This window comes from Triticum aestivum, chromosome 7D, assembly GCF_018294505.1.
Source record: "Triticum aestivum cultivar Chinese Spring chromosome 7D, IWGSC CS RefSeq v2.1, whole genome shotgun sequence".
Taxonomy (NCBI): domain Eukaryota; kingdom Viridiplantae; phylum Streptophyta; class Magnoliopsida; order Poales; family Poaceae; genus Triticum; species Triticum aestivum.
This window is the reverse complement of record NC_057814.1, coordinates 26,074,406-26,146,494: the sequence shown is the minus strand read 5'-3', so window position 1 is coordinate 26,146,494 and position 72,089 is coordinate 26,074,406. Positions and strand designations below refer to the sequence as shown.

The 72,089-nt window shown below is 44.8% G+C and overlaps 5 protein-coding genes across 5 annotated transcripts; 2 read left to right on the top strand and 3 right to left on the bottom strand.

Moving 5' to 3' along the window:
- The first annotated feature begins 17,269 nt into the window (after window positions 1-17,269).
- LOC123166254 (oligopeptide transporter 7) lies at window positions 17,270-21,817 on the top strand. The gene is made up of 6 exons (XM_044584024.1): window positions 17,270-17,666; window positions 17,768-18,341; window positions 19,768-20,337; window positions 20,421-20,676; window positions 20,761-20,943; window positions 21,037-21,817. Exons 1-6 carry the CDS (start codon window positions 17,579-17,581, stop codon window positions 21,652-21,654), a joined length of 2,289 nt encoding a protein of 762 aa, XP_044439959.1. The 5' UTR covers window positions 17,270-17,578; the 3' UTR covers window positions 21,655-21,817.
- Window positions 21,818-23,409: 1,592 nt separating this feature from the next.
- LOC123166255 (pentatricopeptide repeat-containing protein At5g16420, mitochondrial) lies at window positions 23,410-25,645 on the bottom strand. Its single transcript, XM_044584025.1, has one exon. It carries the CDS (start codon window positions 25,634-25,636, stop codon window positions 23,975-23,977), a length of 1,662 nt encoding a protein of 553 aa, XP_044439960.1. The 5' UTR covers window positions 25,637-25,645; the 3' UTR covers window positions 23,410-23,974.
- A 4,740-nt stretch (window positions 25,646-30,385) lies between these two features.
- Window positions 30,386-32,689, bottom strand: LOC123169061 (aspartyl protease family protein At5g10770). The gene is made up of 3 exons (XM_044586907.1): window positions 32,430-32,689; window positions 31,933-32,219; window positions 30,386-31,675 (listed from the first exon to the last, which is right to left on the bottom strand). The coding sequence occupies exons 1-3, from the start codon at window positions 32,611-32,613 to the stop codon at window positions 30,644-30,646; spliced, it is 1,503 nt and encodes a 500-aa protein (XP_044442842.1). The 5' UTR covers window positions 32,614-32,689; the 3' UTR covers window positions 30,386-30,643.
- A 5,161-nt stretch (window positions 32,690-37,850) lies between these two features.
- LOC123169062 (uncharacterized) lies at window positions 37,851-38,893 on the bottom strand. The gene has a single exon (XM_044586908.1). It carries the CDS (start codon window positions 38,677-38,679, stop codon window positions 38,041-38,043), a length of 639 nt encoding a protein of 212 aa, XP_044442843.1. The 5' UTR covers window positions 38,680-38,893; the 3' UTR covers window positions 37,851-38,040.
- Window positions 38,894-46,677: 7,784 nt separating this feature from the next.
- Window positions 46,678-49,159, top strand: LOC123169060 (uncharacterized). The gene has a single exon (XM_044586906.1). It carries the CDS (start codon window positions 46,720-46,722, stop codon window positions 49,096-49,098), a length of 2,379 nt encoding a protein of 792 aa, XP_044442841.1. The 5' UTR covers window positions 46,678-46,719; the 3' UTR covers window positions 49,099-49,159.
- Window positions 49,160-72,089: the final 22,930 nt, after the last annotated feature.

Below are 72,089 nucleotides of genomic sequence, written 5' to 3'. Positions count from 1 at the left end.
TCTCCGACTCATTCGAGGATCCCCTCCACCGGCGACACAATGTACCCGTGGTCGACTCAATGCTGCGCAAAATTGACTGATGCCCGAATTCACTTTCAGACAACTTACAAATAACAAAACCTGAAAAGAAAAGAAAAAACACAGGCAGATGTACATCTCGATTGAGGCCACGCCGCACGATGGGTTCAGCGATGAACCTGGCCGGGAACGTGGTCGGTGGTACGATGACTCCATCCTGTCAGTACACAAACTAACTCAACCACCTGATTAATTCCCGTTGGCAATGAGATTCATCATCCGCGCATGCATGCATGGAATAAAAATACCAGCCACGAGACGAGACACAATTTACGCATGGGCTTTTCTCGTGAAACCTACATGGACAATGTATCCCGCCACCCACAGTTGGTGTCGTTGTCGTCTCATCTTTTAGAGACACCTCGTCAGTCATCCCGGGCCATCACTGTCTCCGACTCATTCGAGGATCCCCTCCACCGGCGACACAATGTACCCGTGGTCGACTCAATGCTGCGCAAAATTGACTGATGCCCGAATTCACTTTCAGACAACTTAGAAATAACAAAACCTGAAAAGAAAAGAAAAAAACACAGGCAGATGTACATCTCGATTGAGGCCACGCCGCACGATGGGTTCAGCGATGAACCTGGCCGGGAACGTGGTCGGTGGTACGACGACTCCATCCTGTCAGTACACAAACTAACTCAACCACCTGATTAATTCCCGTTGGCAATGAGATTCATCATCCGCGCATGCATGCATGGAATAAAAATACCAGCCACGAGACGAGACACAATTTACGCATGGGCTTTTCTCGTGAAACCTACATGGACAAATGTATCCCGCCACCCACAGTTGGTGTCGTTGTCGTCTCATCTTTTAGAGACACCTCGTCAGTCATCCCGGGCCATCACTGTCTCCGACTCATTCGAGGATCCCCTCCACCGGCGACACAATGTACCGTGGTCGACTCAATGCTGCGCAAAATTGACTGATGCCCGAATTCACTTTCAGACAACTTACAAATAACAAAACCTGAAAAGAAAAGAAAAAAACACAGGCAGATGTACATCTCGATTGAGGCCACGCCGCACGATGGGTTCAGCGATGAACCTGGCCGGGAACGTGGTCGGTGGTACGATGACTCCATCCCGTCAGTACACAAACTAACTCAACCACCTGATTAATTCCCGTTGGCAATGAGATTCATCATCCGCGCATGCATGCATGGAATAAAAATACCAGCCACGAGACGAGACACAATTTACGCATGGGCTTTTCTCGTGAAACCTACATGGACAAATGTATCCCGCCACCCACAGTTGGTGTCGTTGTCGTCTCATCTTTTAGAGACACCTCGTCAGTCATCCCGGGCCATCACTGTCTCCGACTCATTCGAGGATCCCCTCCACCGGCGACACAATGTACCCGTGGTCGACTCAATGCTGCGCAAAATTGACTGATGCCCGAATTCACTTTCAGACAACTTACAAATAACAAAACCTGAAAAGAAAAGAAAAAAACACAGGCAGATGTACATCTCGATTGAGGCCACGCCGCACGATGGGTTCAGCGATGAACCTGGCCGGGAACGTGGTCGGTGGTACGATGACTCCATCCTGTCAGTACACAAACTAACTCAACCACCTGATTAATTCCCGTTGGCAATGAGATTCATCATCCGCGCATGCATGCATGGAATAAAAATACCAGCCACGAGACGAGACACAATTTACGCATGGGCTTTTCTCGTGAAACCTACATGGACAAATGTATCCCGCCACCCACAGTTGGTGTCGTTGTCGTCTCATCTTTTAGAGACACCTCGTCAGTCATCCCGGGCCATCACTGTCTCCGACTCATTCGAGGATCCCCTCCACCGGCGACACAATGTACCCGTGGTCGACTCAATGCTGCGCAAAATTGACTGATGCCCGAATTCACTTTCAGACAACTTAGAAATAACAAAACCCGAAAAGAAAAGAAAAAAAACACAGGCAGATGTACATCTCGATTGAGGCCACGCCGCACGATGGGTTCAGCGATGAACCTGGCCGGGAACGTGGTCGGTGGTACGATGACTCCATCCTGTCAGTACACAAACTAACTCAACCACCTGATTAATTCCCGTTGGCAATGAGATTCATCATCCGCGCATGCATGCATGGAATAAAAATACCAGCCACGAGACGAGACACAATTTACGCATGGGCTTTTCTCGTGAAACCTACATGGACAAATGTATCCCGCCACCCACAGTTGGTGTCGTTGTCGTCTCATCTTTTAGAGACACCTCGTCAGTCATCCCGGGCCATCACTGTCTCCGACTCATTCGAGGATCCCCTCCACCGGCGACACAATGTACCCGTGGTCGACTCAATGCTGCGCAAAATTGACTGATGCCCGAATTCACTTTCAGACAACTTACAAATAACAAAACCCGAAAAGAAAAGAAAAAACACAGGCAGATGTACATCTCGATTGAGGCCACGCCGCACGATGGGTTCAGCGATGAACCTGGCCGGGAACGTGGTCGGTGGTACGATGACTCCATCCTGTCAGTACACAAACTAACTCAACCACCTGATTAATTCCCGTTGGCAATGAGATTCATCATCCGCGCATGCATGCATGGAATAAAAATACCAGCCACGAGACGAGACACAATTTACGCATGGGCTTTTCTCGTGAAACCTACATGGACAAATGTATCCCGCCACCCACAGTTGGTGTCGTTGTCGTCTCATCTTTTAGAGACACCTCGTCAGTCATCCCGGGCCATCACTGTCTCCGACTCATTCGAGGATCCCCTCCACCGGCGACACAATGTACCCGTGGTCGACTCAATGCTGCGCAAAATTGACTGATGCCCGAATTCACTTTCAGACAACTTAGAAATAACAAAACCTGAAAAGAAAAGAAAAAAACACAGGCAGATGTACATCTCGATTGAGGCCACGCCGCACGATGGGTTCAGCGATGAACCTGGCCGGGAACGTGGTCGGTGGTACGACGACTCCATCCTGTCAGTACACAAACTAACTCAACCACCTGATTAATTCCCGTTGGCAATGAGATTCATCATCCGCGCATGCATGCATGGAATAAAAATACCAGCCACGAGACGAGACACAATTTACGCATGGGCTTTTCTCGTGAAACCTACATGGACAAATGTATCCCGCCACCCACAGTTGGTGTCGTTGTCGTCTCATCTTTTAGAGACACCTCGTCAGTCATCCCGGGCCATCACCTGTCTCCGACTCATTCGAGGATCCCCTCCACCGGCGACACAATGTACCCGTGGTCGACTCAATGCTGCGCAAAATTGACTGATGCCCGAATTCACTTTCAGACAACTTAGAAATAACAAAACCTGAAAAGAAAAGAAAAAAACACAGGCAGATGTACATCTCGATTGAGGCCACGCCGCACGATGGGTTCAGCGATGAACCTGGCCGGGAACGTGGTCGGTGGTACGACGACTCCATCCTGTCAGTACACAAACTAACTCAACCACCTGATTAATTCCCGTTGGCAATGGAGATTCATCATCCGCGCATGCATGCATGGAATAAAAATACCAGCCACGAGACGAGACACAATTTACGCATGGGCTTTTCTCGTGAAACCTACATGGACAAATGTATCCCGCCACCCACAGTTGGTGTCGTTGTCGTCTCATCTTTTAGAGACACCTCGTCAGTCATCCCGGGCCATCACTGTCTCCGACTCATTCGAGGATCCCCTCCACCGGCGACACAATGTACCCGTGGTCGATTCAATGCTGCGCAAAATTGACTGATGCCCGAATTCACTTTCAGACAACTTACAAATAACAAAACCTGAAAAGAAAAGAAAAAAACACAGGCAGATGTACATCTCGATTGAGGCCACGCCGCACGATGGGTTCAGCGATGAACCTGGCCGGGAACGTGGTCGGTGGTACGACGACTCCATCCTGTCAGTACACAAACTAACTCAACCACCTGATTAATTCCCGTTGGCAATGAGATTCATCATCCGCGCATGCATGCATGGAATAAAAATACCAGCCACGAGACGAGACACAATTTACGCATGGGCTTTCTCGTGAAACCTACATGGACAAATGTATCCCGCCACCCACAGTTGGTGTCGTTGTCGTCTCATCTTTTAGAGACACCTCGTCAGTCATCCCGGGCCATCACTGTCTCCGACTCATTCGAGGATCCCCTCCACCGGCGACACAATGTACCCGTGGTCGACTCAATGCTGCGCAAAATTGACTGATGCCCCGAATTCACTTTCAGACAACTTACAAATAACAAAACCTGAAAAGAAAAGAAAAAAACACAGGCAGATGTACATCTCGATTGAGGCCACGCCGCACGATGGGTTCAGCGATGAACCTGGCCGGGAACGTGGTCGGTGGTACGATGACTCCATCCTGTCAGTACACAAACTAACTCAACCACCTGATTAATTCCCGTTGGCAATGAGATTCATCATCCGCGCATGCATGCATGGAATAAAAATACCAGCCACGAGACGAGACACAATTTACGCATGGGCTTTTCTCGTGAAACCTACATGGACAAATGTATCCCGCCACCCACAGTTGGTGTCGTTGTCGTCTCATCTTTTAGAGACACCTCGTCAGTCATCCCGGGCCATCACTGTCTCCGACTCATTCGAGGATCCCCTCCACCGGCGACACAATGTACCCGTGGTCGACTCAATGCTGCGCAAAATTGACTGATGCCCGAATTCACTTTCAGACAACTTACAAATAACAAAACCTGAAAAGAAAAGAAAAAAAACACAGGCAGATGTACATCTCGATTGAGGCCACGCCGCACGATGGGTTCAGCGATGAACCTGGCCGGGAACGTGGTCGGTGGGTACGATGACTCCATCCTGTCAGTACACAAACTAACTCAACCACCTGATTAATTCCCGTTGGCAATGAGATTCATCATCCGCGCATGCATGCATGGAATAAAAATACCAGCCACGAGACGAGACACAATTTACGCATGGGCTTTTCTCGTGAAACCTACATGGACAAATGTATCCCGCCACCCACAGTTGGTGTCGTTGTCGTCTCATCTTTTAGAGACACCTCGTCAGTCATCCCGGGCCATCACTGTCTCCGACTCATTCGAGGATCCCCTCCACCGGCGACACAATGTACCCGTGGTCGACTCAATGCTGCGCAAAATTGACTGATGCCCGAATTCACTTTCAGACAACTTACAAATAACAAAACCCGAAAAGAAAAGAAAAAAACACAGGCAGATGTACATCTCGATTGAGGCCACGCCGCACGATGGGTTCAGCGATGAACCTGGCCGGGAACGTGGTCGGTGGTACGATGGACTCCATCCTGTCAGTACACAAACTAACTCAACCACCTGATTAATTCCCGTTGGCAATGAGATTCATCATCCGCGCATGCATGCATGGAATAAAAATACCAGCCACGAGACGAGACACAATTTACGCATGGGCTTTTCTCGTGAAACCTACATGGACAAATGTATCCCGCCACCCACAGTTGGTGTCGTTGTCGTCTCATCTTTTAGAGACACCTCGTCAGTCATCCCGGGCCATCACTGTCTCCGACTCATTCGAGGATCCCCTCCACCGGCGACACAATGTACCCGTGGTCGACTCAATGCTGCGCAAAATTGACTGATGCCCGAATTCACTTTCAGACAACTTAGAAATAACAAAACCCGAAAAGAAAAGAAAAAAACACAGGCAGATGTACATCTCGATTGAGGCCACGCCGCACGATGGGTTCAGCGATGAACCTGGCCGGGAACGTGGTCGGTGGTACGATGACTCCATCCTGTCAGTACACAAACTAACTCAACCACCTGATTAATTCCCGTTGGCAATGAGATTCATCATCCGCGCATGCATGCATGGAATAAAAATACCAGCCACGAGACGAGACACAATTTACGCATGGGCTTTTCTCGTGAAACCTACATGGACAAATGTATCCCGCCACCCACAGTTGGTGTCGTTGTCGTCTCATCTTTTAGAGACACCTCGTCAGTCATCCCGGGCCATCACTGTCTCCGACTCATTCGAGGATCCCCTCCACCGGCGACACAATGTACCCGTGGTCGACTCAATGCTGCGCAAAATTGACTGATGCCCGAATTCACTTTCAGACAACTTAGAAATAACAAAACCTGAAAAGAAAAGAAAAAAACACAGGCAGATGTACATCTCGATTGAGGCCACGCCGCACGATGGGTTCAGCGATGAACCTGGCCGGGAACGTGGTCGGTGGTACGATGACTCCATCCTGTCAGTACACAAACTAACTCAACCACCTGATTAATTCCCGTTGGCAATGAGATTCATCATCCGCGCATGCATGCATGGAATAAAAATACCAGCCACGAGACGAGACACAATTTACGCATGGGCTTTTCTCGTGAAACCTACATGGACAAATGTATCCCGCCACCCACAGTTGGTGTCGTTGTCGTCTCATCTTTTAGAGACACCTCGTCAGTCATCCCGGGCCATCACTGTCTCCGACTCATTCGAGGATCCCCTCCACCGGCGACACAATGTACCCGTGGTCGACTCAATGCTGCGCAAAATTGACTGATGCCCGAATTCACTTTCAGACAACTTAGAAATAACAAAACCCGAAAAGAAAAGAAAAAAACACAGGCAGATGTACATCTCGATTGAGGCCACGCCGCACGATGGGTTCAGCGATGAACCTGGCCGGGAACGTGGTCGGTGGTACGATGACTCCATCCCGTCAGTACACAAACTAACTCAACCACCTGATTAATTCCCGTTGGCAATGAGATTCATCATCCGCGCATGCATGCATGGAATAAAAATACCAGCCACGAGACGAGACACAATTTACGCATGGGCTTTTCTCGTGAAACCTACATGGACAAATGTATCCCGCCACCCACAGTTGGTGTCGTTGTCGTCTCATCTTTTAGAGACACCTCGTCAGTCATCCCGGGCCATCACTGTCTCCGACTCATTCGAGGATCCCCTCCACCGGCGACACAATGTACCCGTGGTCGACTCAATGCTGCGCAAAATTGACTGATGCCCGAATTCACTTTCAGACAACTTAGAAATAACAAAACCCGAAAAGAAAAGAAAAAAACACAGGCAGATGTACATCTCGATTGAGGCCACGCCGCACGATGGGTTCAGCGATGAACCTGGCCGGGAACGTGGTCGGTGGTACGATGACTCCATCCTGTCAGTACACAAACTAACTCAACCACCTGATTAATTCCCGTTGGCAATGAGATTCATCATCCGCGCATGCATGCATGGAATAAAAATACCAGCCACGAGACGAGACACAATTTACGCATGGGCTTTTCTCGTGAAACCTACATGGACAAATGTATCCCGCCACCCACAGTTGGTGTCGTTGTCGTCTCATCTTTTAGAGACACCTCGTCAGTCATCCCGGGCCATCACTGTCTCCGACTCATTCGAGGATCCCCTCCACCGGCGACACAATGTACCCGTGGTCGACTCAATGCTGCGCAAAATTGACTGATGCCCGAATTCACTTTCAGACAACTTACAAATAACAAAACCTGAAAAGAAAAGAAAAAAACACAGGCAGATGTACATCTCGATTGAGGCCACGCCGCACGATGGGTTCAGCGATGAACCTGGCCGGGAACGTGGTCGGTGGTACGATGACTCCATCCTGTCAGTACACAAACTAACTCAACCACCTGATTAATTCCCGTTGGCAATGAGATTCATCATCCGCGCATGCATGCATGGAATAAAAATACCAGCCACGAGACGAGACACAATTTACGCATGGGCTTTTCTCGTGAAACCTACATGGACAAATGTATCCCGCCACCCACAGTTGGTGTCGTTGTCGTCTCATCTTTTAGAGACACCTCGTCAGTCATCCCGGGCCATCACTGTCTCCGACTCATTCGAGGATCCCCTCCACCGGCGACACAATGTACCCGTGGTCGACTCAATGCTGCGCAAAATTGACTGATGCCCGAATTCACTTTCAGACAACTTAGAAATAACAAAACCTGAAAAGAAAAGAAAAAAACACAGGCAGATGTACATCTCGATTGAGGCCACGCCGCACGATGGGTTCAGCGATGAACCTGGCCGGGAACGTGGTCGGTGGTACGATGACTCCATCCCGTCAGTACACAAACTAACTCAACCACCTGATTAATTCCCGTTGGCAATGAGATTCATCATCCGCGCATGCATGCATGGAATAAAAATACCAGCCACGAGACGAGACACAATTTACGCATGGGCTTTTCTCGTGAAACCTACATGGACAAATGTATCCCGCCACCCACAGTTGGTGTCGTTGTCGTCTCATCTTTTAGAGACACCTCGTCAGTCATCCCGGGCCATCACTGTCTCCGACTCATTCGAGGATCCCCTCCACCGGCGACACAATGTACCCGTGGTCGACTCAATGCTGCGCAAAATTGACTGATGCCCGAATTCACTTTCAGACAACTTAGAAATAACAAAACCTGAAAAGAAAAGAAAAAAACACAGGCAGATGTACATCTCGATTGAGGCCACGCCGCACGATGGGTTCAGCGATGAACCTGGCCGGGAACGTGGTCGGTGGTACGATGACTCCATCCTGTCAGTACACAAACTAACTCAACCACCTGATTAATTCCCGTTGGCAATGAGATTCATCATCCGCGCATGCATGCATGGAATAAAAATACCAGCCACGAGACGAGACACAATTTACGCATGGGCTTTTCTCGTGAAACCTACATGGACAAATGTATCCCGCCACCCACAGTTGGTGTCGTTGTCGTCTCATCTTTTAGAGACACCTCGTCAGTCATCCCGGGCCATCACTGTCTCCGACTCATTCGAGGATCCCCTCCACCGGCGACACAATGTACCCGTGGTCGACTCAATGCTGCGCAAAATTGACTGATGCCCGAATTCACTTTCAGACAACTTAGAAATAACAAAACCTGAAAAGAAAAGAAAAAAACACAGGCAGATGTACATCTCGATTGAGGCCACGCCGCACGATGGGTTCAGCGATGAACCTGGCCGGGAACGTGGTCGGTGGTACGATGACTCCATCCTGTCAGTACACAAACTAACTCAACCACCTGATTAATTCCCGTTGGCAATGAGATTCATCATCCGCGCATGCATGCATGGAATAAAAATACCAGCCACGAGACGAGACACAATTTACGCATGGGCTTTTCTCGTGAAACCTACATGGACAAATGTATCCCGCCACCCACAGTTGGTGTCGTTGTCGTCTCATCTTTTAGAGACACCTCGTCAGTCATCCCGGGCCATCACTGTCTCCGACTCATTCGAGGATCCCCTCCACCGGCGACACAATGTACCCGTGGTCGACTCAATGCTGCGCAAAATTGACTGATGCCCGAATTCACTTTCAGACAACTTAGAAATAACAAAACCCGAAAAGAAAAGAAAAAAACACAGGCAGATGTACATCTCGATTGAGGCCACGCCGCACGATGGGTTCAGCGATGAACCTGGCCGGGAACGTGGTCGGTGGTACGATGACTCCATCCCGTCAGTACACAAACTAACTCAACCACCTGATTAATTCCCGTTGGCAATGAGATTCATCATCCGCGCATGCATGCATGGAATAAAAATACCAGCCACGAGACGAGACACAATTTACGCATGGGCTTTTCTCGTGAAACCTACATGGACAAATGTATCCCGCCACCCACAGTTGGTGTCGTTGTCGTCTCATCTTTTAGAGACACCTCGTCAGTCATCCCGGGCCATCACTGTCTCCGACTCATTCGAGGATCCCCTCCACCGGCGACACAATGTACCCGTGGTCGACTCAATGCTGCGCAAAATTGACTGATGCCCGAATTCACTTTCAGACAACTTAGAAATAACAAAACCCGAAAAGAAAAGAAAAAAACACAGGCAGATGTACATCTCGATTGAGGCCACGCCGCACGATGGGTTCAGCGATGAACCTGGCCGGGAACGTGGTCGGTGGTACGATGACTCCATCCTGTCAGTACACAAACTAACTCAACCACCTGATTAATTCCCGTTGGCAATGAGATTCATCATCCGCGCATGCATGCATGGAATAAAAATACCAGCCACGAGACGAGACACAATTTACGCATGGGCTTTTCTCGTGAAACCTACATGGACAAATGTATCCCGCCACCCACAGTTGGTGTCGTTGTCGTCTCATCTTTTAGAGACACCTCGTCAGTCATCCCGGGCCATCACTGTCTCCGACTCATTCGAGGATCCCCTCCACCGGCGACACAATGTACCCGTGGTCGACTCAATGCTGCGCAAAATTGACTGATGCCCGAATTCACTTTCAGACAACTTAGAAATAACAAAACCTGAAAAGAAAAGAAAAAAACACAGGCAGATGTACATCTCGATTGAGGCCACGCCGCACGATGGGTTCAGCGATGAACCTGGCCGGGAACGTGGTCGGTGGTACGATGACTCCATCCTGTCAGTACACAAACTAACTCAACCACCTGATTAATTCCCGTTGGCAATGAGATTCATCATCCGCGCATGCATGCATGGAATAAAAATACCAGCCACGAGACGAGACACAATTTACGCATGGGCTTTTCTCGTGAAACCTACATGGACAAATGTATCCCGCCACCCACAGTTGGTGTCGTTGTCGTCTCATCTTTTAGAGACACCTCGTCAGTCATCCCGGGCCATCACTGTCTCCGACTCATTCGAGGATCCCCTCCACCGGCGACACAATGTACCCGTGGTCGACTCAATGCTGCGCAAAATTGACTGATGCCCGAATTCACTTTCAGACAACTTAGAAATAACAAAACCTGAAAAGAAAAGAAAAAAACACAGGCAGATGTACATCTCGATTGAGGCCACGCCGCACGATGGGTTCAGCGATGAACCTGGCCGGGAACGTGGTCGGTGGTACGATGACTCCATCCCGTCAGTACACAAACTAACTCAACCACCTGATTAATTCCCGTTGGCAATGAGATTCATCATCCGCGCATGCATGCATGGAATAAAAATACCAGCCACGAGACGAGACACAATTTACGCATGGGCTTTTCTCGTGAAACCTACATGGACAAATGTATCCCGCCACCCACAGTTGGTGTCGTTGTCGTCTCATCTTTTAGAGACACCTCGTCAGTCATCCCGGGCCATCACTGTCTCCGACTCATTCGAGGATCCCCTCCACCGGCGACACAATGTACCCGTGGTCGACTCAATGCTGCGCAAAATTGACTGATGCCCGAATTCACTTTCAGACAACTTACAAATAACAAAACCTGAAAAGAAAAGAAAAAAACACAGGCAGATGTACATCTCGATTGAGGCCACGCCGCACGATGGGTTCAGCGATGAACCTGGCCGGGAACGTGGTCGGTGGTACGATGACTCCATCCTGTCAGTACACAAACTAACTCAACCACCTGATTAATTCCCGTTGGCAATGAGATTCATCATCCGCGCATGCATGCATGGAATAAAAATACCAGCCACGAGACGAGACACAATTTACGCATGGGCTTTTCTCGTGAAACCTACATGGACAAATGTATCCCGCCACCCACAGTTGGTGTCGTTGTCGTCTCATCTTTTAGAGACACCTCGTCAGTCATCCCGGGCCATCACTGTCTCCGACTCATTCGAGGATCCCCTCCACCGGCGACACAATGTACCCGTGGTCGACTCAATGCTGCGCAAAATTGACTGATGCCCGAATTCACTTTCAGACAACTTACAAATAACAAAACCTGAAAAGAAAAGAAAAAACACAGGCAGATGTACATCTCGATTGAGGCCACGCCGCACGATGGGTTCAGCGATGAACCTGGCCGGGAACGTGGTCGGTGGTACGATGACTCCATCCTGTCAGTACACAAACTAACTCAACCACCTGATTAATTCCCGTTGGCAATGAGATTCATCATCCGCGCATGCATGCATGGAATAAAAATACCAGCCACGAGACGAGACACAATTTACGCATGGGCTTTTCTCGTGAAACCTACATGGACAAATGTATCCCGCCACCCACAGTTGGTGTCGTTGTCGTCTCATCTTTTAGAGACACCTCGTCAGTCATCCCGGGCCATCACTGTCTCCGACTCATTCGAGGATCCCCTCCACCGGCGACACAATGTACCCGTGGTCGACTCAATGCTGCGCAAAATTGACTGATGCCCGAATTCACTTTCAGACAACTTACAAATAACAAAACCTGAAAAGAAAAGAAAAAAACACAGGCAGATGTACATCTCGATTGAGGCCACGCCGCACGATGGGTTCAGCGATGAACCTGGCCGGGAACGTGGTCGGTGGTACGATGACTCCATCCTGTCAGTACACAAACTAACTCAACCACCTGATTAATTCCCGTTGGCAATGAGATTCATCATCCGCGCATGCATGCATGGAATAAAAATACCAGCCACGAGACGAGACACAATTTACGCATGGGCTTTTCTCGTGAAACCTACATGGACAAATGTATCCCGCCACCCACAGTTGGTGTCGTTGTCGTCTCATCTTTTAGAGACACCTCGTCAGTCATCCCGGGCCATCACTGTCTCCGACTCATTCGAGGATCCCCTCCACCGGCGACACAATGTACCCGTGGTCGACTCAATGCTGCGCAAAATTGACTGATGCCCGAATTCACTTTCAGACAACTTAGAAATAACAAAACCCGAAAAGAAAAGAAAAAAACACAGGCAGATGTACATCTCGATTGAGGCCACGCCGCACGATGGGTTCAGCGATGAACCTGGCCGGGAACGTGGTCGGTGGTACGATGACTCCATCCTGTCAGTACACAAACTAACTCAACCACCTGATTAATTCCCGTTGGCAATGAGATTCATCATCCGCGCATGCATGCATGGAATAAAAATACCAGCCACGAGACGAGACACAATTTACGCATGGGCTTTTCTCGTGAAACCTACATGGACAAATGTATCCCGCCACCCACAGTTGGTGTCGTTGTCGTCTCATCTTTTAGAGACACCTCGTCAGTCATCCCGGGCCATCACTGTCTCCGACTCATTCGAGGATCCCCTCCACCGGCGACACAATGTACCCGTGGTCGACTCAATGCTGCGCAAAATTGACTGATGCCCGAATTCACTTTCAGACAACTTAGAAATAACAAAACCCGAAAAGAAAAGAAAAAAACACAGGCAGATGTACATCTCGATTGAGGCCACGCCGCACGATGGGTTCAGCGATGAACCTGGCCGGGAACGTGGTCGGTGGTACGATGACTCCATCCTGTCAGTACACAAACTAACTCAACCACCTGATTAATTCCCGTTGGCAATGAGATTCATCATCCGCGCATGCATGCATGGAATAAAAATACCAGCCACGAGACGAGACACAATTTACGCATGGGCTTTTCTCGTGAAACCTACATGGACAAATGTATCCCGCCACCCACAGTTGGTGTCGTTGTCGTCTCATCTTTTAGAGACACCTCGTCAGTCATCCCGGGCCATCACTGTCTCCGACTCATTCGAGGATCCCCTCCACCGGCGACACAATGTACCCGTGGTCGACTCAATGCTGCGCAAAATTGACTGATGCCCGAATTCACTTTCAGACAACTTAGAAATAACAAAACCTGAAAAGAAAAGAAAAAACACAGGCAGATGTACATCTCGATTGAGGCCACGCCGCACGATGGGTTCAGCGATGAACCTGGCCGGGAACGTGGTCGGTGGTACGATGACTCCATCCTGTCAGTACACAAACTAACTCAACCACCTGATTAATTCCCGTTGGCAATGAGATTCATCATCCGCGCATGCATGCATGGAATAAAAATACCAGCCACGAGACGAGACACAATTTACGCATGGGCTTTTCTCGTGAAACCTACATGGACAAATGTATCCCGCCACCCACAGTTGGTGTCGTTGTCGTCTCATCTTTTAGAGACACCTCGTCAGTCATCCCGGGCCATCACTGTCTCCGACTCATTCGAGGATCCCCTCCACCGGCGACACAATGTACCCGTGGTCGACTCAATGCTGCGCAAAATTGACTGATGCCCGAATTCACTTTCAGACAACTTAGAAATAACAAAACCTGAAAAGAAAAGAAAAAAACACAGGCAGATGTACATCTCGATTGAGGCCACGCCGCACGATGGGTCAGCGATGAACCTGGCCGGGAACGTGGTCGGTGGTACGATGACTCCATCCCGTCAGTACACAAACTAACTCAACCACCTGATTAATTCCCGTTGGCAATGAGATTCATCATCCGCGCATGCATGCATGGAATAAAAATACCAGCCACGAGACGAGACACAATTTACGCATGGGCTTTTCTCGTGAAACCTACATGGACAAATGTATCCCGCCACCCACAGTTGGTGTCGTTGTCGTCTCATCTTTTAGAGACACCTCGTCAGTCATCCCGGGCCATCACTGTCTCCGACTCATTCGAGGATCCCCTCCACCGGCGACACAATGTACCCGTGGTCGACTCAATGCTGCGCAAAATTGACTGATGCCCGAATTCACTTTCAGACAACTTACAAATAACAAAACCTGAAAAGAAAAGAAAAAAACACAGGCAGATGTACATCTCGATTGAGGCCACGCCGCACGATGGGTTCAGCGATGAACCTGGCCGGGAACGTGGTCGGTGGTACGATGACTCCATCCTGTCAGTACACAAACTAACTCAACCACCTGATTAATTCCCGTTGGCAATGAGATTCATCATCCGCGCATGCATGCATGGAATAAAAATACCAGCCACGAGACGAGACACAATTTACGCATGGGCTTTTCTCGTGAAACCTACATGGACAAATATATCCCGCCACACACAGCTGGTGTCGTTGTCGTCTCGCCTTTTAGAGAAACCTCGTCAGTCGTCCCGGCCATCCCTCCCCCCCTCTCACCCTCCTTCTCTTACGCCGGCGAACCTCCGGCACCCACAGCATCAACCATCAGGCTCTTCTCTGTTGGTGACGCCGGAACAATCCACGCCATCACTGTCTCCGACTCATTCGAGGATCCCCTCCACCGGCGACACAATGTACCCGTGGTCGACTCAATGCTGCGCAAAATTGACTGATGCCCGAATTCACTTTCAGACAACTTACAAATAACAAAACCTGAAAAGAAAAGAAAAAAACACAGGCAGATGTACATCTCGATTGAGGCCACGCCGCACGATGGGTTCAGCGATGAACCTGGCCGGGAACGTGGTCGGTGGTACGATGACTCCATCCTGTCAGTACACAAACTAACTCAACCACCTGATTAATTCCCGTTGGCAATGAGATTCATCATCCGCGCATGCATGCATGGAATAAAAATACCAGCCACGAGACGAGACACAATTTACGCATGGGCTTTTCTCGTGAAACCTACATGGACAAATGTATCCCGCCACCCACAGTTGGTGTCGTTGTCGTCTCATCTTTTAGAGACACCTCGTCAGTCATCCCGGGCCATCACTGTCTCCGACTCATTCGAGGATCCCCTCCACCGGCGACACAATGTACCCGTGGTCGACTCAATGCTGCGCAAAATTGACTGATGCCCGAATTCACTTTCAGACAACTTACAAATAACAAAACCTGAAAAGAAAAGAAAAAACACAGGCAGATGTACATCTCGATTGAGGCCACGCCGCACGATGGGTTCAGCGATGAACCTGGCCGGGAACGTGGTCGGTGGTACGATGACTCCATCCTGTCAGTACACAAACTAACTCAACCACCTGATTAATTCCCGTTGGCAATGAGATTCATCATCCGCGCATGCATGCATGGAATAAAAATACCAGCCACGAGACGAGACACAATTTACGCATGGGCTTTTCTCGTGAAACCTACATGGACAAATGTATCCCGCCACCCACAGTTGGTGTCGTTGTCGTCTCATCTTTTAGAGACACCTCGTCAGTCATCCCGGGCCATCACTGTCTCCGACTCATTCGAGGATCCCCTCCACCGGCGACACAATGTACCCGTGGTCGACTCAATGCTGCGCAAAATTGACTGATGCCCGAATTCACTTTCAGACAACTTACAAATAACAAAACCTGAAAAGAAAAGAAAAAACACAGGCAGATGTACATCTCGATTGAGGCCACGCCGCACGATGGGTTCAGCGATGAACCTGGCCGGGAACGTGGTCGGTGGTACGATGACTCCATCCTGTCAGTACACAAACTAACTCAACCACCTGATTAATTCCCGTTGGCAATGAGATTCATCATCCGCGCATGCATGGCTGCTGCTAATAATTTAGTGACTCTAATACGCTAGAAACTGATGATGTGACTGGAAGAGGCTAAGGAACTCTACTTCTTTTTAGTGGGACTATGGAGCTCTATACCTGATCAATGATTTTAATGACTGGAATCGTTAAAATCAATGTTTTTTTCCGAAAAGATTCAGAGACTCTACGTGATGTTCACACTTGAATTTTACGCGTGCGGAGCCTCTGTGTGCACGCTTGAAGTGCCTATAGCTCGGAAAGTATCTTTCTGCCCGACCCAGCCTTTGAATTTTGATTTCTTCTATCTTTGGATCATCATTTCATGTCCTCGACAAAAAGAAAATGGGTTACCATTTCGTGTCCTCACCAAAAATGAAAAATGATTAGCATTTCGTGGAAGCAAAGAACTCGTAGAGTACAACAAGGCCCTACAACCCTTGACACGGCCCAGGCACGCTCACGCACAAAAGTACCGAGTTACACGAGAAAAGGCCATGCATGCATAAACTCTGTTATGCAAAGCTTATTTTATATCCATTCGGAAAATAGTCAAGTAAAGACAATTTTCAGTTAGAGAAACGAGTTTATCATTGTCTATCCCAGTGCCAAGAAAAACACAAGCTAAATAAACATTCAGACTCTCCTCCACCGGTGACGCCGTTCTCGCGGCCCTATCACCGGCTCGACGCTAGCTGCGGTATATCGACTGACGGCAGAATTGTTTTCAGGCAGCTTACCAATAGTAATTAACCGCCCCTATAAAAAAAAAAGAAAAGGCAGATATACAACTCGACTGAGGCTACACCACATGACATGATGTGTTGAGTGATGAACCTGACCGGGAACGTGGCCAGTGATACGATGGCTCCCTCCTGTGAGTACACAAACAAGTTCAACCACCTGATTCCCCCATTATTCATGCATGCATACTCTAGAACAAATACTATCAGACACCCATGGTTGCTGCTAACCACTAATACTTGCCCTGGATTAGTTGACCATGGACGGATCATGTCGATGCGTGCACCGCGCTTCAGATCTCATCGCGCTCCTCGTTTCAACGAACTAATTGTTAATGTCCACGGCACTGCCATTGATCGATATTTGTTGCACAGACGTCCCTTTCCCACGAAAACGAAGAGCAATTAATCCCAATGCGGCGACGGCTGGAGGAGGAGAGGAGGAGGTAGAGGACCCAAGCAGGACAGCCAGGCCCAGGGAGGTAGCCCGTCGTACGCTAGCTCAGCTAGAGCTATCCGCCCATGGCGTCCTCCTCCCAGCCCCACCGAGAAGCAGAGGAGGAGGAGCTCCGGCACCGCGGCCATGGCGACGGCATCACCTCCCCGCTCCGTAAGCTCGCCGTCCCAGCTCCCTCCGCGCACGCACCTCTGCTCCCGCCGCTGCTGGTGCTGCCCATTTAATCGGCATCTCTGCTCCCCATCCCCATGCAGTGCCGTCCACGTCGCGGAGCTCGCCGGAGCCCGACGACGACGAGGAGGAGAACTCGCCGATCGAGCAGGTGGCGCTGACGGTGCCCGTGGGCGACGACCCGGACACCCCCGTGCTCACCTTCCGGATGTGGGTCCTCGGCATGGCGTCCTGCGCCGTGCTCTCCTTCCTCAACCAGTTCTTCTGGTACCGCAAGGAGCCGCTCACCATCACGGCCATCTCGGCCCAGATCGCCGTCGTGCCGCTGGGCCGCCTCATGGCGGCCGCGCTGCCGGAGCGGGCCTTCTTCCGCGGCAGGCCGTACGAGTTCACCCTCAACCCGGGGCCGTTCAACGTGAAGGAGCACGTGCTGATCACCATCTTCGCCAACGCCGGCGCCGGCACCGTGTACGCCATCCACGTGGTCACCGCCGTCCGCGTCTTCTACGGCAAGAACCTCACCTTCCTCGTCTCCCTCCTCGTGGTGCTCACCACGCAGGTGCTCGGGTTCGGGTGGGCGGGGATTTTCCGGCGGTACCTCGTGGAGCCGGCGGCCATGTGGTGGCCGTCCAACCTCGTGCAGGTCTCCCTCTTCAGGTACGCACGCACGCACGCCTCTCAATCGCTTAATTAACAATCTCATCTTGTGCGCTTGTCAGAGGGTTGACTGGTTGATGCTTGGACTTAATCAAAGCCACGATTATTTGCAACTTATTTATTTTTTATAAAAAACGTACATTTCATGACAACTATTTGCTCGCTACTGCTTGTGGTCAGCAATGCGTGTTAACTATGTATGCTTAGTTGCAACTTGCAAATAGGAGTTTCTTTGATTTTTGTTTGAGCAAGAACAGTAGCTGGGTAGCTACCGGTCATGGATCATGACACGTCAGATATGGCCTTGGCTTGCATCAAACCAGATCATCATGAAATCAACGGCCACAAAAAACTTTTGGCCGGTCTGCCTCTAGTTAAGAAAATGAAATTGATGAAAAGAAATGAGTAGCACTGATGATGACAGGACCAGCCAGCAGCCAACACAAAAAATAAGTTAACTGAGATAGTGAGATCAAGTTCGTTTGACCAAGCTGACAAACAGGTTGGTTTGGCTTTTTTTCAAGCTCCGCCTACTCATTAAGAAGATAATTGCCCAGTTAACTTTTGTCATAGGCCACCTTCACTTTCCTTAGATGTTTGAGCAAGACCAGTAGCTGGTTGGCTATCTGTCAATCTGTCATGTGTCATGGCACGTCAGATCTGGCCTTGGCTTGAATCAAACTATATCATGAAATTGTTGGCTCGTCTGCCTCTCATTGACAAAATGAAATCAATGAAAGGAAATGCGGGGCATTAATATATTACAGGACCCTCGAGCAGAATCCCAAGAAATGGCGAAAACAAAATCGATGAAATTAAAGAAACCACATCATTTGACCAAGCTGCGTCTGTAGCTTTCCAGCGGCTGGCTTCAGTTATATCCAACCACTTTTAATCTCTCAACATGGCAGTAGAATAACAGCCCTCCATAGAGGCAACCAACTTACACATTTGAACTCTGAGGCTGATGAGACAGCTAATGATCATACAACATAAGTTGTACAAACAAAACAGGAGAGGTATTTCATCTCCTGTGTCAGTCCCAAGGAGAAAGACGCTGAGCTAGTCGACATGCGCCGCAGGATAGTATAGTAGGAGAGGAATGATCATGCACACATGTTTTTCTCTTCAGTAACAGCAAGATAGCATGTACGAAACTGGAGAGAAATTCCATTCCATTTGTCTATCTCAAGGAAAGGCAGCGAGGTAATTAACACGCAAGACAAGAATAAGATGGAGATCAGTTCGAGCATGCGGGGAAAAACACCAAAGATTCAGAGAGCGTAAAATAGCCATCAGCCAGTTTCTTTTTCCTGAGCATGGCAGCAAAATAGACTTTGTATCATCTCCAAAATCTAAAACACAACAAACCTGCGGATTCGGATTCGAACCATTCTCTGAAACCACTCCTGGAAATTCCAACCAGGGCGCTCCACGAGAAGGAGGTGCGGAGCAAAGGCGGCTTCACGCGCAGCCAGTTCTTCCTGGTGGCCTTCGTCTGCAGCTTCGTCTACTACATATTCCCAGGTTACCTGTTCCAGATGCTCACCTCCCTCTCCTGGATCTGTTGGGTCTTCCCCAACTCCGTGTTCGCCCAGCAGCTCGGCTCGGGCCTCTACGGCCTCGGGATCGGCTCCATCGGCCTCGACTGGGCGTCCGTCTCCTCTTACCTTGGGAGCCCCCTCGCCAGCCCCTGGTTCGCCACCGCCAACGTCGCCGCAGGATTCTTCATCATCATGTACGTGATCACGCCCATCGCGTACTGGTTCAACTTCTACAAGGCGCGGAATTTTCCCATCTTCTCTGATGGGCTCTTCACCGAGTCCGGGCAGAAGTACAACATCACGAGCATCGTGGACTCCCAGTTCCATTTCGACACGAAGGCCTATGAGAAGAATGGACCGCTGTACCTCAGCACCTTCTTCGCTGTCACGTACGGTGTTGGTTTTGCATCCCTTACTGCGACGATCGTCCATGTCCTCCTCTTCCACGGAAGGTAAAATTCTGCAAAAAAATAGTCAATCAGTTTCGCAGAATTACAGAACTGCAGCAACTAAGGATCATGGTGCTTTTGTGCAGTGAAATCTGGCAGTTAAGTAAATCAGCTTTTCAAGAGAAGAGAGTGGACGTACATACAAAGCTTATGAGGAGATATAAGCAGGTCCCTGAGTGGTGGTTCATCTGCATCCTTATTGTTAACATTGCAGTCACCGTATTTGCTTGTGAATACTACATCGAGCAACTCCAGCTGCCCTGGTGGGGTGTACTGCTGGCATGTGCCATTGCCTTTTTCTTTACCCTCCCAATCGGAATTATCACAGCAACTACGAACCAGGTTCACAATCTGACAACTTGCATATCATACCATACAACTCTAGACCACCAGTTCCCTGATTTTTTATTCTTCCATTATATGCAGACTCCGGGATTGAACATTATCACAGAGTACATCATGGGGTACCTGTACCCTGGACGGCCCGTCGCGAATATGTGCTTCAAGGTATATGGCTACATCAGCATGAGCCAAGCTCTGACGTTTCTGCAAGATTTTAAGTTGGGCCACTACATGAAGATTCCCCCAAGGACCATGTTCATGGCTCAGGTAAGCTTTTACTCAAATAGATTTTCTGTCCTTTCTACTGCACAAGTACTCCTGTTGTATTGTGTCACTAAGCAACTTCTTGAAACATGGCAGGTGGTGGGAACTCTGATTGCGGCATTTGTGTACCTCGGAACGGCATGGTGGCTGATGGACTCAATCCCCAACATCTGCGACACCGAGCTCCTCCCAGCAGGCAGCCCTTGGACCTGCCCCGGTGATCATGTGTTCTACGACGCATCAGTCATATGGGGTCTCATTAGCCCACGCAGAATATTTGGGGACTTAGGAACTTACTCGGCGGTGAACTGGTTCTTCTTGGGGGGAGCCATTGCCCCACTCCTCGTCTGGTTTGCACACAAGGCATTCCCAGGCCAGAACTGGATCTTGCTTATCAACATGCCCGTCTTGATTGGTTCCACTGGCCAGATGCCACCCGCCACTGCAGTCAACTACATCACATGGATATTCGTTGGGTTTTTGTCAGGCTATGTGGTCTATAGATACCGACGTGACTGGTGGGAGCGACACAATTATCTGCTTTCAGGTGCGCTAGATGCTGGTTTGGCATTCATGGCTGTGTTAATTTACCTGTGCCTAGGCTTGGAGAACATCAGTTTGAACTGGTGGGGCAATGACTTGGATGGATGCCCCCTGGCTTCTTGCCCCACTGCTAAAGGTATATTTGTTGAGGGTTGCCCAGTGTATACCTGACCATTTCCTCATGTCTGGTAGTCCCTGTTTGCAGAAATTGGAAAGTGCCAACGAGCATGCAGGGATCAATGTAAATAATGTTTATTTTCAAACCATTCAGAGATGAGAAATTGGTGTTATTTCATTGTCTTCAGAAAACCTTGCAAGTCACAACTTCATAACAGCGATTTCTTGCATGCTATGCAGCACGACAAATAACTTTATGATCGCAATTTCGTGCTAACTATGCAGTACCACAACCTGTCACTATATGACTACTGTTTTCTTGTGATAGAGATTGTTTCTTCTTTTTATTAAATTATGACACAGAAAACTTTTTCCATCATCTGTGATGTATGTTTGATGTAACTTCTGGGCTTAACAAAGTCATGTGGCATAAAAGTATCGCCTTCCTCCCAAAAATGCACAAAAGAAGTTATTTTTGCTGAATCCAGAGCTATGTCAACTGAATGAATCATTTGTGCTAAACAGTCTAAATTGCAATGTCACTTGTCCATGCAGCAGATAAGGTCATCAAAATGGTTCCTTCCTTTCTGTTAATCAGGCAGGGAATAATGGCTGGCATGCCGATGTTGGGCTGGCCACTGTACGCGGAGCACAGGATGAACAAGGTGCTCATGGTGGATGATCTGAGGATCGCGGTGGAGATGATTGGGTGGCAGCAGGGGCTGGTCCAGGCCGACGAGGTGGAGGCTAAGGTTAGGCTTGTGATGGAGTCCGACACAGGCAGGGAACTCCAGGAGTGAGTGTCTGTTCACCAGAAAGGCGCCGCCATGGCCTGGAGCAACGGTGGCTCGTCATGGTCGGCTTTTGAGCGATTCCTGTCGGACATGAACTGCCGCTATGGAGCCTCTGCTGGACAGTCCATGTACCCTTGAGCAGGCATCAGACTTTCGGAGCCAGAGGAAAGAGGTGATGGACATGACTCGCTCTGCCGACAAAGTTCAGTTAAAAATAATTCAGTTGGGACAGTCCTGACGGACTTGTACCCAGGATGTGAAGCAGAATCACATCTGTACTTACTTACCAACAAAAAATTACACTAGTTCTCAGGAAGCTTGATAAATGAATAAACGACATATCAAAATTGACTTAATTTGAACGAAACGTCCTACTCTTTAACCATGACATTACTATGGATCGGAGGGAGTACTTTTTAGTCCCTCAACATAAGGTTTACTTCTTATGATTCTACTAGGGATTTGGATGTGGCCTGGTTCCAAGTTAAGGGCATCCTTTTGGATAACAGAAATTAAATTGTCCTACTGCCGTGAATGCAGGTAGTTTAGTGAGCAGAACTCTACCTGTTGACAGTTCAGTCTAAAAAATTGTAGATTATTTTGATCAGGGTACAAATAGGGAACAAAGATGTTTTACCAGTTCCTCCTGTAGTTGAGATGAATCTGCGGGAAGCTTCTATGACATTGAGTTTAGAAGAGCAATTCATCAGGTTGGAGCAAGAGCTGAGCTGCTCACAGGGAGCAGAATTGTATACGTGCTTCTGATCACCAGGGTCCTTTTTATCACATACTATATTTCACAAAACAAAGAGGAATACACTCGTATCAACATCAACAACAATACCGTCAGAGATAACTCTAAATGGTCGTCAGAAACATCGCCATCTTCCTCTCCATTGTTTTTCCCTTCCCTGATCACAGCCCAGCAGTCTCCACCAGTGACCATGGGGACGAGCACATACAGAGTTACAAGTTGACTTGGAGCATTGGAGTTCTCTCACAAAGTACTTCAATATAGGGCAAGCCATGAACCACATCCTCTTCTACACCGCAGAAATACAATGTCCCAGGAAGATCTGAGTTGCAGAGGCAATGACAAGGCAAATGAGAACTGAATACAGAGTAACAATGGTGTTTCAGTTCAGCAACCAAGAACACTATTAGACTCTACACTATTCATCCAGAAAGTTTTGTTGCTAACAATTAGCAGCTCCAGTTCCTCAAATATTCTCTAACCTTGTTCTTGCGACGGTAATCTGAACAGTTTTCACATGACCCAAGCCTCCTGTAACTCACTGTTTTCACATAATCTGAAACTAAGTGGGTTGTAAGTCCCAAGCTTGGTGTGGAGCCCTCCATGAGCTCATCAACCAGCCTCATCACCGCCACAGCCATTCCATTCTTACACAATCAATAGATCAATGTGCTATTGACGGTGTTAGTTTCAGTGGAAGAATGTTTCAGAGAAATTACAGAGGAAGACTAGTGCCATCAAGGCATCAACTTCCTTGAGAAATTTATTCAGAATAAAATGATCAGTTTTGGGCTTTGAACTGGAGTCTGCACACCACACCTCATGGCTATGTATCTAGCACTGAATTGAGATGCTTGTTCCAAGTATCACTCTTAGTATCTAACACTCTCCTGATAAAGATCTCCCAAGAATCGCCATCCAAGAAATCCCCACCACTTAAGGCAGCAGTTTCAACAATTTTGTCAACAATATCGTCATGTATTGGCTCAGAAAGGCTATCGACCAAAACTTGGTAAAGAACCTTGCTTGGGGTGCACCCTTTGGTCACCATCTCAGTAAATACTGTGGCCCCTTCATTTGGCTTCCCAATTTTGCAAAATCCCTTGATAAAGGCCTCGTAAGTCGTGGCATTTGGCTCGTATCCCCGTTCAACCATGTCATCCCACACCTGCCCAGCCTCTTGTAACTCCCCATTTTCACATAGTCCGGAAATAAGCGAGTTATAAGTCAGTAAGCTTGGCTTGTACCCCTTCTCGAGCTCATCAAACAGCTTCCTTGCCTCCTGAACCATTCCACTCTTGCATAACCAGTAGATCAATGTGTTCGTGATTGTGTTATCTGGTGGGACGTTCTTCTTCACCATCCATTTCCACATTCGGTGTGCTTCGTCTGCCTTTCCGTCCTGGCACAGCACATCGACCACCTTAGCAGCCAGTGGTGTATCTGGCGTGTACCCTGCCCCAAGCATCTCGCCCATTAGATTGCACGCCTCGGCAGATTTCCCCTCCTTACAGCATGCCTCAATCACGACTGAATACGTAACCTCATTCGGTTGCACCCCGGCGACCTCCATCTCATCCATAATCCTAGCTGCATCCTGTATCTTCCCGGTCCGGCAGTACCCATCGATGAGCACCGTGTACATCGTAACATCTGGCACACGCCCACCGGCAATTATATCATCGAATAGCTTCTGGGCGCCCTTGAGATCCTCCTTGGCACAGTATGCGGAGAGAACCGTCGTGTAGGTGACGACATCGGGGACGATCCCCCACCCGGGCATTTCGTCGAGAACCTTGAGGGCGGCATCGAGGTCGCGCACGCCAACGAGGCCCTTGAGCAGGATGTTGCAGGAGACGAGGTCGGGCGTGATGTAGAGCTTGGTGGGCGCGGCGCGGAAGAGGGCGGCGGCGAGGCGGAGGCGGCGCGCGGCGACGAGGGAGTGGAGGAGGGCGTTGAAGGAGCGCACGGAGGGGTGGGAGTTGAAGGACGGGAGGGAGAGGAAGAGGCGGAGGGAGGGCAGCGGCGGGAGCGCGCGGAGGAGGGGCAGGAAGGCGCGGTCGGAGAAGGCCGGGAGGCGGGCGGCGCGGAGGGCGGAGAGGACGGGCGGCAGGAGGTCCGGGGGCGCGCCGGCGAGGCGGGAGAGCACCGCGGCGAAGACGGGGATGGACGGGGGCAGGGGGGGCGTGGCGCGGAAGAGCGCGTGGCGGAAGGCGAGCACGGCGAGCTGGGGGGTCGGGAGGCGGTGGAGGAGGCGGGAGAAGCTCCGGGGGGTGAGGCGGCGCGGCCAGGGCTGGACGGGCGGGGTGACGGTGCAGTGGGACGGCGGCGGGAGGGAGGACGGGAGGTGCGCGAGGTGGGCGAGCTGCACGGTGGTTTTGGCGGACGGCGCCGCCGCGGAGAAGGCGCGGGCGGGAGGCGGCGCCGCCGGGCAGCGCCGCGGCGGCATGGCGGCGCGGGTGAGGTCGAGAGCGCGCCGCACCGGCATGGTATTTGGTGTTTGGGGATAGAGAAATTACAAACGGAAATCAGAAGGACGCGCGAATAAGAACTGTCTTCTCCCTTAAAAAAAAATACAAACCCATCCTAAATAAACCGAAATGATAAATCTGAAACGTTCATGATTTGATCATGGCAAATCAAACTTTTTTACGGCAATTTCAGAGGATTGCAAATTTAGTTGACACGCATGGTAATTTTCTAGCAAAAATATACTGAGCACAGATTTACCATGCGTGTAAACTAAACTTGCCATCCTCACGTTACTAAAAATGTCATGAAAAACATTCGGTTTGTCATGGTCAAGAAACAAACGTTCGGCGTTATCAGGGTCCTAAATAAATATGACCCATCAAAAGTAGGTTAACATGGAATCTATTTTCTCCGTTCCATATTAATTGTCATTGAAACAGATGTATGTAGATACATCATTTCATCAACAATGAATATGGGGTGGAGAAACTACTTTTCTTCACATCTCTTGCTACAACAAAAATGATGAAAACTGATCGTCTATCAGGTCAATAATCTGGCCCAGGCTGCTAGGACCGTGGCCTAGTAGCTCATTGTAGCAGTTGTGGCTCTAGGGGCTCGCTTGGGCGTGGATTCAGGCTACAACTTAGGTGAAATCATAGTTGTCATTGTCCTCGTCGCATCTTCTCTCACCCGGTTGGAGCCATCAACCGGGACTAAAGGAGTTCTGAATTTTTTTCTCATTTGTTTTTTATTTTTAGTTTCTGTTTTAAATTGCTTATATCTTTTAGGATATTTGAGTGATTATTTTTGCATTAGATTCACAATTTTGTCTAGTTTCTGTTTGTGTCATTAGTTTTCGAATTTGAATTTGTTCAAATTTGCTTCAAACTCTAGATTTGTGAATAATTTGAGTTTAAAAATAGTTTTTAATTTAATTCCTTTTGCTCCTAGTCACATGTTAGATTGTTGTCACATTAAGATTTATTTGGTTATTTTTAGAATAATTTAAATTAGGATTTTAATTAAAACATTACTGTTTTGCTTATATAGTTGCTTTAGTCCTTTAATTGTTGTTTTCAATTATTTTTAGTTAGTTATTTCTGTAGATTTTAACATGTTGTAGTATGCTTCTGTTAGACAACAATAGATAAATTTTTATAATTAATTAATATAAAATTTTCTATTGTTTTGTATTAATAGTTGTTTAGCCTTTAATAATAGTTGATAGAATTAGCTTTGCTATATTAAAAAGTAATTCTTTTTGCCACTTTAATAGAACGTGACTCTAGCTTGGTTAACCTTACTTGTGACTCTGGTTGGGATAGTGCTAGCAGATGTAGTCGACGGTAGGATTGGATGGACATCATCCCGGACTAAAGGAGTTCATCGATTTTCAAACTCTACGCCCCCCACCGTATCACCATTTTTGTATTGAAAAGAAAAGAAAGTCATGAAAACTTCAAAAATTAAAATCCTTCAAGATGTAGTTATGTTACTACATCTACTAGTTAGGAAAGTTAAAAAACATAAATTTCGAAATGTTTTGCAAAAAAAATGTTATGAAAAAGTAAAACGTCTATAAATTTTGCATATGATGTAAAAAACGTATAATATATCAAAACGTTCAGCACGAAAATCGGTTCCTATTTGGACCGCCGTAGGCCGTTTTGCAAATTTTTAGAATCCTCAAATTCTGAAAGGAAAAAAATTTATCCTCAAAATTAAGTTTTTTTGAATTTTTGGTCAAACTGTGGTCAAACTACTTATTCAAGAAATATTAGTGTTACTAAATAATTATTGTTTTTTAGAATAATAATTTCAAACTCAAACGGTGAAACGTGTGATTTCATGCTCAAGTTCAACTCCTAAGGGTTAATAGGATTGACAGTTTACTATTGTCAGGAAAATAACAAGTGCGGACTTGGAAACTAGGGGGAATAGAACTCGGAAGTTAAGCGTGCTTAGGCTGGAGTAGTGAGGGGATGGGTCACCTGCCAGGAAGGTAGACGATTTGGAATGAGTGCTCCACACTTGAGCAGTGATGAGGGGTGATTAGAGATTAAATTGTCAAACAATTGAGAAATTTGAAAATCAGAAAAAAAAAATTCAAAAAACATTTACAAAAAATATCAAAAAATATTATTTAGTATCGGTTGGTGTTACCAACCGGGACTAAAGGTGGAGCTCCAGACAGCGGCCACGTGGAGCTCCTTTTGTCCCGGTTCGTAAGCCAACCGGGACTAAAAGTAATGAGCATTAGTCCCGTTTGTTTTGTCCTGGTTCTAGAACTGGGACTAAAGGCCCGTTTCTACTAGTGGACATACATACTACCCACCACCTAGTCCGCACACGAGGCGCCTAAAGCCCCCTCTACATGGACTGTGTTTTGTAAGGTACCTGAATATCTGTACAATAAAGTATGTGGATTCTTGTAACAACGGGATGTGACTTGAAGTGATGAGATGGAAACAAAGACGATTTACCCAGGTTTAGGCCCCCGCCATGCGAGTAATAGGCCTAACCCTACTTGTCTGAAATTATGGATATAATAGAGGAATAATGCTAGACTTACGTAATGCTAATTATGGGTTTAACATAATGAGCAACATGGGGACTTATGATTGGAGATGTAGGAGGAACAATCTCATATTCTTTATCTGGACCCGACTATCCCTCGCTTGTAGCGAGGAAGTAGGAGAGCTCGCCTGAAGTGCCTGCACCAATGGGCTGGCCCAACCCATGAGGCGTTAAGCGCTCATTTTTTCTTTCTTTCTTTCTCGCAATTTTGTTTTAGTTTTTTTGCTTTTTCACCTTTTTTATATTTTTAAAATTTTCAAAATATAGGTTAAACTTTACTTTACATAAATTTTTCAAAAATTCTTAATCATACATCTGAAAAAAATTAAAGGTGTACAGAAAAGTGTTTCTGATGTGTCCGAAAAATGTACAACATGTATGAAAAAGTAGATATCAAAACATAAATATGGAAAAAAAAAATCTCAATTATGTATTTAAAACATGTTAAACATTTATGATTTTTTTTTTCTTGTTGTGTACAAAAAATGTACACGGTGTATGTAAAAATGTAGATTTTGTATGAAATGGTGGACGTAAAAATGTAAAATAAAAAATGTTAAACATGAATTTTAAAAAATGTTTAATATATGTACAGACATGTTTCTAATGTATATGAAAAATGTATAACATGTATGAAAAAACTGGACGTGAATACATAAAATACGAAAAAATGTTAACCATGTATTTTTAAAAATATAAACATGTATAAAAATATTCATGGTGTATACAAAATATAGAAGGTCTATTTTAAAAAACAAAAACATTTTTTAAAAACTGTTAATCATGTATTTGAAAAATGTTAGTTATGTGTACAAAATTATTTTTGATATATATGAAAAATGTACAATGTGTATGAAATGAAATAGGCATGAAAACATATATTTGAGAAAATATTAATCATGCATTTGAAAATAGTTAAATGTTATTATAAAATGTTACTGATGTATACAAATTATGTAAACTGGTGTTGAAAAACCCCCCAAAAAATAAGAAAGAAACAAAAGAAAAACCCACAACAAGAAAACTGAAAAATAAAACAATAAAACCGAAGAAACCAGTGCAGAAAAGAAAAATAAACAAAGGAAAACAAAAAACAACAGAAAACCGATAAAGAAACAAAAGCCGTAGTATAACGAAGAAAAAAAGAAAACCTGGGAAACCGATTAAAAAGAAATAGATAAATAAACGTTGAAAACCGACATAAACCATGAAGAAAAACACAAAAAAGAAAGAAAAAAACCCATGAAAAACTGTAGAGAAAACACACAGAAAGGAAAGAAAAGCAAAAAACCATTGAAAACCATAAAGAAAATCACGGAAAACAAAGGAAAGAAGAATGAAAACTTAAAACCGGACCAACGAACCAGCAGACAACAAAGAAAAAAAGCCATCGAACAGCGGTACATCGATCGAGCGAGCGCAACCTGGTTTGCTAGGCACGATACAATGCAGAGAGAAGAAACGGCCTGCCCAGTAACAACTCGAAGAAAAAACCTCAAGGCGGGACCAGCATAGGACTCTCTAAGTCACCACGCTCCTTTTTGGTGGTGCAATTAGATCTTCTTTTTCTTAGATTTATATATTAATACATTTTACGTAAAACGTATACTCTATCCTATCCATATTAATTGAACTAAATCAATGAGCGACAATTAATATGGATCCGAGGGAGTTCATGCATATGAGTATACACGTCTTCAAATGCTGCCGCTGCGAATCACACGGACCACCCAAGACAGGTAGAAAATTTTCACAATGAATCACACGTTAGGAATAGCATGCGATCAGTACTACTGTATTTAAAACGGAAGGCAGAGGTGAAGGTGGACTCCATCATATATTAATCTTAAACTGACTTGAGATATTTTCTATCAAGAAATTAATTTATTTTATTGCCAAAATACTTTGGACCGTGAGTTACTAACATACCACAATTTTTCATTTGGATGTAGTAACAATACTCTATAACTATGCATCTCTTTGAGTTTCCGCAAGGAAGGGAATGAAGATTGCATTGAATGCCCTTTCGGCAAGACGGATGGAATGCATTCTAGGCCTGCAAAAACATACTTGGCCAAAGCAACGCGTTCCGAAATCATCTAGTTCGAAATTCGATAGGTCTTGTATAACGATCCGGAGGGAGTAAATGGTACGCAGCAAAACAAAACAAGTTCCACAATAAGAATGGCATGAAAAGGACAAACTATAGTATTGCACATCAATCGGTAAAATAATTATATAAGTTGGCTTAACAGTCAGTAAATGCACCATGTAAGGTTTACAATCATAGGCCATTTGAAAAGAAAAAACATTACACGCATTACATCTTCTTCTTGCATTTATTTAAAGCAAACTAGCTCGATCTCAAATGAGCTAGCTTGTAGATCCCAAATAGATAGTAGTGGGTCATATCACACGATTGGTTGTCCTGCAACCTGCGACGTCAGCACGCAGCAGGGCGGAAACCCACGGACCCGCCGCCGACGTCGTAGAGAACCTCGTAAGTCTGCTGCTGGACGTTGCCGATGAAGCCGACGGATTCTTCACCGGGGGTGGGCGCGAACGCCAGGCAGCCATCCAACATTATGGATGCCGGGTCGAGCTCCAAGGTGGCGCCACCAGCGAATACGAGAGAAACCTTGGGGACCTTCACCTCAGGGAAGCGAGTGAAGTCGTAGCATGTGTCGAGGTTGCGCACGGGTGCCGCCAGTGGGCCATATGCTGCCATGGCGCTTCTGAACGCGGCTCGCAGTGCAGCGTACGCTGCCGGTGGCAACTGCGTGACTACTGCACCAGAGTCCATCACTGCGCCGCCGGCAAAGGTAGCCGGCGGCACACCAAGTCTCTTCCCGGCCATGGTGATTGCCTCCAGGTGCACGATGTAGAACGTCGGCGCATGTTTGTTCTTGAACAGGGGCGTGCGTGCGAACTTGGAGGAGGCCTCCGCCGGCCCGCCCAGCGAGAGAAAGCCAGAGGAGCTCGGGTGCGGGATGCAGTAGGAGAAGGCGTTGCCGTAGGCCTCCGCCGTCTGCTCCAGAAGCGACCCACCACCGCCGCCGAGGGCCAGAACGCCGGCGGTCTGGTCGCTGAAGGAGCCCCTCACGGCATGGCTGCATCCGAACCGGAAGTCCTTGACTAGGATGGTGGGGGACATCGTCAGCGTGTCAGTGACATATGTCCCGGACGTTGCCCTACCGTCGCCATAGTTAACAGTGTACTTGCACTGGTCCGTGCTGCCTGAGCAGCCATTGCCGTAGCTGCTGCCGAGCTCCTTGCAGGCTGGGGAGCCACAGGGGATTGGAGCGAATGTACTCGACTTGGCCGGGTCATAGAATGGGTCCTTCTGAAGGTGGCACTGCGGGATGGGGCACGGGAGGCACTGCACCCACGGGATGTCGCTGCTCGTGTCGACGACCACCGTCTGGCTCGCCGTTGCGTGGTGCTCGCCAGTCGCCGTCTGATCAGACTTTTGGATCTACAAAAATTGTACAGATCAGTTGTTACCCCATTTAGATATACAGGCTTTCTCATTCTCACTGGAATCTCTGCCACCCAACTTTGCTATTGGCTATTGATACGTCAACGTGAGGTCCTGTTAAGGTAGCAAGTGTATTTTTGTTTGCAAGAAAAGTGTACTAAAATCTCACTTAAATTGATACACACCCCAAGTACGTTCACCAGTACTTCAAAATACCAAGGATTAGCGTAATATGTTATCCGGCCGGTTCTCACCGATTTTGACGTCCCTGAGTTTTGCCCCACTGCCGCCTGTGATGCCGGCATGTAATCCTGGTTAGACACCTTGGTAGTTCTGGCAATTATGGGTACACCCGCACCGGCACTGCCAACATCGGCGGAGAGCTGCGTCCGGATGTTGCTGGTGCGAAGCTGGTCCCACAGGAGCATGTCATCGACATCAACACCCTTATCCACCGTCGTTGCCCTTGATGATGACGACGAGCATGGGCCGTGCGGGCGGTTCATCGGCACCCAGGCGGTGCTGTTGCGGGACGGCATTACTGTTCACCGTCCAAGCACATGTTAGCTGAAGTTAGTATTATATTTATACAACCGCTCGTGCATCACCTGATATAGCGGCCAGGGTTTACCCTTTTTGAAGAAATATATACTACTCCCCCTGTAAGCTAATATAAGAGTGTTTAGATTACTAAAGTAGTGATCTAAACGCTCTTATATTAGTTTACGGAGGGAGTACTCCACAAACTTACCCTTGTGTCCAGAGCAGACTGCATCGTCTGGGATGTGCTTCAGGGAGCTTGTTGCCACGACCATGAACTGATTGATTTCATGGTGATTTCCCTGAGCCGCATGAGCACCTGCATTTGCACTCAGGCAACAAGAACTAGACAAGATGATCAGAAGAAGTAGCGGCTGCAGAGTGGAAACCTTCATGTTCACGAACTAAATGCCTTAATGTTTAGGCAATGCCTTGATGAGTTGATGGGATGATTGATGATTTCTGCAGGTCGATCAGCTCTATTTATAGGGAAAAGAATGCATCCATGGATGGGCGGACGTATGATGGAAAGCAGCCATACCCGAAATTGATTCCCACGGCCTCTGAATTGCTTGCAGGAACATAGACGCCTTTGCTTTACAGGATTTGATCTTCTCCTTTTGTTTTCATTATTCTAGTTAAGTTTGTGGGTGCTTTCATGCTTGGCCGATGCTTCCCCGCGACACACGTTCTCCATCATTGTCCTTGTAGTGTACAATATGCGCACATATGAGTCCACCAAGCTCAGCAGGCGGTGCATGGACCTCGACATTGTATTAACCATGAGGTTCAATGTCTGAGAGGCTAAAAAATCATTTGTATGTTGTTACTTTCACGACCTTCCTTTCTCGGCTTGACCCATTCGGTGAATTGGATGTCCATACAACTTGCAACCATGAGATTTGAGCCGACACAATAAATATTAGAATGGAGTGTTATGTTTAAAGGGCACGTCGATGATGCACGTGAGTTTATCCATTGGTTAGGGCGGCGCGATGGAAGTAGATCTGAAATCAAGAACCATCAAAGCTAGGGGAGGAGGATTGGCATGGTTGTGGTGACAACATGGCTCGCCGAGTTGAGAGGAAGACGAGTGGTGGGCATCTAAAGTTAGGTTTCAAAAGAACAGAAAATGCTAAGGATGAAGGCATGAAATGGAGCTGTAATGATCAAAATTAATTTTTAAAATTTCAATGTTATATGCACTAGCTAAATGCATAATAATAACGCATTTGTGCAGGTCACATCAATATGTTACTAAAGATATGTCATGTCAACTATGGTTTTCGCTTTATCACCTTTTTCTCTTAAAAAACTAATCTTGGCCTAACCTTTGAGAGATAAAGCAGAATTCTCAGAGCCTTCCAACAAAGAATATATTCTTTAATGATGACATTCTAGGCAGCCTTCTTAGAAAAAGCAATAGACCACTTCCTGCTTATTATCAGGTTATGTGTGGTTACTTAACTATGATGTTATGTGTACTTTAATTTAAGCAGGTGCAAGAACAAATTAATAAGCCAAAGTTAATTAACGTCCCTGTGTATAGAAATTGTATGTGAATACTTTTTTTTATAACACATATGTAAATACATTTGACTACACAAATCGTAAAGTAGGTAATCAAATACTCGCTTATCTAAGCATATTTACTCGACAAAGTTAATTTTTTTTGTAGGCCAATTCACAACTTGATAATGATGAGCGGTTCTCGTAAATGATTTCTTGGCCCATTGGTTTAGATCCCTCAAACACTAGGCAATATTATATAAATATTTTGTTGCACAGATACTATCCGTGAGGACATCAAAAGAATGGAGCATCAATGTTTGTTCATCAACACCTGTATATAGAATTGACACGCAAGTTCCATGCAAAGACTAGGATAATAAAAGAAAGCCTAAAGTACCTATGCTCTCCAGAGAGAGAGAGAGAGAGAGAGAGAGAGAGAGAGAGAGAGAGAGAGAGAGAGAGAGAGAGTAGCTTGCTAGGTTCATTGGCTTCATTTAGGAAATAAAAATAATTAATTACATGAGTACCACGAAGAAAGAAACATGTTCCCTCCAGAGAGATATTACTGGCAATCCGTTGGCCCTTAAGAAAAGAACATCCGTATATATAAGGAAAGGATTAAAAAAACCCATGATTTATAACCTACCTTTTCTTTTCCATGCATGGTTTTAATATTGATTTGTGGACTTCCGCACGTAGCAGAGAATCGTGCAAGGCCAATTGCAAGAAGCTAAGTCAATCATGTTCAATCATGCATGCATATCTTTCAGCCTTTGCATGATCTTCTGTACTAGGGCTTGGTTACTTGTTTATTACTGTGATAGGGAGCACATTACTTAGACGTGCAAGGCCCTGGAGTTCAAGAGGTGAGAGAGGTTGTGTTTTGATGAGAGAAAGGTGAAAGTAAGTCCCAAACATAAGACAACATATATCGACACAACCTATAATTACCTTACCAAAAGAACAAGGTGACAGTTTTAATTTGCCACGTGCCATTCATAACAAGATTTTTTTCTCGGATGGGTGGATCAGACGTAGACATTACATTTCATAATATGGTAGATGCATATTGTGCCCAAGTTGCCAATATTCCTTTTGAAAAAGAAATAAAAATGTGACTTGCATGTGCTGATATGATTCGCCAATACTCTGGCAGTTGCCTCCATTTGGGAACTACTTGCTGACCTTTAGGTAGAGCTTATTATGCACATGGCGCAGTCAAGCAGTGACCTCCAAGTGAAACGGCATGAGGAAGCATTAGTCACCCTGCTCTGGACATTGTCCATGCACATCGGCATAACTCTCAACCTGCCTATTTAAGTTGGTAGGCGACACACCATTAGAGGATGTTCAGAAGAGGTTGCATCCTTGTGTGCAGGATGGTCAGTACAATATAATATGGACCAAATACCTAATAATTTGCTCTGTAATTGGTTATACCTGTCTACCTAATAATTTGCTCTGTAATTGGTTATACCTGTCTTCATCAAGAGCAAACGTCCCAACAAATTAATAAGCCAAAGTTAATTAACGTCCCTGTGTATAGAAAATTAGAAATTGTATGTGAATACTTTTTTAGAACACATATGTAAATACATTTGACTATACAAATCGTAAAGTAGGTAATCAAATACTCAGTTACATAGAAAGCATATTTACTTAAAAAAGTTAAGTTTTGTAGGCCAATTCACAACCTGATAATGATGAGCGATTCTTGTAAATAATTTCTTGGCCCATTATTGATTTAGATCCCTCAAAAACTAGGCAATATTATATAAATATTTTGTTGCACATATACTATCCGTGAGGACATCAAAAGAATTGAGCATCAGTATTTGTTCATCGACACCTGTATATAGAATTCACACGCAAGTTCCATGCAAAGACTAGGATAATAAAAGAAATCCTACTGTAGCTGGTGCGAAGCTGGTCCCATAATAAATAGTTGGGTAGAGTGTTATGTTCGAAGGGCGTGGTAATGCACACGGAACATGAGTTTGTCCTTTGATTAGGGCGACGCGATCGAAGTAGACCTGAAAAGAAGAACCACCAAAGCTAGGAGAGGATGATTGGCATGGTTGTGGTGGCATAACGTCTCGCCGAGCTGAGAGGAAGAAGACCGGTGGGCATCTAAAGTTAGGTTTGAAAAGAACAGAAAATGCTATGGATCAAGGCATGAAATGGAGATATAATGTCAAAATTATGATCTGGAATATCAATCTCATGTGCACTAAATGCGTAATAATAACACATTTCTGCAGGTCACATCAATATGTTACTAAAGATGTGTCATGTCGACTCTCGTTTTTGCTTTATCATGATGATGTCTAATTTCTTAAAAGAACTAATTTTGACCTAACCTTTGAGAGATAAAGCAAAATTCTCAGAGCCTTCCAACGAAGAATAATATAACTTTAATAATCACATTCCAGGTAGCCTCTTTGGAAAAAGTAATTGTCCACTTCCCGCTTAATTACTCTCGGTTTATGTCTGATTGCTTAACTACTACGTTATGTGTAATTTAATTTAAGCAGTTCCGAGAACAAATCCGTGAGAGGTAATTAAAAAGCAAAGTAAATTAATGTCCCTGTGTTTTGAAATTTTATGTGAATAAATTTGCTTATACAAATCGTAAAGTTGGTAATGAAATACTCAGTTATCTAGAAAGCATATTTACTTGACATATATTTTTTTGTAGGCCAATTCACAACTTAAGAATGACGAGAGATTGTCGTAAATGATTTCTTGGCCCATTGGTACAGATCCCTCAAACACTAGGCAATATTATATAATTATTTTGTTGCACATATACTATCCGTGAGGACATCAAAAGAATAGAGCATCAGCGTTTGTTCATCGGTATCGTATATAGAATTGACGTGCAAGTTCCATGCAACAACTAAGATAATCAAAGAAAGCCTAAACTAGCTACTCCAGAGATTAGGTTGCTAGCTAGGTTCATTAGCTTCGTTTAGAAAATAACAATAATTAATTACGTCAGTACAACCAACAAAGAAACATGTCCTCTCCCAAAGAGATACTACTGGCAATCAGTTGTCCCTTAAGAAAAGAACATTCGTATACAGAAGAAAAGGATAAAAAAAACTCCATTCGGCTGGACAATGATGGCTGCCAGTCGCATCATTGGCAGGGACACCAAGGGCGGCCAACCAGTTATGCCACGTGGCGCAAGCTGGTTGGCCGCGGTGAGAAATCTTTTAAAAATTTTTTAGATGAAGGTATGGATTATTTTTTAAATATATTTTTTTAGATGGAGATGAGGACCTCTAATATTTTATAAATGGAGGCTTATGAAAAGTGGCACTCGTTGGTAGCTATGGTGGTAATTTTATTTTATTTTTTACTTTTTTAGATGGAGGTGAGATTTTTTTTTCTAAGATGTTTTTTTAGACGGAGGTGAGGACTCTATGTATTTTTTAAATGGAAACATGCGCATAGCTTCCTCTCAAGCGACGCCACAGGGTGACGCCCCAACCACTAGTACATATAAAAGGGGCACAAAATCAAGACCATGTGAAACTAGCTAATTACCCTGACCAAATGGTTTGTAGTAATCTTACATAGAGAACACTGAGGAAGTGCATCACGGGAGTTGTACCCGTACCTAATAAGCGTAGATTTATAGTTGTAGCACATGGGCGGTGTGAGAAAGGTCAAACTATCAGATTAAGAGCTGATTAAGAAGAAGATCAGATTGAGGGGAAGCTACCTAGACCTGAGCGAGGAGGTCGACGGTTGCTGCCTGCGTGAGGTGCCGTAGAGGAGAAGAGGCATCGGGGATTAGAGAATCGACCGTGGTGTTATTTTTTGTATATGTAGGAGCGATTGTGCTGTTTTTTTGTTTTTTTACATGATGATGGTGGTGTTGTTCAAGGTGATGGAGCAAGATGAACTCTCAACAGGTAAAAGAGAGACGTTATCACGTCCATCCTTTCTGTATGTTTTCTGACTTCAGACTTGTGCTTTCTGTATATACTACTATCATCGTCTGGAATTACTTTGTCGGTCAAATAAATATATCTAGACGTATTCTAGACGGAGGGAGTACTATTGGGCGTGCCAGTCGATGCAAAGGTATGGAGTTCAAACTCTCCTTTGATGAAAAAGAAACTAAATTACTGCTTTCTAGGTGGTTCCTGCCGGCAAAATTATTGTTTGACACATACACAAGTACTAATCCCACACGAATTATTAACAATACCAATGCAGGTTAGCCAAAAACATCAAATTATCAATACATCAGCCAGTTAATCACGCTCTCCAAGTCGATCAGAAAAAACAAAGACATACTAAACTTCCTCGCAAGATACGTCGACGGCATGGGCGAGCAGCTTCTCTGACTTGACGCCGATGGCAACCGGAGAGCAGAGGTACTCGGTGGGCTGGCCGCCGTGCGTGTAGTTGAGCCCAGAGATCTGCGTCTGGAGCGTGCCTTTCAGGTGCACCTTGGCGTTCTCGAACAGCTGGGACCCGTTGGGCGCCGTCATGGCCCCGGCAAACGCCGCCGGCACGTCGTCCGGCACGTTGAGGCTCGTGTCCACGACGGACTCCCGTATGAACTGGGGCTCCACATGGATGCCGTTGACAGGGCCGTCCTCAATGCTAATCCAGGTGATCGGCGTGTCGTTTTGGTAGAGGAGGGTGATGTTGACGCCCACGTACTGGATGCCGACGCGGCCGCTGGGGTTGTAGTTGTGGATGGTCATCAGCAGCCTTACCTGGGTAGGATTCGCCGCCGTGTTCACGGACGCAGTCACGGTGCCATTGACGACCGTGATCTCGAGCTTCTCGGAGCGCAGCGACACGACGACGGCCCTGGCGATGACCGCCACGGTGACCGCAGTCACCAGGGCCGCCACGGCGTACCGCGCCGCATCCATCAACCATCGGACTCTTGTGGGATCGCCGTCGTCGTCATCCTTGCCCATAGAGCTGGCAAGATAACACTCTTGATGTCTTCTGCGTTTAGCACCTGCCTGCCTACCTACTACTCCAGTACTGCTGCAGTGTAGATATCGGTCGGTCGGTCTAGGGAGCTGCCTAATCCATGGATAGTTATATGCATATCCATTAACACGATACCACGTGCCTGCATATGCACAGGTTAAAGTGAAAATTGTTCTTAGCACTCCGGTGGAAGCTATCTTAGTTTAAACAAGGAAGCTATGTCGAGAAAAGAGGAAAAGATGAGTAGTGTCAAGGCGCACTCAAGTAGCATTCATCGATCGCACTAAACTACTCCTATTTGGACGGGCTTACTTTTTCTCTCAAAATTTATATGTCTGCTCGTTATTTAAACACATAGCTGTTGTATGCCCGGTCACTTTAGGGCATCAACAACACTATTTAGCCGCGGATTGGTTCGAACCAGTTTGTGGACATAGATACGGAAAGTGACCATTCAATCACATTTCTCAAGTCTTAAAGTCCGCCTATATAAGCCTAATTTTATTTCCAATGAATAGCAATGTGCGTAAATTAAAGTACACTGTTCATAACACTCGATCACATCACAAAAGGACGAATTTTCATAGTTTTTACATGCCTTCTCCTTCTTTGCCATGATGTCCATACAAAGAAGGTATTTTTCATTTTTGCCCTGCCAGACCGACTGTCCGAGCCTCCTCACTCAATCTGTCTCTGGCTCGTCCTCACCAGTTGACTCCTTACCAGCCGCCTCCTTCTCAGTCGCCTCCATCTCGACCGCTAAGCGCTTCATCATCTTATGACGGACGGCACACACGATCATTGCAGCATTGGAATCCAACTTATCCATCCTCATGGTCAACATTTTGCTATACTCGGAAGTGGCGGCAAGCTCAACCCTCCTCTCTTTGAGCTTAGTCTTCTTCTCTTCAAAGTTAATCTTCTTGTCAGTCGTCACCATCAAGATGTTAAGCCTCTCTGCCAACATTTCCTCTTTCATGTCAGAGCGCTTGTCACATGTCTCCTCCTTCACCAAGATATCCTCAACCTCTCCGTCATGTTGGATGTCACCCCTTCTCGCTTCAACTTCTCCTTCTCCCACTTCTTTCCCCAGAACCCCCTCCTAACCTTCTTGGGCGGCTCTTTGTTGGGTCGGCTGGATCACCAGCCTTCCTCATTACTGATGTTGGCAGTCTTGACAGAACTGGCAATGAAGTTGTCACTTGGGTTGCACATTCAACTTCAACCAATAATGCATGAGGACGAAACTCTTCTTCTCCACCTTCAAATAGAGGTGCACGCACGGGAGGGCTATAAGAAAACATTCTCAACAAGATGCATATCTGGCCAACAAGTTACATATCTGGCCAAATGACATAGAGCATATCCGGTCTAATGACCGACACATAGAACAACTTACCTACTCGGTGATTTGCACACCACTTGGCCACCGATCGATTAGTTGTTTCAAATGGCAATACTTACTCATGAAGTCTTGGATGGCGTACGATCGATGGCTAAGTTACTTTGTCCCATGATCGTAGATAACTTCGTTGAGGTAGGGCTCAAAATTCTTGCGCTCACGGAACCAAGAACGTATGTTGGACCAAAGATTAAGCTCCTTTGCTTTGTTCCATGGATCGAATCGATGCTAGTGGGTAACCACACATCACACAACAATTTACCTTCCCTTGTGTTGAAACTTTTTCCTCTACCCCTTTTCTTTGAATCGGCTGGCCAATCCTCTGGATCAAGGCTCGTCTCGTCGTACACGTCCGTCTGTGGCTACCCGTTGTACGAGTCAAGCTACTGGGTGTCTGCACTCGGTTGCTGGGTGTACACTCCTGGCTGCCTGGTGTACGTACCTGGCCACAGAGCATACACCTATGGGTTCGAGTCATCCACTTGTCCATCCTTGAAGCCACCTCCGCCACCCTCTTCAGATAGACCCGCGCCTCCGTCATGGATCATCTTCATCAACTCCCTGTCCATGTCATCATCCATAGTCTCGCTCGGTTGAGACATACCGACAAATAGAGAGCAGGCACCAAGTTGATCCACACCTGGCATTCACGATCGGAAAAGCTGTGGCGATGCCGAGTCGGAGAAATGAAGCAGCACCGGGTTCACATCGACGCAATATGGCACACGTACCCGGCGGCAGAAGCCGGGGACTGTTGGCCCCATGTTTGGTGGTGTAGAAGTAGGGCGGCTAATATTGATCTGGCCAGGGCGGCGTGTGCATGCACGACAGTGGCGGTGCCCCGTGTCCCCGTCCCCACCTGACCCCTGCATCTTGTCCCTGCCCCCGCCCAGCCCCTGCACCCAGTCCACCGCCCTCTTGAGGCTTTGCCTTCCTTTTGATACAGCAGGCTTGCTGCATCACCGAGTTGATCTTGTGGGTGGCCACCTTCCCTCCACTTCTTCTAGCTCCGGCGCCCCTCTTAGTGAATGTAAACAGAAGGAGCACTCTACTTAAAAGAAAAAAGAAATATACTCTATACATGGCTTTTCACTTTTGGAAGACCTTGCGTTATGTCACTAGATCTCGATTTTTCATATATAAACGTAACTAACCTATCTCCCTTATAAAGGATTTCTCAATCCACCTCGTAAGACATCTTTCCTCGGATAGCCAAGCGAAAGAGGAGGTCTCAAGCATGCAAAAACACATGTATGAGCAGGAAAAGATGTGCAATCAAGCTCAGAGACTGCAGATAACGGATCTCTCATGCACCGGTCAAGAAAAAAAGTGTAGCACCAATAAATCCATGGGATAATATTTGTAAAATAGCTCCATTGAGTCCAATGTTGGTTATGGAACCAATTCCTACTCCAAAAAGCTGGAAAAAAGAGCAAATCTCGGATAGCCTAACTTGTTTTTTTGCCCTGGAATTCCCACCCTTACGAGTCATGTGCCCCGATCAATCTGACGTATCGGTCCATATATGCTATGGGTGGGACTAGGGAGTGGCCAATCAGGTCAGGTCATAGGCTCACACGTAATATATAGCCATTGCAAGTATAGCACGGCCGAGGTAGTTAGCTAGCAATGGCGAAAGCGCCTCGTCCGAGGGGATGGAGCACCAAGCGCTACATCCTGGCGGCTCTCCTCGGGGTGCTTGTCATCGGCGTCGTCGTCATCGCCGTCTCGGCGGTCCTCACCCCGGCAGAGGTCGTCTTCACGGTCACCAACGCCACCAGGTCCAACAAGTGGGAGCTGCACCTCACCCTCTCCGCCAACGACACGAGCCACCGCGCCTGGGTGGAGTACCACAGCTTCATCGTCTACCTTCAGTACACGGCCAAGGGGACGGTCTACAAGGTGCCTGCGGACGTTGCGCCGCCGGCGCCCCAGCGACCGGGAACCACGACGAACATGAGCGTGTCGGCCAGCTTTGCCTTGGATCCCTTCCGGACAGCCGGGGAAGGCGGTGGCAAGCCGGAGATCAGCGTGCTGGTGCTGGCCGTGGTGAGGTTCATAGTCGGGCCGGCTTACACGCGGCCGTACGACGTCAGGGTGCTGTGCGCCCCCATCGACTACTTTGGCGCCAAGAATCTTAGCTTTCCTGTAATATGTGATGCTTGACGTGACACCCACGTATCTTCAATTCATGATACGTAGCTACAAAAAAAAAATCATGATACGTCTGCTTAGCTTTTACTACTACCGTGTATGTATATGCATATACCGGACTGCATTATTTCTGTACTCCTACACAGTTTCTTTTCTGGATACCAGTTTTTTAGGAGGGGCCTGGAAGAACTAGTTTCTGGAAAATATCGGAAATATTTCTTTCGCCCAAAACTATTTGAATGCATTTTCATTTCATGTTTTATTATAAATATTAATAGAAATTCTACTACCTCCGTCTCATATTAAGTGTTGCTCAAACAGATGTATCTAGACATATTTCAGTGCTGGATACATCTGGTTGAGCGACACTTAGATATATTCATTTGAGCGACACTTATTATGGGACGCAGGGGCTACATGATTCTGACGCAATGAGGTCCGTGGCATAGTGGTTACTGGTTAGTGCTCTTCTTTTCCTTCAACATGGTCGTGGGCTACATTATTAGTCCCTACTGAAGCTTTCAAATCCAAATTCTAACAGAAATTACGGCTGTATGCCCATTACCGTGACAAGCAGAAAAACTGATAACCGGTCAATTACTGGAGTTTTCATCCGAAACGAGAAAGAACCTTGCTCCTACATCGATCAATCAGCTTTGGCCAGACTAATTTTGTCCATTTAGAAATAGCTATTCATTGGTCCAAGTTCTTTTTTTCAAAAGTTAATTCGTGATGATAGTCAAATGAAGATCTGTGCAAATAACAATCCCAATCAACCATTGAATCCAGTAAATAATAACAAAATCACTCCAGGGTATTACAGATACTACCTCCTTTCCGGTTTATAGGGCTCAATTAAAAAATCTCACCAACCAAGGTAGATGGTGAGTGGTGGAACAATTTTTGTAGTTTGCAAAACCACTCAATTAATGTGCTTGTTTTCCTCAAAAATTGTGTTTACCAATGCATTAATTGCAATGCATGCATGCATAAAGTACATGCATTGGTCAATTTCTCTTAATACTTGCATGCAATGATTTATTGCACCTTGAAATCTGAACATGTGATGGGGAACAACCAAATTGAGACTTATAAAATGGGAAAACTAAAATTTTGAGATAAGCCCTATAAACCGGAAAGGAGGGAGTATTACATATCATTTACCACCAAAACCAAGCTCACATCTATATGTAAGAATTTTCAAACCTACTGTAACAAATTAAATTCCCACCGCAGTTTATGACGGGTTTACGAAAACAGATGGCTTGTGTATAAGGTTACGTTTCCAAACTCAACCATGGTTTGGTCAGAATTACGCGCGGCTAACAAACTGGGGTGTGTTTGGATGGTGAATAAAACTAACCATACCACTTTTAACCATGACCAAGAATATGTTCTTGTTTGGATGGTTCCCAATTTTTTGGGATACCCATGCGCTCTAGCTAGCTTGGGTCCGTTCTTTTTTCTCAATAATCCCAACAATATATTAGCTCGCCCTGGGGGGGGGGGGGGGATATTAGTCTGGCATGTGATTTTAGGTCTTTAGTTTGACTACCGAAACATACATAATATGCTACAAAAATATATTGACTAGCAACATGTGTAATATGCCACTAAAATTATATTTTTGGAAACTTCATTCGGCGATGGATCTAAAAATATATTATTTGTGGCATATAATACATGTTTCACTAGTCACAATTAAGGCCGTCAAAACCCATGCCCGACTTATAATCGCATCTGGACGGAGTACTCAAATTTTGTTGGGGTTGGCTCAGACACAAATGTAATACTCCCCATTGATCACCACAAAAGTTGTTGGTTGCCGTGCATTTGGCACAAAGCAATTCTAGCAAATCCTGACCAGCAATCAAGTACATGCATGCCATTCCACTTTAGTAAAAAAAATTGTCCTTTTTCTTTTCCCAAACGAAGCTGCTTTGCCATATATATAAACTCCAAGGACATGGATTCGTAGTCCTTTTCTTAGGGAAGAGGAGAAGGAATGTGTGTAGGAAAATATACGGATGTGCTACATCCTAGTATAGAAAACAAAAGACAGTAGGAGAACAAAGCCATGGAACAACTCATCATGCCATTTGATATATTTTTTACAGTGAAGTGACATTCTTTGCTCTTCTTTGTGGAGAAAAGAGAAGGTTTTCTGCGTGAAGGCACGTAGTGGCATGTACCTCCTAACCTGTAGAAAACGTAAGCCAGGAGAGAACAAAGCAAATTCAACAAAGTCGTGAGAACTCACGATCTACTCCTTGTCTTTTGATGTTTTAAATTCTTCAAAAGGAAAGCATTGCAAGATGGGGAAGCAAAGAATCAATACTCTGTTGTATTAGTTAACTGACAGACCTAGGTCTACAGCCGGTAAGTTATGACAGTTTTTGGTTAGGCAAATTGGGATAGCTAGAAGTGCAGCCCCGAGATGCACTACAACACAAAGTTATTCACATCCAGCAAAATTGCATTACATTTGATCGACCATACATTGTCATATGGACATAAATTCCAGGGGGCAACATATTCAACTAAGTTCTGAGATAATTTATTCGTGATGTCCATCCTATAAGAAGAAGAGTCTTGGCGTCGAAGAATCAACAATGGTGTCGAGAGAGAACCTTTAACTCACTGAAAAACATCCTTAACTTCTCCCATTTCTGTTCTAGAGTTCCAAAATTTCAATGATTCCTCAACTCACTGAAAAACACCCTTAACTTCTCCCATTTTCCGTTCTTCAATTACACAATACTATCTTCTTTTGTGTAGTGCACCAATAAAGCAATGTTGCCGATGTGTCATTTTAGATGCACTGCACAAAGCTCTCTTTAAAAAGAGTGGTTTGTGGAGTACCCTAAAAGGTCACAATTGTAATGATGTGTTTCCTGTTCATATAAATAAACTACATGTTATTTTCTATATTTAATATCATACATATATATGCATTGCTAAGTTAATAGCCAAAGGGATATAACATGCATAACTACTATAGCAGAGTTAATAGCATTGTCTTACTTTTTAAATAAAACTTGATCCAAACTTCGTGTAGGTGTTCCTACAAAAATGCATCATAAAATCTCCGCATAGTACTATAGCAACCTAACACAATACAATTGTAATTTCCTAACACATACAACCTCCGTGCCAAATTACTATCATGCGAATGACCGGTTCCATTACACCAGAAAATGATACTTCCTAGCATCAAGAAGAATATTTTCATGGTACACATATTATGCTTCCATCACAAATTTGAAACGTAACAAACTGTTGGATTTAATTGCGACAAATAATATTTGTTTAGGAAAACTGTTTCCACAAAAGCTGGGATTTTACATCATTACCGGAAGCAGTTTTTGGAAACAAACTGTAGGCTGTGGAGTAGCGATTTTTGTGGACGTGGTAAATGTAGGCTGTTAACGAAGGAAACAAATCAGCCAGCGGGGCCTTTACTTTTGATCCTATGGCATCTGACTGGTCTGATAGGAAGCAGGTATCAGTAGTCTGATCCCTAGCGGTGCCCTTAATGTACGTCTTTTCCTATCCATGGGGCATGTTGAGTTTGCATAGTTGCATGTTTGGAGAACTATAAGTAAGCGATCAACTATTTATCTATATAGGATTTTGAATGTTTGGAAAATGTGTAAAGAATCAAGCATCTACTTGTAGCTGCCCGTTGTGTAAACGTACATTATCATGATACTAAAGAACCACTCAAGCTCGCTTATAATATGAAAAATACAATTTTGGAGAATCAAACAATTGCTTTTTAGAGCACTATTTTCTTTCAGGGCACAAAAATAGGACCATCGAACTTAATTTACATACAAATAAAAGACAGAAACACATAGGCTCATGTATTCGAGTGTTCTTTTAGTCTGATGAAGTGACCTTGCTCTAACTTCCCAAAAAAAAGGGTCTGTGCGTGTAGACAAATACTAGTGGGATGTACCTCGTAGCCAGTAGAAAACGAAAGACAACTAGGAGAAAAATATTAACTTCGAGAAAGCACAACTTCCTGTCTTTTGATGCTGTTATTTTTTGAAGGTAGGGGTTGCATGAAGGAGAAGCAAGGCATTGAGACACCTACCTTTGTACTTGGTTAATCCAAGCACGAGGCACATGAATGCGTTGAAGTGACGCCACCTGTATCTAAAGCATATCAAGTAGTAGTAGTTATTGATGTGGAAGCACATCAGCTAAGCACATCAATTTGTGCACTTGTTTATAGTAAGTAAAGCAATCTTAGCTTATAACTAACTACTAATGATGATGAGTGCAAAACCCTCCATCGTACGCCATGCTGATGCTGTCTTCTTCTTCTTCTTCTTCTTCTTCTTCCTCTTCGGTTGAGCTTGATCGATCGCCTGTTATACCCTTCCAACAGGTATATATCTGAGCCAGACCACCCTAATCCATTCATGCAAATGTACCTCAAGTAGCTAAGCCACCGACCATGGGGTACATGAACGACACTCGTGGTTTACTGTTGACGACGTGCCCCAGCAGCATCGACCACTACGTCCAGAACCTGACCTCCTCCTACTCCAACAAGAGCAACGAGTCCTCCGTGGTGGCCACCTCCGTCTTCATGCTCGTCCTCGCCGCCGTCTTCTTCAACCTCAACCTCTTCAGCCGCGTCTCCAACACCAGCGCCGTCCTCAACCCCACCGCCCGCGCCGTTCTCAACTCCGCCCTCAACCTCTTCCTCCCCGTCATGTCCTACCTCTTCTCCGAGGCCAAAAACACCCCTGACGGTGGCGCCGACCTCCCGGTGCGGGCTCGCCTCATCCTCACCTGGATGCTTCTCGTCGAGCTCCTCCGCAAGAAGGTGGAGGCCATCCTGGTCACCGCCGGCATGCAGCAGGGCTACTCTAACATCATCACACATGCCAACGCCGTCGCCTGGCTGGGCTACCTCGCCTTCTTCAACCTCAAGGTGGCCGGCCGGGTGGCCGTCTTCGGCACGCTCTGGCTGCTCTGCGCCGCCAAGTTCGTGCAGAGGGTGGCCTTCACCGAGATAGGGAAGCGTTCCTTGGCCTACGGCAAGAACGCTCGCCTCCTCTCCTCCTACATGGCTGAAATGGTCAAGGACCCGCGGCATGGCGGCACCGCCGTCCAGGACCAGGACCTCTCTCCGTTGCAGAGGATGAAGATGTGCAAGTACGTCGTCATGGGAGAAGAGAACCTTATGCTGAAGCCCGGCCCGCATGGCTACGAGCTCGACCTCGACAGGCTCAACACCACGTACGACGATGGCGACCACATCGTCACCGTCGGGAAAATATGGGAACTCGTTGAGCAGGAGAAGAAACCGAGGCTTAAAAGGCTCCAGAGGCTAAGCCTCTCCTTCGCGCTCTTCAAGCTGCTGCGGCCTAGGTTCGAGCTCCTGCCGGCCATGACCAAGCAAGAAACCGACCACTGCCGGGACCTCATCTTCCAAGGCCTGTGCAGAGTCAGCGACGGCGACGTGGACCCAGGGGTGGCACTATTCCAGGTGCTCAAGGACGAGATCAGCTTCGTGAGTGAGTACTACCACTCGGTCCACCCGGTGGTGCTGGCCAGCCCCTACTTCTTTGTGATCAACTACATCACCTTCCCAGTGGTGGTGTTGGTCCTTTGCTTCATGACCATCGCCCTCGCCGGCAACGGCGACATGCTCTTGGCGTTTCACAGCGTCGGGGACGACAACTACGCCATATCGTCGGGCATATTCACGCTCACCAAGTGCCTATGGAAGAACTTTCTCCGGAAACCGGCGGCCTTCTTCGCCATCATCGACATCTCCATCACCTACCTCCTGTTCATCGCTTTCGTCTACGAGGAGGTGTGGGAGTACATGGTGTTTGTGTTCTCCAACTGGTTCATGGTGTCGCTGCTCTGCACATACACCGCAAGGCGACGCTGGCAGGAGAGTAAGACCTACCGTGGCACTCTCCGCCGCATCGCCTGGATCAGTAGCAAGCTGAGCCACCCTAGCCGTGTCACCCTCAAGCAGTTCTCCGTGCTGAGGGTTAGCTGGCTCTCCATGACTCTGCCCACCACGTCTCTACCAACGCAAGCAAAGAGGTCCATAATGGAACGCTTCCGCTCGGCGGCATACGGCCGCGATGGTTTCCCGGCCCCCCTTAGCAACGGAAGATACGTACTATACTCCATGCAACGGTACTCACGCTTGTCATGGTTCTGCGATACTCAAAGTGTCGCAGAGGTCATCATCACCTGGCACATTGCCACCAGCCTATTGGAGATGACGTATCCAGGACATCGCAAAGGAGGGACCTCGCCGACGGATCACCATAGGGCGGTGGCGACAAAACTGTCCAAGTATTGTTCTTACCTCGTGGTCTTCCACCCGGAGCTGCTACCGGATGACCGGGAGTGCACAGAGCGCGTGTACGAGGACATGAAGACCGGTCTCAAGGAGGCGCTCGGGAGTTGGAACTACCACTTAGGGTCGGAGAACGCGCGGTACACGAAGATGATGGCGACGAACCAGGATAAGCTGCGCTCCGACTGCTGGGACAACACCATGACTATGGTCCAGAAGGGGATAGTGCTTGGAAACGTGTTGGTGGTAGAGGCCAATGGAGACTATGGGGCCGTTTGGAAACTGCTTGCCGACCTTTGGGTTGAGCTGATTGTGTATGTTGCCCCATCCAGCGGCGATGAGCACGTGAAATGGCACGAGGAGGCGCTAGTGCTAGGTGGCGAGCTCATCACCTTGCTTTGGGCCTTGGCCACGCACACCGGTGTAACCCGCCCACCGTCGACATCGTTGGTTGTCATGCCGGTTGGCGAGGATGTCGAGGAGGGAGTACGTCCTTGTGTATAGGCCTACCTATACATATCTTCATATGCACATCATTATGTGTACTCTCAGGTCTATTTATATATGTAAGACACTCATGTTTTGAAGTTTGACTAAAATTCTCTTATATAATAGTTTTGCCGGTTTTGCAATTAATCAGGCACCACCTGGAAATTTTTATAGTGTCGGTCGATTCAACGCGTAGGCAGACTTGGACCCTTTCCTTGACACGTCATCCTACGGCAAAGTGGTTTGAAGATTGCAACCATTTCGGGCGGCCAGTGGTTTGAAGTGTGCGTGTGTGCCTCAGCCTGCGCGCGCATGTGGGTGGTCTTTTGTGTTCTTGATGTGTGTGCGTGCTTTGTGTGTTCTTGCTTTTTATGTGGTCTCTGGTCTATGTACAAATCATATTATTGTCTCAAATTTACACCGCTATATGTTTATTTTAATATTTATATTGTGGAACAATTAATGCAAGTTAGATGAAAAATTATTGAAAGATTGATCATCATTTGCTTTGATTTTTCCTTCATTTTCTTTCTTCTTTTTGTTTATCTCAATGAATTTATTCATTCTACATTGGAATAATTTTTTATCTTTCTTCTAATTATTATTATTATTATTATTATTATTATTATTATTATTATTATCATGTCCTTGTTTATTAATTCTTAGTCATTTTAGGGTTGGATTTTCTCCAATATTTTTGCATCCGATAACTTATTTAATGTTGCAATCTTGTAACACTACTTATTGTGTTTCAGGAACTTAAAATAGATTTCATTTTTGCACATGATCTACTTGAATAGTAATATGATTATTACTATCGAAGTTAAAATACTATATTCTTGTTCTTGCATTTTTGGGAATAGTGAAAGTTATATAAAATCAGCTACAATTTTGGTCACCATTTTCTGAGTTTTTTTACCTTTAGGGCAATACCAAAATCCTCGATTGATTATATATTTTAATAAAAAAATGTCTTTGCTTATCCAACCTTAGATGGTTTGTTTGGTCCGGCGGATTTTTCTATAATATTGCTGCACGTGTTGGAAATATGCCCTAGAGGCAATAATAAAATGGTTATTATTATATTTCCTTGTTCATGATAATTGTCTATTGTTCATGCTATAATTGTATTGACCGGAAACCGTAATACATGTGTGAATACATAGACCACAACATGTCCCTAGTGAGCCTCTAGTTGACTAGCTCGTTGATCAACAGATGGTTGTGGTTTCCTGACCATGGACATTGGATGTCGTTAATAACGGGATCACATCATTAGGAGAATGATGTGATGGACAAGACCCAATCCTAAGCATAGCACAAGATCGCGTAGTTCGTTTGCTAGAGCTTTTCTAATGTCAAGTATCGTTTCCTTAGACCATGAGATTGTGCAACTCCGGGATGCCGTAGGAATGCTTTGGGTGTATCATACGTCACAACGTAACTGGGTGACTATAAAGGTGCACTACAGGTATCTACGAAAGTGTCTGTTGGGTTGGCACGAATCGAGACTGGGATTTGTCACTCCGTGTGATGGAGAGGTATCTCTGGGCCCACTCGGTAATGCATCATCATAATGAGCTCAATGAGACTAATGAGTTAGCCACGGGATCATGCCTTACGAAACGAGTAAAGAGACTTGCCGGTAACGAGATTGAACAAGGTATAGGGATACCGACGATCGAATCTCGGGCAAGTAACATACCGATGGACAAAGGGAATTGTATACGGGATTGATTGAATCCCCGACATTGTGGTTCATCCGATGAGATCAGCGTGGAACATGTGGGAGCCAATATGGGTATCCAGATCCCGCTATTGGTTATTGGCCGGAGAGGTGCCTCGGTCATGTCTGCATGGTTCCCGAACCCGTAGGGTCTACACACTTAAGGTTCGGTGACGCTAGAGTTGTTATGGGAAATAGTATGTGGTTACCGAAGGTTGTTCAGAGTCCCAGATAAGATCCCGGACGCAACGAGGAACTCCAGAATGGTCCGGAGGTGAAGATCGATATATTGGACGAAGGGTATTGGAGTCGGAATTATTCCGGGGGTACCAGGTAACGACCAACGTGTCCGAAAGGGGTTTCGGAGGCCCCGACAAGCGTTGGGGGGCCTTATGGGCCAAGGGGAGGGGGCACATCAGCCTACTAAGGGGCTGTGCACCCCTCCCACCCCATCTCACGTAACGTGGAGAGGTGGGGGCGCCTCCCCTAGGGCAGCCACCCCTCCCGGCTTGGGGGCAAGTTTCCTAGGGGTGGGGGCGCCCAAACCCATCTAGGGTTTCCCCTGTGGCCGCTGCCCCTCCCCTAGGGAAACCCTAGGGCGCCTCCTCCTCCCCCCTTCCCCCTATATATAGTGAGGGAGAGAGAGGGCAGCGACACACCCCTTCCCTGGCGCAGCCCTCCCCCTCTCCAACACCTCCTCCTCCTCCGCAGTGCTTAGCGAAGCTCTGCCGGAGAACCACGAGCTCCATCGCCACCTCGCCGTCGTGCTGCTGGAGTTCTCTCTCAACTTCTCCTCTCCCCTTGCTGGATCAAGAAGGAGGAGACGTCCCCGGGCTGTACGTGTGTTGAACGCGGAGACGCCGTCCGTTCGGCGCTAGATCGGATCTACCGCGATTTAAATCGCCGCGAGTACAACTCCATCAACCGCGTTCTTGTAACGGTTCCTCTTAGCGATCTTCAAGGGTATGAAGATGCACTCCCTCTCTCTCGTTGCTAGCATCTCCTAGATTGATCTTGGTGACACGTAGGAATTTTTGAATTATTACTACGTTCCCCAACAGCACGTGGCAATGTATTTGACGTTGCCATAATGTGCCACTACTTAGTTTTGTGTTAGAACTTAAAATGGAATTCATTTGGTAGGCGATCTACTTGAATCATAATAATTGTATAAGTTCACTACTATATGCTTGTTATTGCATATTGTGGAATAGTGCAATCTCTACAAAATCGGGGTCAAAGAATTTGTCATTATTTGCTTTGGGTCATACCTCGGGAATCAAAGTGATTGTTGTGTCATTGACGCGTGGCAACAATCTAAAAAGGAAAAAGGCATTCGTTTGAGATCGCCCTGTATTGGGAAATTTTCTACGGGTTTCTTACCTTGGGAATCAAAGTGCTTGCTGTGTCATTGAAGTGTGGCAACAATCGAAAATTAAAAGGAGAATTTTATAAAGAAAGACAAGACATCGAACGTCGCCACGCCAAGCAACCAAAGTGCTAAGTCTATCTCGCGACTAAATTCGCGAGCGCACATGCTGGATATATTTTCGGTGTGCATGTAGCATAACTATATCCTAACACCTCATCCAAGGGACAAGGAGAGATGCCCTTATAAGAGCAAGTACAATAGCGGACTTATAGCATGCTTACATGACACTTTTATCTATGTGAAAAGAGAGTTAGGAAAAAGTAAGAGGAGTGAGATCTCATGCAAGAGCCTAGCTATATATGTATTTCTAGGTAAATACAACAAATGTGAAGAATGAGATAGACAGAAAATAGAAAGACAGAAGGTAAATAAAAAACTTTTTTTAGGTGAGAAGGTTCCCAAAAGTGGTTGGGGCAATAAATAGGCGGGCAGCCGAGTTAATAGTGAGCAGTGGGGTGTGTGCCATGTAGCGAATAAACTCTATTTGGCACTAACGGTGCCAAATAGGATTCAGGGCTTGGATGATCCCACTCACGACGGACACCGGTGGGGGAATACATGGGCCGGCAGCCAGTTAATTCTACATAGTAGGGGGTGTGTGCGCCCTGTACCGAGTACACTATATTTGGCGCCAATTAGGATTTGGGTGTCCCGTTGGGTGTATCTTGCATTCTTGCATAGTTAAAATTTTCACTTTTACACAGTTTGCTCATGTTTTTTTGGGTTTTTCCTGGTATTTTGTTTTTTCCCAGGGTTTTTTGTATTCTGGGTTTTCCAAAAAACATATTCTAGTATGTATTTGTTGTGTGCATTTTGACCCCGTGGTGAAGCTCCATTTAAAAATTAGGAAAAATGAATTCAAAAATAAAATTGCAATTTATTGATTTTATTTTTAATGATCTTTAAGATTCACTATCAATCCCTATGAGCTCCTTCGAGATACCGAGCACGCACAACATCTTGATATTGACGACAGGTGCCTCGTAAAATAGCTCCCCGGAGCACATAGCTCTAATAAAAACACATGATAATAGTTGGTTAATCTTTCAAAGAAATAATGTGGACTGGTTTGTAGCAAATCGGCAAAGGTATCGATCATCATGTATTTCTAGTTTTTTCAAGTTCCTACAGGAACACGTCTTCAAAAGTCTATTCACACCGTGGAAATGGAATTTCGTATAGCCATTGATACACGCACGCCTACATACTATTGTCGAGGCCGTATTCATTATCTTCTAGGGACATGGGAACATTATGCAATATAAGGGCCATGGCAGACTCCCTTTCATATAGAGCAAAGTAAGTTGCCTAGATATATTGGAACCATCTGCAATGATGTATCTTGTAATTGTGGTTCACTGGCTCATGTTATCAATTAATCAAATTTTGTTTGCGGGAAATCAATGGATCATTTGTAGAGCCAATAAAACCATCTCTCTACCATTGAATCGGCTCACGGAAAAAATAATTGTAATGCCCCACGATTGACAATCATTGTTGAGGAATTGCACATTGATAAAAGATGGAATTACCACTACCGAATGATTTCCACTTGTCTCACTGTACGGGTATGGCTAGAACCGGGCTTCCATCTATCTCCCCCATTTTGTACATTTTTTTAACCTTTGAGCTGAACCAAGTCTTGGTTGGATTCCACGAATTTTCACCTAACTTAGTGTTTTGAACTGTCCTGAAGGCTGCTTCAAACCATTTTCTTACTAAAGATATTCCTGCCTAGTGCCCGGACCGCACTTTCTCAGCACGATACTCCACATGTCATAGTCCTGTCAGAAGTGCGCGGAAACAAACTTGATGATCACGAAAATTTGTAGTTGCCGCGCATTTGACACAAAAACTCTGGCTAATCATGTCACGCAAACAAGCACAAAGCATGGCAATGCCGCGTATTTGGCACAAAAACTCTGGCCAATCATGTCACGCAAACAAGTACAAAGCATGGCAATGTGCTTTAGTAATTAGTATTCTAAAATAAAGCAATCTTGAATTGCCATATTTTAACTCCAAAGACATTGATTCTTAGTCCTCTTCTTGGGGAAATGGAAAAGGAGAGTGTGGGAAAACATACGGATGTACTACATGCTAGTATAGAAAACAAAAGACGCACGAGCAGCACAAAGCTGTGAGAGCTCCCGCGTCCCAAGTCCAAACTGATCAAACTTTGGAATGAAAATTCGTTCCTCTTCTATGGGGAGGAAAGAAAAGACTGTGTGTGCGTGTAAGCACGTAGTAGGGACGTACCTCCTAGCCAGTAGAAAATGGAAGACACGTGGAGGGAACAAACTTTACCGAAGCCATTACAACTCCCGACTCAACTTCTTGTCTTTTGATGTTCTTAGTTTTGAAATGGAAAGGATTGCATGGCAGATAAGCAAGGAATCGACAGTACTCCTGCTTTGTATTAGTTAATCCAATCAACCAGGGCACACCCAATATGTCAGTTGTATCCATAGGGATAGCTACGGTTTGTCTGCGTGCGTTCATATGGGTGATTTTGTGTGCGTGTTGTGAGAGGATGCGTCTGCACTGTGTTTCTAATACTTTAAATGCAACACTTATATATCATGAGTGTAAAACCCTCCCATGCACGCCATGCCTATGCTCTCTTCTTCTTTTTCTTCCTCTCTGCTGGAGCTTTGCATGTTCGCCTCTTCTCCGAAAGGTAGCCCCTCCTCACAAAACGTATAAAGTGTAGTATGGCCATTTCACGAATTGTATATCCACTAAAAGGTGTACCCCGTAGGTTCGTACCATTCCCATCGTACAACCCTCCCTCATGGGCTCAGCCCGATTAGTTCTTTTTTAAGATTTATAAAAATCAAAAAATAGATGTCCAACCCGGGATTCGAACTACAGTCCTCATGAACAATGCGTAGGCACATATCCATCTGGGGTAGATAATTTGATGTGCCTTTTAACCTTGTTTTCTTCCTCTTGTGCAAGATAAATAACGCTAAGAAAAAAAACACAGCACCTACACTCTGGTTTTTCTTTCTTTTTTATGCACGGTTTTCTCCCGGGTTTTTATTTTCCTTTTTTAATAAAATACACATATTAGTATTTTAAAAAAATTGTACATAATTTTTTTTAAAAAATAATCTCTTTCTAACTTGCTCAAAAAGTCGAAACACGAATATTTTTCAAAAAAGAGCAGACAAAATTTTCAATCCAAACATTTTTTGAAAAACAGTAAAAAATGAATTCGACAAAGAATCAGAAAAATACGAACCTAATTTGAATTCTGAAAATTTTCAATATATAAGAAATAGAAAAAATAAACAGAAAAACCCAAAAGTGAAAGAATACGAAAAAGAAAAAAATAAAACAAGATAGAAGATAAAAAGAAAAAAGAAAAAGAAAAAGTGCGGTTCACGTCTCCCGAGTAGGTTCCCAAAACCGGAAAAAGTGGCTGGTAAGCCGATGTTCCCAAAACCGGGAACACCTTCTTGCAATCTTTTTTAGTGATTCATTTTTTGAACTTTACAAAAAATTTCAAATCCATGAATATATTTAAAATCCGCAAGCTCTTGGGCCAGCCCAACACGCTCCTGACGGGAGCGATGTCATCGCCTTGTTGTGCCGAAATACAAGTTTTAAGTGAATTTTAAAAATAATGATTTATAGAATTTTTTCTTTAGATATTTACGAAATGATTTTAAAAAAGCATTTAGGGTTTTCAATTATATCTCTGTTAATTTTATTAGTTTTGTTAAAAACTCAAAATAACAATTTTAAGTACATGTTCAAATTATGATTTTAAATATATTTTCCCTTCGGACTGGAATGGATGTCTATCATGGGCATGCTCACCGGCTTGCAAAAGTTGGAACCATTTCAGGAATGTTAAAAAACACCATGTTCAAGTCCGGGTAGGCCAAACCTAGCATGGTTGTATACATGCGCATGCCCATCTGGGTGCACCCTCCGTTGAACATGGTCTAGTTTTGAACATTTTTTAAATGACCCCAACTTTTGCAGGCAGGTGCGCATGCCCATGGTAATCATCTATGCTAGTTTTGAACAATTTCCGACACCGCATGCAAGCTGCGACATGTCCGACCATTTATCGGCCTTTTTGACCAAGAAAACTCGAGAAAATGCTAAATTTATTGAAAACCAAAACAACTTGGCATAGGGCATTTAATTGGTCATATAAGATAATGGAAACATTGGGGTCATTTGATGTATGCCAAAAAAACATGCTCTCAAACACACCCTTCTCACATACCCGAACACTCTTTATTGAACATGATCTATTTTTGGCATGCATGAAATGACCCTAACCTTTTCTAGTAGGTGGGCATGCACATGGTAGGCACCCATGCCAGGTTTGAACGGATTTCCGACATCATATGCAAGTTGTGTCACATCAGGCCATTTATTGCCCAGTTTTCACCAAAAAAAACTTTGGAAAATGCGAGAATTATCAAAAACTCGAACAACTTGGCATGGTGCCTTGATTTGATCGTAGAAGCCGTTGGAAAAAAAATTAGGCACCCCATGCAAGTCTCCTGTAAATTGTTTCTATCTCCTATTAAAATATGTCACGTTTTTGGTGTACTCTCAAACAAAAAAAAGGAAAACAATCTCTCCTTTAAATTTGAGCAAATCCTGATTTCTTACTTGCAAATTTCCATACTAAAATTTGGCCATGAAATATTTTTATTTTCCGGTTACACAAAAAATGTGTGGACTGAAAATAACAAATAGTAGTGGATAGCAAAGGATGATCTCAATTCCCTGTGTTAATATATACAAATAAAAAGATTTTACAATAAAGTTTCAAAGTTATGGAGTACACATGTATGTGAACTTTTTTTATAAATCTTCTGAATGCGCTTTCACCTTCTTTTTGAAGCGAGCTCAGACGAGACACTCGGGATTTCCTCGCAATATCATTGTACATTAGTGTCCCTAGGTTCAACTTAGTTTTGGCAAGCACATGGGATTTTGACTTACACTATTAATGGAAGGAAAAGATAGTACATTTTCAGTGATTGAAATTTATCGATCCTTTTTGGATTAGAGGAGGTTACCTAATTGGTTTTTCAATGAATAAGTTTTGACCTCCCGGGGACTCAATTGGTAAACATATAAACATAACTATTGTCATGTTGTCATGTACTATGTTTACCGAGGCTCAGTTAGCAAATATACGAATGAACAAGAATATGCCAAGTTGTTGTGTACTATGTTTTCATGGTGTGAGTAAAGATCTACAAAGCAAACCCGAAAACCATAACAAGACAAGTCGGTATTAGTGTAACATAATTGGAAAACCCTACATATATTTTATCCGATCTGGACTATATTGGGAAATATAACCTTTCTATCAAATGGCAACAAATATGAATTCACACATGTTATTTGATGCAATTATGTAAAATTGTATTCTAATTATTTCTGTATTTTAATTTCAACAATTTTTTATTGCACGCAAAACTGTTAACAAGAGTTCAACTTATACAGATATATCTAAAATAGGCTAGCCCGTGCGTATGCATGGGTTGACGACTAGTATGAGTAATGCTTGTACGCAGCTTTTTGTGTACTCCTCGTGTATGTAAGACAAATGATGTCGTGGTTTTGTCATGGCAAATGTCCTTGTGAGAGGATTTAGACGTGAGGCCATCGCGACGGTGATTAACTTGTCGGGGTTGAGCGGGACGAGAGACACGGGATTACCCAGGTTCAGTCTCTCACGTCGGAGCTAAAAGCCTACTCCTGCTCTTGTTGCTATTGCTTGAGTATCGATTATAAGGGAGCGGATTCGCTTGGCCTAGTTATCGATTGATTGTAGCTTGTCCTCTACTATGCCAGGGACTCGCCTTTATATACATGTCGAGGCCTCCGGCTTACAAGAGTCCGGTTCGGGTTATGACCCGTGACCGAGTCATACTCTAAATCACCTTGCCTTATAAGAAAATTCTTTATATGGCGGCTAACACCTCTGGGCCGCCTTCTGGATCCTGACCCTAAGCCGGCCCATCTTGTGACCCACCCTTTTGGCGTCGCACCTTGGTCGTCTTAGCCTATCTGAGGCCCAGCTTTATAAGTCGCCAATTATCTAACCCGGCCCCGTTAGGGCGGGTTATACCGCGGGGTTTTATCCCGACATTAGGCCTTAGATAGATTTGAACTTATTCATGTCAATCTTCAATCCTTCCATCTAGAGAGTCTTCTCTTCTTGCATCTTAATGGCAACCTTGAAAATCTTCATAACCCGCCATAATAAAAAGATGATGTCACCTCCGTGATTTCGGGAAACCCTTCATGACGTTATAACAAATCTCTGTATAAATCTATCATTCCGAGAATCGAGGCATCCCTTTGTTGTAAAATTTATTGTGCCTCCTCGATTCTCGCACCAGCCATTTACTGTTGCCTTTTCCTCATAAATATGCCCGAGGGTCCCTCCTTTTACCTTTTACCTCGTCTCCTCCGCTTCTTCTTCTTTATCACGAGACCTTTCGCAGTAGGAGCTCTGCCGCGCCCATCGTCCTGCGCCAGCCATCTCGCTCGTGACCACAGCGCCGCCCCGTCTTCACCGGAGCTCAGCGGTGTTCCTCTGGTTTCTTCCACCGCAGCCAAGTACCCCCCCCCTTCCTTGTCAGATCCACATTAGGTCACCTAATTTCGCGGTGTTTGTCATCGTTCATCCGTTTCTTCGTTCATCATATCTTGAGTAGAACTTGCTTTTGATAAAAAAAACACCATAGAAACACTGCGGCTGTTGGCTTGACGTCCGTCTTGCATGTTGAATAAGCTGTACCTTCTTTAGAATCAATAGGTAGCCCGTTAGTACTTCCGTCACCACTGTTTAGGTTTAGCAATTATTTTTCCTTTTTGAACTGCCCATAGATCCGTAAGTATAAGTGTTCCTGTTTGAAACTTGTTTGTTCCATACTTAGCAGAATTCAACAATCTTGAAGTTTATAGATAACTCGCCCTTGCATCTTGGGCGGCTTACCAATATAGCCGTAACTCGCCAATATTTCAGAAGTAGTCTCTTTAAACTAACCCGCCATCGTTAGGGCGGCTTATCTTGATGCTGCCTTACCTTCGTTTACGGTGATCGTGAATCCTTACTTATCAAGTAATCCACCATATTCTAGTTCTGCAACTTCCATCGTTTTTAGGCGGCTAATCATGACAAAAACCAGCCTCTGCAATTGGAGTCCTTCCCAAGTCACTGAAGAAATCCTTAAGGATTATGTAGGCCAAGGTTTCTTGGCGACTCAGGAAGAGATTGGTTGGCGAGTCAGCCAAGTAGAAAATGTCCCCAACCCTGGCGAAGGAGAAGTGATAGTTTTTACTGATCATATCCTCAGAGGCTTTACACCGCCCGGGTCAAAGTTCTTTCGAGACATCTTGCACTATTTCAACCTCCATCCTCAAGATATAGGCCCAAATTCAGTGTCGAATATTTGCCACTAACAAATTTTCTGTAAAGCTTATCTGCAAATAAAGCTCACGGTTGCTCTTTTCAAACAGTTCTTCTATATAAATCGCCAGACTGAATGTACCAATGGTCCGACTCAAGAATTAGGCGGAGTCTCAATCCAGAGATGCAAAGACGGTGGCTTTCCTATAGCTACCATACCAAGCCACCCCAAAGGATGGATAAAAACTTGGTTTTATTGCAAGAACACTGCCCCAGCTAATGAGAGCCCTCTGCCGGGTTATAGGGCTAATCGCCTCCCCATCAATTTTGACCCGCCAAGCAAGCTTCTTCCAGATGAACATACCGAGGCGCTCCAGCATTAACCAAAAGTAAAAGCCTTGCTATCCAATGGGTTAACTGGAGTTGACTTAGCCCGTTGCTGGGTCTCGTGGAAATTTTTTCTGTTAAGCCGCCGGCCCGACTTAATGTGCGAGTATTCAGGCGAGTCAGATGATCCTCAACGGTATAGCTCTGATAACTGTACTGCTGAGGAGATCGTTCAAACTGTAAACTATTTGCTCGGGTAGTCTCAAGAAAACTGTAACAAGATTGGACTGTTATCATTCTTCAAACTCAACCCGGCCCCAGCTGTAAGTACTATTTATGTCCGGCTTAAATATCTTTTATTCTGTGTCTCACTTGTCAAACCTTCTTCATTACACAACCCGGCTCTACTTTCTGGAACAGGAAGAGGAAAACTGTTGTGGCCAAGACTAGAGGCGGCTCAAAGCAGAAAAATAATAAATCAGTCGTTGTAACTGATCCAGTAGATGTGGGCAAGTCAGCTGATGCCGATGACCAATCGGAGGTACAACTTGACTCTCTTGGCCGACTCTTTATTGATTTAGCTGATGCCTCTTGTTCTCAGGAGGCAGCGACTAGCCGTGCTGATGATGCTGAGGTAATTTATATCTCCTCCGGCTCAGACTCCTTGCCCTCAAACAAGATAAGGTGTGTCACCCGGAAAGTAAGCTTTTCTCATCCAGACGCTCACTTAGACCCGTACTTTATTTTGAAGAAAACTCAACATGAGTTAAAGAGCCAAACTCAGAGTGGCGGCTCTGAAGATCTGGTGGCCGGGTTAACTCACAACCCTTCTCGCAAGTGTCCCAGCGAGGTGCCACCTAGTCCAATTTTAGCTTTACCCAAAGCAGGCCTTATCAGACAGCTTCTCAACCCGTCAGATTCAATTTATCAGGAATCGTCGCTGTCTTCAGGCGGCTTTACTTCAACACAGCTACTTGCTTTCGTTATTAGTCCAGGATGAGTACTTGTATTTATTGATAGCTTAAAACTTGTCACATGTTCCTTAGCCTTCTATTCTGACCACATGGCCAAAACCAAAAGCAAGAAACAAAAGGTGGGCGGCTCTTGAAAGACCCCCGAAATTCCCGAGCCAGCAGATCCAGCGTTGGGAGCCCCTGATACGAATATTAAAGAAACTAAAGACCATCATGATGGCCAAGATGACCCGCCCCCGCAGACTGAATTAACGGCCTCTGAAGCCAATGATGTTGATGCTAACCTGACGGATAATCTTAACCCGCCGAGTCCTATTGCTACCTCAAGCCTTTTCAAGATTACTGAAGAAATTCCTTCGGAGAAGGAAAATGAGGAGATTGCTATTCTTGGAGCGAGTCAGAAAAATTCCAGAGACCTCAAATGTATTAGCCAAGCACTCGGCCAAAGATGAGTCGCCTTTATTGGAAAAGGGCAAGTCCAAACTTGATCTGCCCAATTATGAAGACCCCAGTGTTGAAGATTTTCATGCGGGCTACTTAAACCGTGTGGCCACAAGCCGGGATATGGAAACCAGCCTAGTAAACACGATGAGGAAGAAATATGAGGTATACTCCGTTCTCTCCTGTAATATCTCCATATGTAGCCCCCAAGTCTTAAACATAGGAATAAGTTGAGTATGTTTGAGGCTTGAAATTTTTTGTATAACTCAAAGTGTAGCCCCCAAGGGCCGGCTTATCTTTATGAGATGAGCTAGGTCTTCAGTAGCATAGACTAAAAAGATCAACTTACATTAGGCGCCAAGTGCCAAGGACATTGCTTGCAATTTCTTTGGGACTTGAATGCTTTCACCATACCATCTCTACTCAATGCTGACTTAATCAACCTAGCAATCATTTGAATGATATTCTTATTTGTAACCATTTGCAGGAAGCTTTAAGTCTGGGCCAGTCAAACCTGGCCGACTTAAAGAAGAACTTGGAATTTAAACAGGCTGAACGCGCCAAGGCTGAGTTAAAATTGAAATCTTCCTTGGAAGATATTGAAAAAATAAAGGTGAATTTTGATGCTAAAAGATCCACCCTCGAAATTGAAAAGGCTGCCTTATTGAAACGTGCGGAAGACGCCGAGAACCAACTGAAGCCGGTAACTGAAGAATTGGTCTGCTTAAAAAGGCATATTTCTCAGATGACAGCCGCCATCTTTGGTAAGTAAAAACCTTCAATCATGTAAAATAACTTGCATGGCGACTTGAAATTCTTAACCCCGTAACTCGCTTGGCCACTTGAAATCTTTGACTGCTAACTCACGTGGCGATTTTTATTTTGAATGTATGACAGGTGCCAGGAGCTCTAATCTTGGTCAAAATATGCTGGTAAATCTTAAAGCCATCTACTCCTTAACATACAAACTCTATGCTGGCAGTCTTCGCACACTGCTAGCTGTATCCAATGGCAAGAGCTGAAATCGAAGTCGTACTGGATCAGCTATCCACAATGCTTAAGCAAATCGAAGAGCTGAAATTATCAGCTGCCCGCTCAGAGCAATAACTGCGCTAAGCTGGGCAAAGGCTCAGTAGTGGCGCTTAAAATATGCATAGCAGTAGCGCTGGTTCCAGCGCTACCACTAAGGCGCTACAGCTAACTAGTAGCAGTAGCGCTGGAAAGGGAGCGCTACTGCTATTTGTAGGTAGCAGTAGCGCTCTCCTTTGGGCAGCGCTAATGCTATTTGTAGGTAGCAGTAGCGCTTGTTCTAAAAAGCGCTGCTGCTAAATTTTTCTGTATTTTAAAAAATACAACTTATTTTCATTGTGTGGTTTTATATACACTACTTTCATCATATGGGTGAAATGAACGTGGAGTAGATTCAAGTGGAGGCAACATGTGGTGCACTTCGAAATTACTACTAATCCAGTTGGATTAGTAGTAATTTCGAAGTGCACCACATGTTGCCTCCACTTGAATCTACTCCACGTTCATTTCACCGACTGTTATATATAATAAGTAATCATGCTCATATAACAACTTAGCATCATGCATCATCGATCATAATAATAAATAACTCATCATTGGTATCATAATAACAAGTCATACTCATCATCATCGATCATACAACTTCTACTCGATACCACATCATCATAATAGTCATCTAATCAATCCTACTTAGTTGTTCTTAGCACATGATCATGAGTATTATTAACTAGGACCTACTACCTTCTCTTAGGTAAAATAGCATAAAACAAGATAGGCCCTGACTCTCCATTATGGAGAATGGAGATTATCCTGTCTTCAAGTCTTGCCTTTCGCACAATGTTGCTTCCAAGTACCTCCTTACGACTATCCCTAGAATTTTTCCATTCTTTGATTTTCATGTCTCCACTTCTTTTAGAAATCTGATATGGACAGGTGAGATTCGTAGGATGACCTGGCCGTATGTTCAAAACATCAAGGCGACCATGTGTATACATCAGATGAGGCACACAATCATTCGGGATTTTCTGTTGAAAAACATAGTAATAACTTCGTAGTTAGCAATGTAGTTAAGGTTTAAAAGAATTTATGCAAAAGATGCACAGATGTAGTAATACTAAAAAAAAAATCTTACCATGGCATTGATACGTCTCCAACGTATCTATAATTTTTGATTGCTCCATGCTATATTATCTTCTGTTTTGGACATTATTGGGCTTTATTATTCACTTTTATATTATTTTTGGGACTAACCTATTAACCGGAGGCCCAGCCCAGAATTGATGTTTTTGCCTATTTCAGAGTTTCGCAGAAAAAGAATATCAAACGAAGTCCAAACGGAATGAAACCTTCGGGAACGTGATTTTTGGAACGAACATGATCCAGGAGACTTGGACCCTACGTCAAGGAAGCTTCCAGGAAGCCACGAGGTAGGGGGGCGCGCCTACCCCCCCAGGCGCGCCCTCCACTCTCGTGGGCCCCACGTTGCTCCACCGACGTACTCCTTCCTCCTATATATACCTACGTACCCCCAAACGATCAGATACGGAGCCAAAAACCTAATTCCACCGCCGCAACCTTCTGTACCCATGAGATCCCATCTTGGGGCCTGTTCCGGAGCTCCGCCGGAGGGGGCATCCATCACGGAGGGCTTCTACATCAACACCATAGCCTCTCCGATGAAGTGTGAGTAGTTTACCTCAGACCTTCGGGTCCATAGTTATTAGCTAGATGGCTTCCTCTCTCTTTTTGGATCTCAATACAATGTTCTTCCCCTCTCTTGTGGAGATCTATTCGATGTAATCTTCTTTTGCGATGTGTTTGTTGAGACCGATGAATTGTGGGTTTATGATCAAGTTTATCTATGAACAATATTTGAATCTTCTGAATTCTTTTATGTATGGTTGGTTATCTTTGCAAGTCTCTTCGAATTATCAGTTTGGTTTGGCCTACTAGATTGATCTTTCTTGCAACGGGAGAAGTGCTTAGCTTTGGGTTCAATCTTGCGGTGTCCTTTCCCAGTGACAGTAGGGGCAGCAAGGCATGTATTGTATTGTTGCTATCGAGGATAACAAGATGGGGTTTTTTATCATATTGAATGAATTTATCCCTCTACATCATGTCATCTTGCTTAAAGCATTACTCTGTTCTTAGGAACTTAATACTCTAGATGCATGCTGGATAGCGGTTGATGTGTGGAGTAATAGTAGTAGATGCAGGCAGGAGTCAGTCTACTTGTCTCGGACATGATGCCTATATACATGATCATACCTAGGTATTCTCATAACTATGCTCAATTCTGTCAATTGCTCAACAGTAATTTGTTCACCCACCGTAAAATACTTATGCTCTTGAGAGAAGCCACTAGTGAAATCTATGGCCCCCGGGTCTATCTTCATCATATTAATCTTCCAACACTTAGTTATTTTCGTTGCTTTTTTACTTTGCTTTTATTTTACTTTGCATCTTTATTATAAAAATACCAAAAATATTATCCTATCATATCTATCAGATCTCACTCTCGTAAGTGACCGTGTAGGGATTGACAACCCCTTATCGCGTTGGTTGCGAGGATTTATTTGTTTGTGTAGGTGCGAGGGACTCGCGCGTAGCCTCCTACTGGATTGATACCTTGGTTCTCAAAAACTGAGGGAAATACTTACGCTACTTTGCTGCATCACCCATTCCTCTTCAAGGGAAAACCAACGCAGTGCTCAAGAGGTAGCAAGAAGGATTTCTGGCGCCGTTGCCGGGGAGGTCTACGCAAAAGTCAACATACCAAGTACCCATCACAAACCCTTATCTCCCGCATTACATTATTTGCCATTTGCCTCTCGTTTTCCTCTCCCCCACTTCACCCTTACCGTTTTATTCGTCCTCTCTTTTTTGTTTGCCTGTTCTTTCCTTTTTGCCCCTCGCTCTTTCTGCCGTTATGTCTGAAATTGGGGAAATTATTGTCGATATGGACAATAATAATATCATGGAAAATTCTGATGCTCCTGCTGAAGAACCCCCTACCTTGCATACAAAAGATTTCGAATTGGTAGTGGTAATATTATTGGAAAAGGAGTTATTCAAGATTTCTTTACTTGTGCCGGTGCTTTGCCTTCTATGGGTAGTTCCATTCTTCATAGAACTAGTAGTCTTGCAGACGCTATTGCCATGCTTGTAGTTGAACTTGAAAGACAATTTATGCACATGCATCCCTGCATACAGAGGATTTTCCTAGAATTTTCTAACATTGAGCATTCTTCTGTTAAGCGTGCCGCTACTATCTTTTTGGCTCATGAATTCAGATTTATTATAAGAGAGGCCAAAGAAATCTTTGCACATTATAGGGTGGACGCTGGACGTCCTCCCATAGAAACTATCTTATTTGATCAAGAGGAAATAATGCGTTTTCAATCTCTAGATTATGTTGCTTTTAATGAAAACCTTAGAAAAAAGGTTCCTGCCAATATTCTAGTTGATAGAATTTCTGAACTTAATGATGATTTTGCTATTCGAAATAATGAGCTAGGATATTCTCTCGAATATAGGCTCACAAAGTTCTGTCAAAAGAATGCTTATAATGATGAATTGGTTGTGCAATACGAAGGGCCGAAGGAGGAACCTATACCTCCTAAAATTGATCTTGGGGACTTTTGTCCCATTAAATTTAGCCCTTTTGATTACTTTTGCTTGCCTCAAAGAAAACTTGCTGCTGAACGTAGAGAATACGAAATGAGTTTTAATGATCTATCCTATTACTATGGCACTACCTAGATCTATCCTTGCCTTTATGCCTAGCTAGGGGCGTTAAACGATAGCGCTTGTTGGGAGGCAACCCAATTTTATTTTTAGTTTTTTTGCTTTTTGCTTCTGTTTAGGAATAAATATTTGTTCTAGCCTCTGGTTAGATGTGTTTTTATGTTTTAGTTAGTGTTTGTGCCAAGTTAAACCTATAGGATCTTCTTGGATGATAGTTATTTGATCTTGCAGAAATTTCCAGAAACTTTCTGTTCACGAAAACAATTGTTAAAAATCACCAGAACGTGATAAAATATTGATTCCAATTGCTGCTGATCAATAAACAAATTGTCTAGGTCTTCCTATTGTGGCTGATTTTTTGGAGTTCCAGAAGTTTGCGTTAGTTACAGATTACTACAGACTGTTCTGTTTTTGACAGATTCTGTTTTTCGTGTGTTGTTTGCTTATTTTGATGAATCTATGGCTAGTAAAAGAGTTTATAAACCATAGAGAAGTTGGAATACAGTAGGTTTAACACCAATATAAATAAAGAATGAGTTCATTACAGTACCTTGAAGTGGTCTTTTGTTTTCTTTCGCTAGCGGAGCTCACGAGATTTTCTGCTGAGGTTTGTGTTGTGAAGTTTTCAAGTTTTGGGTGAAAGATTTGATGGATTATGGAACAAGGAGTGGCAAGAGCCTAAGCTTGGGGATGCCCATGGCACCCCCAAGATAATCTAAGGACACCAAAAATCCAAAGCTTGGGGATGCCCCGGAAGGCATCCCCTCTTTCGTCTACTTCCATCGGTAACTTTACTTGGAGCTATATTTTTATTCACCACATGATATGTGTTTTGCTTGGAGCGTCTTGTATGATTTGAGTCTTTGCTTTTTAGTTTACCACAATCATCCTTGCTGTACACACCTTTTGAGAGAGACACACATGATTCGGAAATTATTAGAATACTCTATGTGCTTCACTTATATCTTTTGAGTTATATAGTTTTTGCTCTAGTACTTCACTTATATCTTTTAGAGCACGGTGGTGGATTTGTTTTATAGAAACTATTGATCTCTCATGCTTCACTTAGATTATTTTGAGAGTCTTAAATAGCATGGTAATTTGCTTAAAAATCCTAATATGCTAGGTATTCAAGAATAGTAAAAACTTTCTTATGAGTGTGTTGAATACTAAGAGAAGTTTGATGCTTGATGATTGTTTTGAGACATGGAGGTAGTGATATTAAAGTTGTGCTAGTTGAGTAGTTGTGAATTTGAGAAATACTTGTGTTGAAGTTTGCAAGTCCCGTAGCATGCACGTATGGTAAACGTTATGTAACAAATTTGAAACATGAGGTGTTCTTTGATTGTCCTCCTTATGAGTGGCGGTCGGGGACGAGCGATGGTCTTTTCCTACCAATCTATCCCCCTAGGAGCATGCGCGTAGTGCTTGGTTTTTGATGACTTGTAGATTTTTGCAATAAGTATGTGAGTTCTTTATGACTAATGTTGAGTCCATGGATTATACGCACTCTCACCTTTCCATCATTGCTAGCCTCTTCGGTACCGTGCATTGCCCTTTCTCACATTGAGAGTTGGTGCAAACTTCGCCGGTGCATCCAAACCCCGTGATATGATACGCTCTTTCACACATAAACCTCCTTATATCTTCCTCAAAACAGCCACCATACCTACCTATTATGGCATTTCCATAGCCATTCCGAGATATATTGCCATGCAACTTTCCACCATTCCGTTTATCATGACACATTCATCATTGTCATATTGCTTTGCATGATCATGTAGTTGACATAGTATTTGTGGCAAAGCCACCGTTCATAATTCTTTCATACATGTCACTCTTGGTTCATTGCATATCCCGGTACACCGCCGGAGGCATTCATATAGAGTCATACTTTGTTCTAGTATCGAGTTGTAATCATTGAGTTGTAAATAAATAGAAGTGTGATGATCATCATTTTCTAGAGCATTGTCCCAAGTGAGGAATAAAAAAAGAGAGAGAAAGGCCATAAAAAAAGAGAAGGCCCAAAAAAATGAGAGAAAAAGAGAGAAGGGACAATGTTACTATCCTTTACCACACTTGTGCTTCAAAGTAGCACCATAATCTTCATGATAGAGAGTCTCTTGTTTTGTCACTTTCATATACTAGTGGGAATTTTTCATTATAGAACTTGGCTTGTATATTCCAACAATGGGCCTCCTCAAGTGCCCTAGGTCTTCGTGAGCAAGCAAGTTGGATGCACACCCACTTAGTTTCTTTTGTTGAGCTTTCATATATTTATAGCTCTAGTGCATCCGTTGCATGGCAATCCCTACTCCTTGCATTAACATCAATCGATGGGCATCTCCATAGCTCATTGATTAGCCTCGTTGATGTGAGACTTTCTCCTTTTTTGTCTTCTCCACATAACCCCCATCATCATATTCTATTCCACCCATAGTGCTATGTCCATGGCTCACGCTCATGTATTGCGTGAAGGTTGAAAAAGTTTGAGATTACTAAAGTATGAAACAATTGCTTGGCTTGTCATCGGGGTTGTGCATGATGAGAGCATTCTTGTGTGACGAAAATGGAGCATGACTAAACTATATGATTTTGTAGGGATGAACTTTCTTTGGCCATGTTATTTTGAGAGGACATAATTGCTTAGTTAGTATGCTTGAAGTATTATTATTTTTATGTCAATATTGAACTTTTATCTTGAATCTTTCGGATCTGAATATTCATACCACAATTAAGAAGAATTACATTGAAATTATGCCAAGTAGCATTCCACATCAAAAATTCTGTTTTTATCATTTACCTACTCGAGGACGAGCAGGAATTAAGCTTGGGGATGCTTGATACGTCTCCAACGTATCTATAATTTTTGATTGCTCCATGCTATATTATCTTCTGTTTTGGACATTATTGGGCTTTATTATTCACTTTTATATTATTTTTGGGACTAACCTATTAACCGGAGGCCCAACCCAGAATTGCTGTTTTTTGCCTATTTCAGAGTTTCGCAGAAAAAGAATATCAAACGGAGTCCAAACGGAATGAAACCTTCGGGAACGTGATTTTTGGAACGAACATGATCCAGGAGACTTGGACCCTACGTCAAGGAAGCTTCAAGGAAGCCACGAGGTAGGGGGCGCGCCCTCCACCATCGTGGGCCCCACGTTGCTCCACCGACGTACTCCTTCCTCCTATATATACCTACGTACCCCCAAACGATCAGATACGGAGCCAAAAACCTAATTCCACAGCCGCAACCTTCTGTACCCACGAGATCCCATCTTGGGGCCTGTTTCGGAGCTCCGCCGGAGGGGGCATCCATCACGGAGGGCTTCTACATCAACACCATAGCCTCTCCGATGAAGTGTGAGTAGTTTACCTCAGACCTTCGGGTCCATAGTTATTAGCTAGATGGCTTCCTTTCTCTTTTTGGATCTCAATACAATGTTCTCCCCCTCTCTTGTGGAGATCTATTCGATGTAATCTTCTTTTGCGGTGTGTTTGTTGAGACCGATGAATTGTGGGTTTATGATCAAGTTTATCTATGAACAATATTTGAATCTTCTTAATTCTTTTATGTATGATTGGTTATCTTTGCAAGTCTCTTCGAATTATCAGTTTGGTTTGGCCTACTAGATTGATCTTTCTTGCAATGGGAGAAGTGCTTAGCTTTGGGTTCAATCTTGCGGTGCCCTTTCCCAGTGACGACAGTAGGGGCAGCAAGGCACGTATTGTATTGTTGCCATCGAGGATAACAAGATGGGGTTTTTTTTATCATATTGCATGAATTTATCCCTCTACATCATGTCATCTTGCTTAAAGCGTTACTCTGTTCTTATGAACTTAATACTCTAGATGCATGCTGGATAGCGGTCGATGTGTGGAGTAATAGTAGTAGATGCAGGCAGGAGTCGGTCTACTTGTCTCAGACGTGATGCCTATATACATGATCATACCTAGATATTCTCATAACTATGCTCAATTCTGTCAATTGCTCAACAGTAATTTGTTCACCCACCGTAAAATACTTATGCTCTTGAGAGAAGCCACTAGTGAAACCTATGGCCCCCGGGACTATCTTCATCATATTAATCTTCCAACACTTAGTTATTTCCGTTGCTTTTTACTTTGCTTTTATTTTACTTTGCATCTTTATTATAAAAATACCAAAAATATTATCCTATCATATCTATCAGATCTCACTCTCGCAAGTGACCGTGTAGGGATTGACAACCCCTTATCGCGTTGGTTGCGAGGATTTATTTGTTTGTGTAGGTGCGAGGGACTCGCGCGTAGCCTCCTACTGGATTGATACCTTGGTTCTCAAAAACTGAGGGAAATACTTAAGCTACTTTGCTGCATCACCCTTTCCTCTTCAAGGGAAAACCAACGCAGTGCTCAAGAGGTAGCAGGCATCTCCATGGATGTTACCGTAGTTCAACACGTGCACTAGTGGCACGTATTGACCATAATGTGGAGGAGTTTTATAATAGATATTGTAATTCTCAAGATCAGTACAAAATGCGACCAGATGATTTTTCTCCTGATAAGTTAACTCAGAGCCATCGGTGTAGTATGATGTGTCTACCATGTTCCGCACATTGTTTGAACAATGAAAATAAGCTGTCAATGGAAATAAGCTGTCAACTATTTTGAAATGAACAATATAAATTAGTTAATAACTATGTTTGAGAAACTCACATAGCGGTAGAACTGGAAGCGTATCAATAAGGACCCAAATGTCCATATTGTCTTGGTCGATGTCAGGATCACCAAGATCCATGGTGACAAGCATACCCTCATAAAAACCATACATCTTGCAAAGTGCTTCCCAATTTTTGCAACCAAAATGGGTTACGCTCTTAGAATTATACAGATTTACTTCAAAATCCATACCATGATGAGTCCTTAGGTGAATTTTCTTTGTTTCAAATTTTCATGGTCTTCAAAATCCATCCTCTCCAAGACATAGTGTCTTGCATGGCATGGGATAAGCTACTCGAATTGTAAATGATGAAAATTACACGTTGAAATAGTTGAAGTCATGCTTAATTACGAAAAAACACTTCTCGTCGTTGCCTACCGTTTCAACATCGAAGGTCTCCTCGAGCTTAATGCTGAAGCACCGATCTTCGTCCAGGTGAGGCCTGTCGCACAGACCTCGATCGTCATGGCACTAGCTGCACTCCCCCGGGAGACTTTCGTCGTCCGATGACGACATTCCTACGTTCATAATTCAAAGATTAAACTTGTACAATTCAATATATGTACTACAAAAATTAAATTAGATCATTATTATTCATCACGGGTTGACTATCGGTCTGTCGAGTCTTTTTCTTGAAAACTCTCAGCTCGCGTGGTGGATACATTCGACCGTTGGTGATGGTAGCTCCTCCTTTCGTTCCCGAGTGCATTACACCAAAATGCCTAGCACACGGGAACGAAGGAGAAGCGACCCCCATGACAACAGTCGGTATTTTTCGTCCTCTCATATGTGGTGGAGACTCTCACACACTGATTCCTCTCTGACATTTGCGACCGTCGGTGATGGTCATTACTCCTTCTTCCCCTAGTGCATAACAAAGGTCTAGCATTCGGAGAAGAAGGAGAAATGACCCCCACGACAACAGACGGGCTTCTTCGTCCTCTCTCATATATGGTGGATACACTCCCTCACTGATTTTTCGACCTTCGGTGATGGAGCCTCGACATAATTAAAGTCAACCCGAAATGTCGTTTAATTATTTTTCGAGAAAATCCAGGCCACCCGATATTTCCTACATATTCTAGCACAAGTCATGCCAGAATTCACGGAAAAATCCTGCATGACCTTTGCTAAAAAAGGACATATCGAGCGCCTGAAATTTGCCGGAACGGAAATTAATCAACACTCCGGCAAAACATAGGCCAGTATAGGAGGTGTAACCT

What these genes read in the sequence shown, in the direction of transcription:
- LOC123166254 (XM_044584024.1), top strand. Translation starts at nt 17,579, where the DNA reads ATGGCGTCCTCCTCCCAGCCCCACCGAGAAGCAGAGGAGGAGGAGCTC. An exon ending in CGGCATCACCTCCCCGCTCC is followed by an intron (nt 17,667 to 17,767) that starts GTAAGCTCGCCG and finishes ATCCCCATGCAG; the next exon opens with TGCCGTCCACGTCGCGGAGC. An exon ending in GTGCAGGTCTCCCTCTTCAG is followed by an intron (nt 18,342 to 19,767) that starts GTACGCACGCAC and finishes AATTCCAACCAG; the next exon opens with GGCGCTCCACGAGAAGGAGG.
- LOC123166255 (XM_044584025.1), bottom strand. Translation starts at nt 25,636, where the DNA reads ATGCCGGTGCGGCGCGCTCTCGACCTCACCCGCGCCGCCATGCCGCCG.
- LOC123169061 (XM_044586907.1), bottom strand. Translation starts at nt 32,613, where the DNA reads ATGAAGGTTTCCACTCTGCAGCCGCTACTTCTTCTGATCATCTTGTCT. An exon ending in AGTCTGCTCTGGACACAAGG is followed by an intron (nt 32,220 to 32,429) that starts GTAAGTTTGTGG and finishes GACGGTGAACAG; the next exon opens with TAATGCCGTCCCGCAACAGC. An exon ending in ACTCAGGGACGTCAAAATCG is followed by an intron (nt 31,676 to 31,932) that starts GTGAGAACCGGC and finishes CAATTTTTGTAG; the next exon opens with ATCCAAAAGTCTGATCAGAC.
- LOC123169062 (XM_044586908.1), bottom strand. Translation starts at nt 38,679, where the DNA reads ATGGGCAAGGATGACGACGACGGCGATCCCACAAGAGTCCGATGGTTG.
- LOC123169060 (XM_044586906.1), top strand. Translation starts at nt 46,720, where the DNA reads ATGGGGTACATGAACGACACTCGTGGTTTACTGTTGACGACGTGCCCC.